Genomic DNA, 69,564 nt, shown 5'->3' on the forward strand with positions numbered 1-69,564 from the left:
TTTCCGTCATCTATACTCCTGCATATCTATTTCTGTGTCTTGTATGTATCTCTACCATTGCTACCACCCAGGTCTCTAGGCTCTCTGAAAGCAAGAACCACGTCTCACTCATGATTGTCTCCCCAGTGCCCAGTTCCTCATACACAGTATTTGTGCAGAAAATGTTTGAACAGAACTGAATCCAGAGTCTTCCTTTATTGTCTTTCTGATATGGGTGCATTTTGGCGTTTGGTCTAACTCAGTTTACTTCTTCAATATATACTGACTTACACAGGGTTTTCATTTAATCCTTGTAACCTTACAAGCCTTGGTAAGTTTCCCTGCAAGTTGTATTTTTCTCTGTTTCATGACCTTACCATAAAAACTCGAGTCCAAACAGGATAAACAGGAGTATTCCCAGTACTGAAATGTGACTAAACAAAGTTGTAACTTAAGAAAAAATCTAGAAAATGTGGGCCAAAGTATAAGAATACGTCAGTGTTCATTCAGTAGTGTCCCTGGGAGAGAGGTGTTATATCTGTTGACCCCAGAGGTCAGCTCTTCTGTGGAGGAGAGTGAATCATCTCCCTCAAGGCCACTTAACTTTCATTGTTCTAAATCCACAGATCAAGCCAGCACTTGTGACTACTTTAGTTTCCCAGATCTCTTGATAACAGGATGGTATTTCAGTCATTGGAAGTATGTGTTTCCCCACAAGCTAATGCATGGACTTTCTGGTTGACACACCTATCATCTCTTGTGTGTTTGGTTCCCATAAATCAGTACTCAGGAGCAGATTCAACTTTGGGTGCACTAACAAATCAATTTCCTGTCCCTGCAGAGCTGTCACTGAGCCACAGTGACCACATCAAGATACTTCCCCCCATGGAGGCCCTGAGCAGCCAGCTGCCTTTTACTTTTTTGTCACTCCCTTTTAATTCTTTCAGCTACTTCTTTATATAACACATTCACAATTCACAAATGTTTTCACATTATATTTCTTTTCCTCTTGATGTCTAGAAGCAAATATTCTCATCTCCATTTCCCCTCAAGACAACTTAGGCTCAGGATGGCCAAGTCACATCCAAAGATCCACACATCCTATAAGCTATAGATGCCTTTTCTTTACCTGCCCTTTAAATAGTACAGTTCCTTGTTCTTTCTACTCCACCATAGTGCTTTTCAAATTCTCACATCAGTCCGAATGGAAATGGACGTGGTGAAGGTGTTTCATCCAGCCAAACCCACTGCTGGACTCACTTTGACAGTGAGAGCAGGTGAATTTCCATGAGGAAGTGCCCCAAACCATCCCAAAATGGAACCAGGTGGGATTCCAAAAAAACAAAGCACTAAACGCCAGGGTGATCAGTGTGCAGTATTTAAAAGGGGGACCAAACGTTCAGAGTGAAGTGCAGCATTCTCACAGTGGACAGGGAGATGAGGGATGTTCTAGCTGGGTATGTCTGCAGTTAAGGAGTCAGGTTATGGAATTTCATAGAAGAGTTTAAGAAATTTGGCTCAGGGCGAAAGCTAGTTTCTATGTGTTCAACAAAAGGGCTCTTTCCCAGTGTTTCCTAGCAACAACTAAACAGCTTTGTCAGTGCCTGAGAATGTCCGAGACCCAGCTTTGCTTCAAGTGTGCAGAGGAAAGCATGCAGCTGGCCAAATGATGGAGTAGCCAAGGCACTCTGTGTTTCCCGGTCAGGACATAGAAAGACAGCAGGGGACACTGAGGTCCCTACAGAAGGGATAACTGAGAAGGAAGAATAGAGCTCACCTGAGTTGTGTTCACATAATACATGTGTAATCTATTCTCTCCTTATTCCGTTAGCCCTGTGGGACTCTGGAGCTAAGAAGGCTTTTCCTAATTGGAGGCTAAGGAAATTGATCTTCAGAGAAGTTGACTGCTTTTTTCATGTCATAGAATCATTACAAAATTGATGGTAACTTGTTTCTTTGAGCAAGCATCTACTGAGCTGTATGGAGTCCAACAAGCAATGTTACATCATCATCATCATCATCATCACTATTATCATTGAAACTGGCACTTATTGAGTGCTTACTATGTGCTCAGCTATGTGTATTCATCTTATTCAATCCTCACACTATTCCCACAAGGAAGGCATTATCATCCCCAATTTAGAGATACTAAAACTGAGGTGCGGAGATGTCTGTAACTTGCACTGTATTACAGAACTAGTAAATAGTGACGGTAAGATTCAAACCCAAGCATATCTGAGTTCAACTGTCCATGCTTCTGGCCACTATGCTATCCTCTTGTACTACTTTACAAGTATGAGATATGTGTCAACAAGGGAACTTCTTAGATTAGGCAGAGCTTTGGATGATGGCACAAAAAGAGAAGGGAAATGGAAAATCCAACGGTCTATTACCACTCGTAGTTCTTGAACTCCCCAAGCCAAAGTCTGTATTCTGGCTGCAGTAACTGCTGACCCTATATTACTCATGCCCCTCCTTACTGGCTGTTCCACTTGAAGAATTACTTTTTCGTGCCATACTCTCCCTTCTTCTCAATGCCACACCTCTCCCTCCCAACCTGCTTGCTCACTGCCCTTTTCAAGAAAGCCTTCTCAAATGAATAAAATCTGCCACCCAGTCTCTCCATTTCTCCATGACGTCCCCACCGTCTGGGAAAGTGCTTGCTCTCTCTCTGTGATTCCAATCTGGTGAAATGTTGCCTGGTTGACCTCTGCATTTTTCTCATATTTGTGTGCATGACTCTCCCATATGCCATGTGGCTCTAGTATCTTCTTTTACCTCACAAAACACCCATCCAGATTAGAGAGTGCCATAAACAAGGGAGATTGAGACACATGGAGAATTTCAAATGCGGTTTATTGCAGCAAAACAAGGAAATGGGGAGTTTAAGACCTCTCCACAAAAGAAAAACAACTTGCTAACACCTTATGTACAAAACCAAAACAGCACAGAGATAAGATGCTAAGGAGCTGTCCACACCCTGGATCTAACTGGTCCTACTCTGGCTGGCTTAAGAAGGTGCTTTGAAATGTCACGTGGGTGGTGGTCACTGCTGAACTGTTTCTCAGGGAAAGCACAAAGCAGGGTCATAGCCAGGGGACTGAGACTGCCACTGATCTGAAAACTTCATTGGGAGACAGCAGAAAAGAAAGAGCTGGGGGAATAGGATGAGCTAGTGTAACTAACCATAGCTCTTTTCTCCAGTAAGGCTGGGACAAATTGACCTTGGTCTTGCCAAGCATATTTGTTAGTGATGCTGGGGAGAACTAGAGCTAACGAAACAGAGGGTATCTCTTTATCTGGTTACTCCGGAGTAAGTGGTAGAAACAAACTTCACGCTGGAACTGCCACCAGAGGACTTGACACCCCCAGAGCTGGATCCCCGGCCGCCTATGGAGCCTCCGGAGCTCCCGCCGCCAGAGCCCCGGCCGCCCGAGCTGCCGCCGCCGCCTCCTCCAGAGCCGCCTCTGTAGCCCCCACTGCTGCTTCCGGAGCCATAGCTGCCATGGCCGCCGCCGCCGCCTCCGGAGCCGTAGCTGCCACCTCCGGAGCCATAGCTGCCACGGCCGCCGCCGCCGCCACCTCCAGAACCATAGCTGCCACCTCCAGAGCCGTAGCCCCCGCCGCCACCTCCTCGGCCGCCACCTCCACTGATGGTGGTGTGGCTTGTGCTCACAGCTGCAAGAGGAAGCTCAGTTATTTTCAACTTCAACTCCCTTTCCAACCCAACAAAGCTTGCACATGCCCCTAAGAAATCCGCTTGGACTTACACACGCTCACGTTCGGGGCACATTCTCCAGACATCCTGTAGGAGAAAAGAAGAAAATTCCTTAGGACACTCCAGCTTCACAAACCCCTTCCCCATTCCCCCCGCTCCGCCACCTTGAAGACTCTCGCCGTCTGGGGCTGCTCCAGTGCACCTGATCTGAAACTTAACCCAGTCCCCTCAGGCCTCCCAAACCTGTCATTTTTCTCAGCAAGAGCCAAACAGGGAGAAATTCTCATATAAATGAGACAAGAGCCTTGCAGCCAATGAAGGCCCCCTCTAAAGGTGCTGACTTTAGGCCAGCTGCCATCTGAGGCAGCCCAGATATAGAATAATTTGCTCCACCTCAAAGCTCTTTCTAGATATGTTACAGCCCTAGAAGAAAAAAATAAACAGCTTGGAACTCCAGCTCCCAAAGTAAAACTAGGTCTTTCCTCCTGCTCCGTGTACTTTTCATTTCCCCATACCCAGGACAAGCTGCAATCAGATGGTTGCGTTTTCAACAACAGTCAGCTTGCAAGGAAGGAAGACCATGAGAAGAGGTTCGACTCCCAGCGTCCCTTCCTCACCTGCTTTCCTCTCCCTCCAGGAGGGTCCTGTAGGTGGCAATCTCCAGATCCAGGGCCAGCTTGGTGTTCATCAGCTCCTGGTAGTCGCGCAGCAGGCGGGCCAGGTCTTCCTTGGCCTGCTGCAGGGCATCCTCCAGGTCGTTCAGCTTGTTCTTGGCATCCTTGAGGGCACTCTCGCCACGCTGCTCTGCATCACTGATGGACTGCTGCAAGTTGGCGATCTGAAAAAGAATGTGACATCCTCTCATAATATGCATTCCCCCCGTGGCCTCCTCATCCCAGGTCTCCCCACTCCAGTGAGGCCAATAATGAGTCCAACAGAACCACTTGGCCTTAAGTCATATCACATGGGATAACGCATCACCATGTTGACTTCCTTAAAAGACCTTAGGGGTAACTCAACAGCCTCTCTTGGCCCTGAAGAAGGCTCCTACAATCCTTACAGACTTGACATTCTTCTAAACACCTACTCTAAAACCTCCTGGCTGTACTTCCTCTCACTCCCCAACTCTTAAGTCCACTTTGGGTCATAGGCTAGATCACTCACATTGACCATCCCATCTTTCTCTATTAGGCCATTCTCACAGATTTCCTTTAAGAGAACCCAGCATGATGGCTGCATTCTGGAAACTAGTATAGTCACAAAAGGAACCAGGGATAATAACGTAGCCTCGGTATGAAGTGCAAGATTCAAAACTAGGAAAGCACTCACCGTTTACCTGAGGGTTACCCCCATTCCATGCAGCTGAGTGCTAGAAGGAGGAAGCACATACCTGCTTCTTGACATTGTCGATTTCAGATCTAAGTCTCTGGATCACACGATTCAGCTCGGAAATTTCTATCTTTGAATTTTTCACACTATCACCGTGTCTGCCAGCAGTGATCTGCAGCTCTTCATACTAAAGATGGTAGATAGCATTTGTTAAATGTGGGCAGAACTCAGCATGACGCAGACACACATACATGAGATAACACAGGATAGCAAGACAAGCCATTTCAGGGAAACTGGCTAGGCCTTCAGCCCACTCACCTTGCTCTGGTACAAGGACTCGGCTTCAGCTTTGCTCTTCTGGGCAATCTCCTCATACTGGGCCTTGACCTCAGCAATGATGCTGTCCAGGTCGAGACTGCGGTTGTTGTCCATAGAGAGGATGACATTAGTTTCACTGATTTGAGTCTGCATCTGAGACAACTCCTGCAAGACATAATAGGTTAGTGACTCTTACAACACTGAAACAAAAAACAACTTAGACAGAGAAAGCAGTCAGAAGATAAAAGATAAATATCTATTCTTCTGAATCGTGGTGGAGTCAGACTTAAAAACTCTCCATTTAGAAAAACTTGGTTGAAACTGGAAGACTTACTGCTTGGTAGAGTGCTGTAAGGAAATCAATTTCCTGCTGCAAGTTGTCAAGTTTGGCCTGAAGGTCCACCTTGGTCATATAAGCACTATCCACATCCTAGAGGAACAAAGGGCATCATGAAGGCACATTCTCTTCAGGGCAGCTCCCTCTCATTACCTGTAAGGGGATTCTCCAAGCAAAAAAGGAGCTTTGGGTCTACTCCACTCCTTTTTACCCCAGGTAGATCACAGTTCCCTGACTGCCCCACCCCCAGATAGCACCACCATCAAGGGAGTATGCCTGGCTTGCTGAGAACCTGCCTCTCTACCTACTATGTAAGGTGCTGAGAAATACGGAGAAGCCAAGTGTCTGGATCAGTCCAGGTCCATGATGATGTGAAAATACAGCCCCACTCCAGATACTCCTCAGGTCTACTCCCTGGCTTTCCTTATCATGGCTGCTTTCTGCTTAGTAATTGGAGACTCTCTTCCATTATTTATTTCAAATGTGAGTTCCATTTGAAATACAGAATTTGCTCACCTTCTTGATGGTCACAAATTCATTCTCTGCATTTGTCCGCTTGTTGATTTCATCCTCATACCTGCAGGAAAGCAGAAATAATTAGGAGATTCAGAGGGGGTAAGACCTGAAGTCCAGCATTCTAGACTAAAGGTGGCATTGCCTATCACTGCCTTTCTATTATGAACCTAGGACATATTGGCCACTCCTTTCTACTGAGCAATAAAACCACTAAACTATTTCCATCTCCTGAGAAAATGAAGATTTCTGAAAATGCCAAATTGATGTGCCTCTAACCTAAGAAAAGACATAGCTACATACTGCTTTATGATCTTAGCTTATCACTTTCTGGAACTCTTTTGGAGCAAGAATGAAGAACGGCCCAGACAGGGTCCCTTACTTGTTCCGGTAATCCTCCACCATGTCCTGCATGTTCTTCAGTTCTGAATCCAACCGAGATTGATCGCTCTTCAGTTGGTCCACTCTCCTTCTGAGATTGTTGATGAATGACTCAAAGTAGGGCTCTAAATTATGGGTTCTAGTGGAGGTATCTACCTGTTGCAGTAGCTCCCATTTTGTTTGCAGTACCTGGTTCTGCTGCTCCAGGAACCTCACCTAAAAACACAAGACCCCATTACTCCTGATACAGAAAAGGGGTCCCATAGCCATGGAGGCCTGTGCCTCATTTGGAAAAGAACTTCAGTTCCTATCTTCTGACCATGACAGATAAATAGGAAGAAGATGATCAAGTTAGCATTATCTGCATAACAAAACCCAACTCGTTAATTCAGAGAGGGCTTGGAAGGGAGTAACTAAACAAATACCAATAGCAAAGTACATACAGAATTATTGCAATTATGTTTCGAAATAGGTGCATGGTATTTAAGAGATTTGCCTTCCAAAATTTTATGAGGTATATTACCATAAAAATTGGTTTACATCCCCAGGACACACACACATTTCAAAAGCATATCAGGAAAATTCAAAATTGGATTTGAAATTTGTTGTGGATAAGCTTGGATTGGCACTATTAATGATTAAGCAAAAACTTAAAAAATGGTTTATCTGGGTTTTTTTAGAACTGATTTTTGGAGATATTAGTGTAAAAAAGCTCTAGCCTCATCCAGTACCAATGTAAAATTATTACAAGGCAGAGCTCCCCTCTGACAGCAAAAGATGTTTGGCACTGACTTACTACATATTTTCTGCTACAATAATACTCTATACTATGTTCACACTCAGCTCCCTTTCTATGGTTAGGAAGACCTTTCCAGGGTTCTCACTTGCACCCTGGAAAGTTCAGTTAGCCCCATTTCTATTATCTTCATTCAACAGATATGAGTCTCAATTCAGCTCAAGAGCTGAATAAAAAACACTTAAATGTTAATGTCACACTGATCCATCTTTAGGTAGACCACAGAACCCTTTGTCCAAGAGAGAGACATTAGCACCGTTCACAAGCATGCTTCTAACATATCTCCCAGGAGACCATTCCACAAAACATCCTTTTAACCATGTAAACATGGAAACTTGAGGTTCAAACCTACATGTATTTTGACTGCACCAGTCCCAAGTGGACCAACAGCAGCCCTACCAGTGCACTGAGCAGAGAAACTCACCTTGTCAATGAAGGAGGCAAATTGGTTGTTGAGTGACTTGATTTGCTCCCTTTCTCGAGACTTCACTTTTTGGATCTCAGGGTCAATCTCCACATTGAGGGGCTGAAGAAGGCTCTGGTTGATAGTGACTTCTTGTATGCCACCAGGGGGGCAGACAGGCCCATAACCACCCCCATATCCACCACCCCCAAAGCCACCTCCACCAAAACCACCACCACCACTGCCAAAACCACCAAAGCCACCACCCCCAATGCCACCACCACCAAAGCCACCACCACCAAAACCACCACCACCAAAGCCACCACCACCAAAGCCACCACCACCATAACCACCGCCAAAGCCACTACGTCCACCTCCTCTAGCCACACTTATGGAGATGCTTTTACTGCCACCAAGGTTAACAAGACTCCGACTTCCAAATCCACCACCAGCACCAAAGCTACCACCACCACCACCACCACAGCTTGAAAATCTCCCACCACCTCCTCCACTGCGGCGTGTGGAGCTGCTGGTGGTCCTGCGCTGGTAGTTGACTATCCCAGCAGAGCCGGAGCTGAAGCCCCCTCCACTTCGGTACCCAGACCTGGAACTAAACTGCCGACTCATGTTGACTTAGAGAAAAGTAGGAGCAAGGTAGAGTAAGGGAAGGAGCTAAACACTCCTCTACCCCAAGCATAGACACTTCCCCTTATATACAGGGAAGCAATTGGGCTTGGTCCTCCAGAGTCAGCGGAGATGAAGTGCCTCTCAAGGGTTTGGCTTGCCTGCAGCCATACAAGATTTTTACGAGCCTCAACAATACGATAAACACTACACACCTAGCTCCCAGGATGGGCTCTCAAAATTGCTGTGCATGCAAGATTGGTTCATGTGGTAATTATTTTATCACACAAGATCTTCCTTCAAGCATTTGTGGCTTTGGGAAAACAGGACCCCACATCTGATACCTGGTGTTTCTTGGTAGGATTTCATAACCCCCATCACAAAGGTATGAAAGTTTCCATTCTCACCTTGCCCTTGTGAGCTACCAAGCACACTGTCTTACCATGCACAGCAGGTGCAATTCCCTGTGCTTGGATCTCAGAAGGAGCTCTCTGGCCCACTTCTAAGATCTGCCTTCCAAACTCCAGAGCTCACTCAGTTACACCCTGACAAAGAGTAAGGGCTTTAATAACTAAAAAATTTAAAGATCTTTTATAAATATAAAGATCTTTATAAATATACCACGTTGATTAATTAAAGGAAGAGAAGCTGTCATTGAACAAGATGGATGAGTGGGTGGTCTGGAAGAACCAGAAGGGAGAGACAATTTTTTGTCTCTGTTTCTCAGTTGTTACTTTTCTTGTTCCTTTTCTTCAAAGATGGAGCAGGAGACAGACACCAGCAACAGAAAACAGGTGGAAACGGATAGCATGCAAACACCCATGAGTGAAAAAGCCCACAGAGCAGTGAGATGAGTAGACAGAAGCTCTAGGACATTTTGTAAAGCACAGGGGTAGAGGTGAGGCTTGACGGGTGATTTAAGCCTCACACTGGACTGTAAAGAGGGAGAAATAAATGCAGATTTGGAAAGGAGGACAATGAGAGGTATCTGGAGAGCCTGATCTGAGAAGTTTAAATTGTTTCTGGAGGTAATAATAATGATAATGATAACACCTAACAGTATCAAAAACTGACCATGTACCAGGCACTGTTCTACGTAGCACATATGTATTAACTTGCTTAATTTTCACAACTTTGAGATAGATGGTATTTTTCTCCCCATTTGTAGAATGAGAAAACTGAGACAAGGGGTTGAACAACCTGACCAAGTCTACACAGTTGGTAAGTGGGGTGGCTGGGATTTGAAGCAAGGATACCTAGCTATCGTGTGTAAGATCCTAAACAGCATGTTGTACGACAGCACAGCAGCCGAATTCAAGTCATTCTGCCTGCTGTGTGTAAAGCCAGACAGCACAGGAAGTACCCCACCACAGAGAGTTCTGAGGGCAGAAGGCCTGTTTTATCACTCTGAATCCTTGGCTTCTCGCACATTGGAAAATGTTTCTTCAAGTCATTCTGAGAAGGGGATTTTGGTGGTGCAGAGTTTAGTGAGGAGATTTTACTTCCACCCAAGTGCAAGAGCCCCCAGCATGCATTGCAATGGACCAGGAAACCTCAGGGGCCTTCCTGGGGAGCAGCACTTGATCAATGTCAGTGGATAATAGTGGCACTGAGATCTGGACAGACCAGAACCCCACGCAGACTTTCATTTGAAGACTTCTTAGAAGCCTGGCATGGTCTCCAGGCCTGCACATAAACACAGAATTGAAGACTCAAAGGGAAGAAACCAGCTCTAACTTCAGCTGGCTCCAAGCAATTCTGTAAGTGGCAAACCATAGATGTACATGGGAAGTCTCCACTACGGTGTGCAAGATCTATGGGAGAAAGAGAGTCTGTGAAGATCATCTGATCCCATTGCTCTGTGACTCTGAATCGGGCTGGCTGTGTTTGTCCTCTCCATTGCACTCTTCACATTGAGCCTTGTCCCTCTTCTCCTCCCACAGTTTTTGCCTTATACCCTCCTCCAGAAAGTGCCCCTCACCACTCCCCTGCTACCCTGCTCCCTCGCCATCTCCATGGCATTGCTATCTGGGACTCTGTCCTAGCACTAAAATCCTTCGGCTGCTAAACCAACCATCTCTTTAGGGAATGAGTAATTCAGGTCTTGTTAGGAACAATGGAGACTGGGACAGTCTTGACATGGTAATGACTGTTGCCTAATCATTTTCTGACAGGCAATCAAAATTATTTTAGTTCAGCATACTCCCTCATGAGACATATTGTTCTGCACCATCGATTCCTTCTAGCATTTTGGAGGGGTGTGAGTATGTGTGTGTACACATGTTTGTGTGCATGTGTGTGCCAGCCAAAAACAGATCCTGGCAGTGATCCACACTCCCATCTTTGAACTAAGAAACTGACACACAGAAAAATCAAAGGTTTGGATGGTCAGGGAATTGGTAGACAACTTAGTTGCAAAACGTACTCCAGGTGCTCCTGTGAGAAGGGAGAAATGCAGGACTAGAAGGAATAAGTGCCGTAAACCTCACCATAGCTTACATTTGCACAGCTCACCCCACCAAACACATACACAAAGAGCATCCCACAAGAGCCCTGAGAACTGGGCAGTCTAGCTGTTCTCAACCCATTTCATGAAACAGAAAACTGTTGCTCAGAGACTAAGTGGCTTCCTCTAGACACTCCAGCTAGGAAAAGACACATCTGGGACCAGAACCTGGGTTTTCTGATTTCAATTCAAGTGATATTCCTCCTAAACTGGGAAGAGGCTCAAAGACAGGCAAGTGGAACTGGGCCCTGTAAACGAGTACACAGAGAATTACAGAATGCTCCCATCCATGGAGCCGCAAAGGTCACACCATCTAACCTGCCTCACAGAGAAGTGAGAGCACAGGCCCAAAAAAGTAAAAAAAAAAAGTCTAAGTCATAAGTCAATTCCTGAGACTCTTCCCATCGCTGAATCAAACTCCTATTCTTTTTCCACTGCCCATTTTCAAGGCAGCCCAACAGAGCTGGAGCTGCAGTGCTGCCAGACCAGGCCCGTCACCTCCTGTGATGTCCCCAGGATCAGGGTGGGTGTGTGGGATATGAAAAACCACATGCAGGAAAGGTGTGAGCCACACACTCTCTCCTGGCTTACTTATGTACTGTGCATTTATGAAATAAAGATAAAATGAGAGAGAAAGAGACACTAACATCTACAGGCAGCAACTATGTTGTTAGGAACCACATTGCATTTAAATACCACACAAAGTCTGTGTGGTGGGAGCTCTTAGCCCCATTTTAAAGAAAAGGCATCTTAGGTTTACAGAGGTTGAAATATGTGCCCAAGGTCATCCAGCAGGTAACTGACAAGCCACACTTGCCTCACTCCAGAGTCCAAGCCCACTGCATCGCATGGGCTCCTTCTGTCATCGGCCTGCTCACACCACCCGCACCTCCTACATCTTGCCCTGCTCACCCACTCCCCCAGCCTCACGCCTTGACCACTTCACTCTCATGCTTTGCCCAGACTGTTCAATCCTCTTCTTCCCTTTCCATCCCTGTTCCTCTCTGTCTTCTAAGCCCAGTTCTACTCTTCTCTTCTCTGAAAGGTCTTCTGATTGCCTCGGCAACTTGCCACAAAACCCTACCCTTAGTCAAGCTCTGGGCCACCAAAGATCTCAATTCCTGAACATTTGGTCCTGAATCTGTTTTTGGTCCATCAGGCCTTGCAGGTAAATGCCATGTCCTACAGGAAGTTTTCCTCAATCCACATCAGGCAAGTGCTCTGTTGGTCTCTTTTTCCAAGCTCGGCTGCTGCCAGACTCAGTACATATTGATGCGTTGCTTGGCTCATTTTCATGCATGTGCTGTGTGTTTCCTGGCCCTTCAATCGCTCTGTAAGCCTTTTGAAAGCAAGACTGAGTCCCCTGTGTCTTTTGATGCCCTCCCAGCATCCCACATGTCCCCTTATACTTGAGAGTTACCCCAGCGGTGCTGGATTACAGAGCACCAAAACACCCCCACCCAAGGACTCACACACACAACCCAGAACTGATCATTGAGATGAGGCTGCCAGGGGCTCGCTGTGGGGCATAGGCAGGAGCAGGTGTGGTGATGTTTTGAGAGCTTTTTGTGGGATGGGACCAAGAAAAGAGTGAAGAGAGACATGCAATGACAAGCCACCCAGCCCTGAGGGACTCCACCAGGGACGTGGGACAGGGAAATCCCAGGGGAGTGGGGAAAGCTGAGGCCTGGGCGGAGTGCAGAGAAATCACAGACAATGGGGAGGTAGGGTGAGATGTTGAAAGCAGCCAGGCAGCAGAGGAGGGGCCAAGGCTTCTTATGTAGGAGGGAGAGGTGCAGACAGAGGGGCAGCCCTATTTAGGACAGACGGCAAAGAAGGAGGTCCCCAGGAGTCACTCACTAGCAAGGCTGGAGCAGAGCAGAAGCCAGGAAGGAGGAAAACAAAGATGAGTGTGGAGGAGAGAGGCGGTGGGGCCCATCTTACTCCGTGCCATGGAGGCCGCCAGGCCTGGGCTCTGCTCCGCTCCTGATTCTGCACTTCTCTAGGCAGGTCACTGACCATCTCTGAGCCTAAGTTTCCTTCCTCTGTAAAAAGGGGGCTCTTTGTACCTTCCAGGGAAACTGAAGCATAGTAGAGGATAGATAAAGAAAAAAGGAGCCGGGCGTGGTGGCTCACGCCTGTAATCCCAGCACTTTGGGAGGCTAAGATGGGCAGATCACAAGGCCAGGAGATCGAGACCATCCTGGCTAACGTGGTGAAACCCAGTCTCTACTAAAAATGCAAAAAAATTAGCCCAGTGTGGTGGCAGGCGCCTGTAGTCCCAGCTACTCTGGAGGCTGAGGCAGGAGAATGGCGTGAATCCAGGAGGCAGAGCTTGCAGTGAGCCAAGATCATGCCACTGCACTCCAGCCTGGGCAACAGAGAGAGACTCCATCTCAAAAAAGGAAAAAAGGAAAGATTTTTCCCTCACTCTTGCATTTGAGAGAACCCAGAAGCTGATATAATAATCAGACCAAAAAAAAAAAAAAAAACTTTAGAACAAGCCTGCTTTACTGGAAACAATGAAAAGGCTGGAACAGGACATTTAAGCTCTTGACATGGGCCCATTCCTCATCTTGTGAGAGAAAGCCTTAAGGAGTCCACGGACCTGCCCTAGGAAAGCTAGGGGCCATCACGTGGAAGAAGGGATGCTGGGCGTACCTGAGGCTGGAGGGAGCTGGGGCCAGATGTGAGGAGCCTTTGCCCTCGCTGCAGAGTGATTGCTCTGCAGGGGGGGCACAAACACTGAGGGCTGAGCATACAGGGGCAGGCGTGGAGGCCAGAATGCACACTTAGAGCCCCTTGGAAACCCTTCCAGGCTTGGGATTGGGCCACTCGGATCTGGTCCTCCACGCTAGAAAACCTCCCAGTACCCCAAATTCCTAGCCAGCCCTGCAACACAGCATTGATCAACCTGAAGACATCCATTTCCCAGACTGATCGGAAAGCTGATACAACCAGGGAAACCTTGAAGAGGGACCTTCAAGTTCAGGGTAATGCCCAGTAATTTGTTGGACTTGTTTCCCTGGGACCAATTAATGAGCAAATGGCTCATTAATTTGAAGATGCATCCTGGGCCAAAGGGCTGGGTAATTGAAAAGAGATGACATTCTCAAGAGACTCTTCCTTAGACCAGGAACTTTCCCAGCCCAGAAACGCACACCTTGTCCAAGGTCAGATGGAGTTAGAATTTTACTGAGTCAATGATTTCTCCTCCAGTTCACCACGTCCTCAGATCAAAATCTCTGTGGATGAGAAGCTGGTGGGATTAAGTTTATATTTCCAGAGTGCCCCACCCTGCCACCCTGCCTCTCAGAGCGAAGAGTAGCTGGCGGCCTTTCCCTGGGACTCTCACCAACCCAGGTGCTTGCTCCCTCCTGCCAGCCTCTTGGTTTGATTGATGAATGCACCTGCTTGGCTCTCCCTCTAAGTATCTGCCTTGTGGGAATAACATTGATCAGGGGCAGGGATGGAGAACTCTGTGGTCCCTGGAAGGACTTCAGACCCCCACACCTGGTCTCCCCACTCCCAGGTACGGTGGGACTCAGGTGAGATATTGCACGTGTGAGCATTTCCTACATGGTTTATAGAATTGCTTATTGTTTTCACTGGGGTGAGCTGAAAGTGAGAGACATTTTCTCCTGATGGGATTTCTTATTGTCTCTGATGGAAATATTATCTGTTTCAGGAAATCTCCTCAGTGTCTTAGTGCTAGCCTTCCTTGTTTAGGTCCCTAGAGTTACTCCCTCTTGGCCTGAACTTCAAATTAAGACTACTCATTTAGACATTGAGATAACTTCTTTGACCAACTCCTCTCCTCTCTGTCCTTTATTTCTCCTGCCCCTGCCTTGTGGAATCTCTATTCCAATATTCTTCAGATTCAGGCACATGATTCCCAGGCCTCCATGACTGGACAAAATCAAGAATTCTGAAGAGAAAAGTCAGGGCCACATTTTCTGGGACAATCCCAACTTGTTCTCAGGAGAGGATGAGAAAGGTGAGCTGTGGTTGGCTTTACCTTTGCGCTTTTTATCAGAGCCAACCTGGATCCCCTTAGAGTATCACACACGCATGACCCCAGGGATAATCAAACTCACACCCTGTAATAGACCCTGTGCTGCCAGAAAACTTAGCTTCATTTTACAATCCTGGCTAGGGCCCTTGGCCTCTCTGTGACTTTAGCTTTCGCTGGCACCTGACCTTATTCTTCCCATATAACATGGAGAGTAGAATTTTTTTTCTCAGGCTCCACCACGTGAACTCAGTACAGCAAAGATGTGAGACACCTTCATACACATATCCCCACCCATCTCCACTCCCGCCCTCAACCTCTTGCCAAACGGTTAGCCAATCTCTGTTTGAAATTTGATCACTCCCCAGGTAGTCTCTCCCATGTTAGGATCAATAGAAAGGTGCTTCTTACATTGAGCCAAATTTGTTGTAGCTTCCTAAAGCAATATTGATGGAATTTGGATATGGGATTCATTGGAATAAGACAGCAACCCATATGAATAAAACATCGTGTTCCCAGGCACGCCCCTCCAGAAGTCTTTGTGGGGGATGTGGCAGCTAACTGCAAACATCGTATCAACCCGTAGTGATAAGACACTCTGTTCCCAAGCACACCCCTGTATTCTCTCTGAGAAGTTTCTCCCCATTTCACCTATCCTGGCAGCAGTCCTGTCAGGGGACAGGCAGAAAAGGGAAAGGTGGGCAGACAGTCTGCCCACATGTGGAGGAGAAGCCCACCTTTCAGGGGACATGTGGCAACTAACTGCAAAGGCACTGCCTAATCTAGGTCATCGGCTAGAGTCAGCCACCCTTCCTGCGGTCCCACAGAAGCCTTTCAAATCTTTGCAGTTAGCTGCCACATCTCCCTCAGAGTCTGCTCTCCTGGGCCTTTCACCGGTACTCCTGTGACCAGGCTTTGGTTCCCCACCATCACTGTCCTGGTCACCCTCCTCTGAGTAGGCTGTTTATTACTGTCCTTGGAGCTCAGAGTCCCCAGAGTGATCTGCCTCCAGAAGAGCCTAAACAAGATCTAGACGTGACTCTCTTCCTGATTCCCAGGGCTGCCTCCAGCAGCTGCCACACCTTCTGACTCACGTCTCCTCACCTGCCAGCTGGACACTCGAAGTCATATTTATGCCCACTGCTCTCCATCCATGTCTTCCTAGTCCTTGTGATCTTGGCTGTTGGCTGCAAGTGTGGTACACTGCATCTGTCTGCTCCCTCTCTCCTTCCCTTCGGACAGCCTCTCTGCCCATCTCTGCCTTTCCTACCGATCCCCTGACAAGCCTGCTGCCAGGACAGGTGAGATGGGGAGAAACTTCTCAGAGAAAATGGAGGGGTGTGCCTGGGAACACAGTGTCTTATCAATATGGGTTCTAGTCATATTCGAATGAATCCCGTATCCAAATTTCATCAAAGTCCCTCCAGGGAATTAGAAAGTAGATCACATCTTTTTATGTGACTCTTTTACATGGACTCAGAACTACCACAAAGGATGAGGTGGTGGCTTAACTTGCTCCATTCTGGAATTTCTGCATCTCTGCTTCCCTCAAGTCATCGACTGAAGATGTCTCTGCCCATGACCCCACTCAGTTTATGGGCCTCAGCCCCTTCCCTCCCCAGCTCAGTTTCTCCCGTCCAGCTGCTCCCTCTCACCCCCACACTCACTCTTATTTTGAGTCTCTGAGCGGACTATTCCCCTGTTTGGAAGGCCCTTCCCTCACCTCCCCACCCACACCCCCCTTCCTCGGCCCTGTTCCATATCCCAGTCCTCCAGGAGTCTGTTGGAACCAAACATCCCTTCCCCAGCACGGGCACCTGTCGTAAGTCCCACTGTTCCTGTTTTGGGGGGTCTGCCTGTGTCCTCAGAATAGGCCTTGCTTCCACTCTCAGGCTAGGAGGTCCTTAAAAGCACATTCAGATTTCTCTTCTCTCTGTATTTTCCCTCCCCCATAATATGTCATTTAGTTGTGAGCAACTTAAGATTCAGAAACATGTTCATTCAACATTGCATTCCCAGTGCCTAAGCCACTGCCTGCCACACAGTAGGAGCTTAATAAGTGCTTATTGAACAAATGTATAATTGACTTTTGAATGATCAGCCACTTTAAGGATTAATAAGATTATGTCTGCAAGATTCTTCAAGGCTGTGTATTACTTATACAATAAAAAATAAGAAGAAGAAATTTTAACTTCCCAAATATGAATAATTTCAGGTCTGCAGACATTTTAAAAGAAATGGCCCAGGTACCGTGGCTCACACCTGTAATCCCAGCACTGTGGGAGGCCAAGGTGGGAGGATTGACTGAGCCCAGGAGTTCAAGACCAGCCTTGGCAACATAGTGAGACCCCATCTTTATTTAGGAGAAAGAAGAAAAAGAGGAGAAGATGAAGATGAATATGAAGAAGAAGAAGAAGGAGGAGGAGGAGGAGGAGGAGGAGGGGGAGGAGAGAGGAGAAGGAGGAGGAGGTGGAGGAGGGAGGAGAAGGAGGAGGAGGGAGGAGAAGAAGAAGAAGAAGAGGCAGAAGAAGAAGAAGAAGAAGAAGAAAGAGGAGGAGGAGGGGGAAGAGGGGGAAGAGGAGGAGGAGGGAGGAGGACGAGCAGGGAGGAGGAGGAGGGAGAAGAGGAGGAAGGTGAAGGATAAGAAGGGGAAGGAGAAGAAGAAGGGGAAGGAGAAGAAGAAATAATGCATCTCCTGACCAAACAGCAGTTTGAGATCACAGAAAAATTTATTATAGAAATACCAGAAATGCTGCCCCTTGACAGTACAATTTTGAACCAGGAAATGATGAAGTCACAAGCACTGCCTAAGAGACCCACACTGAGCCCATCCAATGCCCCAAGAGAATCATGGACTTGGAAGTTGTGTTAGGACTCAGCTAGCAAGTGAAGGTGACTCCAGATCTTAAAAGCAAAGCTACATTCTGTCTCTCAAGACCTGTTAGTTGGCTGATAACTTTCCTCTTCCTGCCCTCTCCAGCACATCTCAAGCCTCTTACATAAGATTCAAAATTAAGAGTCAAATTCTCACAAAGTGCTCACAGCGACAGAGAACAGAGGGCGGGAGGGACTAGAGAGGTCTGAGAAAGGGCATTAAACTGCCTTGCAACAACAACAACAAAAAAAAACGGGCAGCTTCCTGACTGACTTGGGGTTGGAATCCTTCCAAGGCCCAAGTCAGATCCTCAGACTCCTCAGGCCCAAGGCACCTGGATAGAACAGAGCTGGGCTTCGCGTGCCCACCCCATGGGACAATTCTCAGAGTGGTTATGAAGCAGAGCTTAGGAAGCGTCAGACTTTCAAGGAATGGAGCTGTCAGGAGGAAACAGGACAGAAGCAGAACTTGCTTGTCTGTTCATCAACTCCCGCATCCACTGCTAAAACAGGCTTCCCTCTGGGTGAGGATTCGTGACCCCATGCCCTCTGAAATACTCCCACCTTGAGTTGTTTACACAGGGGAGAATGCTTCCTGAGACGGAGGTTCAGAATCAGGACAGTGATGCCTTACAGATATCTGATGTGGGCAGCAAATCTATACTTTCCATCAACATGAGTGCATGAGGCTGTGGACCAAGAGGCAGGAATAGGCGGCTGGTGCAGAGGTTTTCCTTACCAAGCTAGCTTGTCCTGCAATCAGCAACTTCCCCCAGAGGGATCATCTTGTGGCCCCCAGAAGGGCAGGGGGTGTGGATTCTTGTTCACAGAGCAGCCCAGGTGCGGCAAAAGGAGCCTGGGGCTGAGATACCAACTCTCCATTATGTGCCTTGTCGATGCTTTACAGGCTATTTCTCTCCATTGCTAAACTAGATGCCTGGTGTCTTTTAGCGTTGTGGATCAATACTTAGCTGCAGTGGCTTGAGTTGGGGCATAAGGGCATTCTATTTGGAGGCAGAGGAATGATAGCCATGACTTCTCCCTAACCTGCCAACTCACACAGCCTCTGCCTCTAACTGGAATGTTTCTGCTCACCCTGGGCTACCGATCTTCCCAAAAAGGTGGGAGCAGGAACAGCAGCAGGGCCAGCTGAACGGAGTCTGAGTGAGAATGTGCTTAGCTGTTACTCTGACTGCAAGCCAGTGCCCTCCAAAGAGATCTGCTGTTTGGGCTTATCCACCCTGCTTCCCCCCATTAGACTCTAATTTATTGGCAAAATTGCTCAGACCCATCAAGAAAAGTGAACTACAGGGAGTCAGGAAGGGCGTGGAGGGGAGGAGTTTGAGGAGAGGGCGGCGCGGGTGCAGGCTTGAGGTATGGCAGAAGCGAGGCCTCTACTCCAGGATCCGCCTGTGGGAGGTGTTGGTGGAGGTCTGGATGATCTGCACGCGCGAGGATCCGCGGCTGCTTCTGCCGCTCCCTCCGTAGCTCCCGCCGCCGCTGCCATAACCGCCTCCACTGCCCCCTCGTGCGCCGCCTCCGCTGTAACTTCTTCCACCGCCATAGCCCCCACCGCTGCCGCCGCCGTAGCCTCCAGAGACGTAGCTGCCGCCACCTCCCGCGCCGCCGCTGATGCTCACCTGGCTGTTCTGCACCGCTGTGGGGAGGGGACAGTGCACAGGGGGTCAGAGGGACTGGGCAGGGCCCCCACCTGCACCCATCCCTGCACCTGCAGCCTCCTCCATCCTCGATCACCCGTGGCATCGACTTGCAAACCGATACGTTGAAAACTGAAAGTGTTCCCACTTGAAAATGATTATTCATACTACAAAGGAATGCCAGGGTTCCTCTCAGCAACACACTTTCATTGTTTATTGAACATATACCCTAAAGAGTTCTAGCCACTGCTGATTCCTAGGCATCATTTAAAAAAAATTTTTTTTTTAATTTTCAAAAAGGCATCCTAACAATTAAGATAAGTAGACCTGAAATCACAACCATTTATTTCAAATGAATTCTTCCAGACTTTGCCATTACACTTGCTTACTTTGATGTCTGTTGTACAAGACTGGAAGCTAAAATGCCAGACTTTCAGTTCTCTGCTGGCCACCTCCCGGCCCTCCCTCCACCCAGAACCACCAGCCTCTCTCTGTCCGTGGGCTCTGCTACTTACAGATGCTCACATGGCTCTGCAGCTCTCCTGACATCCTGAAAAACCAAAGCACAGGGTCAGCCAGACCCACAGGGCCTGAGGAGGGAGGGCGGTGGCCCACAGACATCCGGATCAGAGGTGTCCCCAAGCCTTAGGGAAATTTGTGTGCATGAGAGCAGGAAGCCAGTGGAGCTGAGAGAATTTTCAGCGTTTTCATGAAGACTTTTAGCATTGGGGGTGAATACCCAGCTGCAGTGACTTGGGTTGGGGTATAAGGACATTCTACTTGGAGGCAGAGGAATGATAACAATGACTTCTCCCTCCCAACTCACACAGCGTCTGCCTCCAACTGGAATGTTTCTGCTCACCCTGGGCTACCAATCTTCCCAAAAAGGTGGGGCTTATCTTTTCTCCAAATAGCCAGTCCCACAGTTTCATGGGTGCATATCGAGCCTTAGCCCCAGAAACACAGCTGCCGGACCCACCTGCTCTCCTCGCCCTCCAGCAGCTGGCGGTAGGTGGCGATCTCCACATCCAGGGACAGCTTGGCCCCTAGCATGGCCTGGTAGTCACGCAGCAGCCGGGCCAGCTCCTCCTTGGACTGCTGCAGGGCCTCCTCCAGGTCCTGCAGCTTCTGCCGCGCATCCTGGAGGGCCTGTTCGCCTCTCTCCTCGGCATCCGAAATGAGTGACTGCATCTGTTCAATCTGCTCCAGAGACAGTCAGAGACCATTTTAGGGTTAAGCTTCCAGACCTCGATCTGGCAGGGCATTGTGGGAGGTGCAGGGCTTAGTCAGCCCTCCCTGAGCACCCATCCCACCTGCTTCTTCACATTGCTGATCTCTGCCTGCAGCCTCTGGACAGTGCGGTTGAGCTCTGCAATCTCCATCTTGCTGTTCTTCAAGTCATCTCCATGTCTCCCTGCCGTGATCTGGAGCTCCTGATACTAGGGGCCAAAGGCAGCATCATGGTCAGCATGTGCTGCCCACCACAAGCCCCTCCAGGAGGGAGTAGGTCTGGGTTGCTCTCCCCTGGGAGATTCTCACCCATCTTGTGCTGTGGTCGCCCCTACATACACACTCACAGCTATACCAAACCTCCCTCACCCGGGCTGCAAACACATGTATACATGCACACGCTCACACCATACCAAGCCTCCTGCATTCCCACCTATCTCTGGGCAGACTCTCATCCCAGCCAGACAAACCTGCTTCGTGATGCCCTTTCTAACACTTTTTCACACATCTAAGCCTTCACGTTGGTCCTTACCCACACTGAGACCCCCTCACTCTTTCCACCCACCATATAGCTTCCCACCCTTTTCCAGGATGATCTCCCTAGCAATCAGGCAGGACCTTATGTCCCAGAGGCCCTCCACCTGCTCCACGTTCAGTCTCATTTCCCCTCCATCTCTGTTTCTGTCTCTGTATTGCCCCATCAGTCAGAACTCCACCCCCAGGACAGGGTTTTGAAGTGGGTGGGAGAAGCGTCAACTTGAGGGAATCTGCATTCTGCTGTTTTCACTGTTGGCCTTCTGCCTCCCAGTCTAAGGTCGAAATCCATTCCACCCCAGAACACTGTCTGCAGGACAGTGGGACAGAGGTCAGCCAGGATTGGAGTTGGCCACAGATCATCCTCAAAGCCAATCATCAATGCTAGTTGTTCAGAATTTAGTGACTGGACTGTCAGCCATGCCCTTTCAACCAGAGGATTCACCATCCAAAAAGATCCAGGTCAGTTTATGGTAAAGAAGTAACCAAAGATGTGCCCAACAACTTAGCCACAAAGAGGTTGATCTAATAAGGGAGGGTGTAGTCTTACAATATAATACCAGGCTGTTAAAAATGTGGCAAATTATTTAGTGTCACAGAAAGGTATCCATATGCAATAAGTAAAAGCGAAAGAAAGTACAGCCTGGCCAACACGGCAAAACCCTGTCACTACTAAAAATACAAAAATTAGCTTGGTGTGGTGGTGTGCACCTGTAATCCCAGCTACCGAGGAGGCTGAGGCAGGAGAATCGCTTGAACCCAGAAGGTGGAGTCTTTAGTGAACTGAGATCACGCCACTGCACTCCAGCCTGGGAGACAGAGCGAGTTTCCATCTCAAACAAAAAAAAAAAAAAAAGAAAGAAAGTAAAAAAAAGTACATTTTAATAGATACCATTATGAAAAAAAGAATAAAAATCATTCTAGTGGTGAGGGGAATGAGTTTGTAGACACAAACCCGAGTTTAATTAAGCTGTGGCTCTGCCATTTACTAGCTACAAGGCCTTAGAGAAATTAAGTAATCTCACGCACTATTATCTATTATAAAATTGTGATAATGAAATTGTTACCTCATTGGTTGTTGTAAGGATTGAATGAAATAATATATATATTATGTAAAGCACTTTGTGTAGTGCCTAACACATATGAGTTCTCAATAAACATTATTGGGTTGGTGCAAAAGTAATTGTGGTTCTTATCATTACTTTTAATGGCAAGAACCACAGTTACTTTTGCACTAGCTTAATAGCTACAAAGAACTGGCAGAAGAGATATTAACATATTAATAGAGGTAGTGAGAGATTGGTAATCTTTACATGTAATTTCTAGAATTTGTATAACAAACACATTTTACTTCAGAAATAAGAAAGACAATGCAATAAGAGAAAGACAATTCTGGGAAGAATCTGTTTTTCTGGGCACCAGATCTGGGGGCTGTACCCACCTTGGTCTGGTACAGGGCTTCGGCCTCGTCCTTGCTCCTCTGTGCAATCAGCTCGTACTGGGTTCGCACTGCATCAATGATGCTGTCCAGGTCCAGGGAGCGATTATTGTCCATGGACAGGATGACGTTGGTGTCACTGATGTGAGTCTGCATCTGAGACAGCTCCTGCGAGGCATGGCGCACAGGCTGACTCCTTCCATTCTCCTCTGGGGGCCTCAGTTTTCCTCTGCTGCTCCCTCAAGGCTCTCGGGGGAAGCCAGAAGCCTGGGCCAGGTAGTCTTGGGGAAAAACTCTTGGAATTGTTGTGTGCAATGAGAGATAATAGGGAGAGTCTTAACTGCCTCCAGGGAGAAGGAAGGAGCCTAAACCTGGAGCCCTTCAGATACCATCTCCCCATCACACCTCTTCTGCAACTGCCATTCTGCCTTGCTCTGACTTGGCCACCATAGTTAGCTGGGCTCCTTGGCAGGCATGCCTGTTCCTTGAAATCACATGAGCTCTCTGAGGCAGTAGAATGGACTCCAGTTGAGGAGTCACTTGGACTCACTTTTGAGTCTTGGCTCTACCATTGACTAACAAGGTAACCAAGCAAGTAATTTAACCCTTCAGTGCCTCAGTTTTCCCATGTGTAGAATGGAGATGCCCATAACATAAATTTCTAACACAGCATCTGGCCCAGAGCAAGTACCCCCAAATTAGACACAGGCAAAAGAGGGCTGGGTGACAGAGTGTTTGATCCCCCACCACTAAGGTCACTCCCTTTGAGACTCACACTGTCACCTCCCACAGAGTTTCCTAACAGCTCCATCAACTCCCCAGAATTAATGAAGATTTCTGGTTGGTTTTGCCCCTTATATGTCTGGGTGATTTCCCAGACAGATTGGAAGCCATGAACCAGGGACACGTTCGCCTCCACCTAACTCAGGATTCTCCCAGCCTTCCATCTCCATTACCCCAACCTGGGGATTCTGAGGATTGGGGTGGAGAGGATGGCTGACTCCAGGCCCACAGAGTTGGGGTACCTGGGGAGATGAGTCCCTAGTGGGTAGTGTTGGGTTTCAGACCTCGCCTCTTATAGCCCATACTCCTTGTGAGATGTGAGAAAAGAAAGGGCGTTCTTATAAACGCTTAACTCACCGTCAAAAATAAATACTTCAAGAAATTGACCTCCCCAGTCAGAGTGTCCACCCTGGACTCCAGGTCCACTTTGCTCGCATAAGCAGCGTCCACATCCTGAATAGCAGGCAGAAACAGTTTGACTTTATTGCCCAGGCATTGCCTGCCACCAGCTCACTGGGTGGCTCAGGCAAGTGGCAGAGCCACTCTGGGTTTATTTCCTTACTTCAAAAATTCATCACCTCACTCCAATAAGGGATCTACATGTCCTGGCTTTCCTGGCCAGAAGGAGATGTGACACCAACCTCCACATCTCAGTCAGTCACACCCAACACCCAGGTCCTTCCCCGGGTCCCAAGGCTACACACAACTGACATTCAAAAGCTGTCATTTCACTTCATTTCACTTTCAGGACCCCAGAGAGATACAAACTGGAGGCTTCCTAAAGAGTCATTATCAGTGTCAGTTCTAGTGTAAGGGCCCCACATTTAGGCATCACACACAGCAAGCCGGCCACAGAGGCCACCCTGCCATTGCCACAGAGGTCACCCTGCCATTGCCACAGAGCATCCCATAGGGATTCCTTACTCCCCGAAGCCTCCTTGGTCCACAGCCACCCTTGGGACTCCCCTTTCCCTCACCTTCTTCAGGACGACAAAGTCATTCTCGCTGCCAGTCCTCTTGTTGATTTCGTCCTCATACCTGTCAGGCGAGACAAGGAGCACAGAAAGGCTACAGGCTGACCTTGGCTCTCTGAGGTTCCTCCTCACAGCAGAAAGCTTGGAATTCTCCAAACATTTGCTGTCCTGAGCTCAGAGAACCCTGCTCAAGGTGCTGGCTGTCCATTCCAGGAGGCTGGCGCTCTCATGGATGAGGGCAGTGCCAACTCCTGGGTCTGTGGGCCAACAGAGGGGAGCCCAGGCCAACATGGAAAACCCAGAGCCACAGAGAAGGTCCCTGGAATGTCTGTTTTTATTTTGATGTTTTACCTTTGTAAATGTGTCAAATTCATTCATTCCTTAAAATTGAGAACATGAAATACCAACCACTTTTACTAAATATTTTTGAAGAGAAAAAATTTAACCTACAATTCTGTGCCCCACCCCAACCTGCACCTCCAGTGTGGATTTCATTTTTCCCTCGTTGACTCACACACACTTGGATCTCTACTGGCACGGCACAGTAAACATGCCAAGGTGATGGGAGAGAAGCACCCTGAACCCCACATGGGGAAGAAGAGGAAGGGAGAGGCTCGGCTGCCTGCACAGCTCAGGAACAGCTGATCTGGAATTCGACAACTCCTGTCACCCCTACTGTTTGTGGTCATAATAGCTAGGGTTTACTGACTGTAGGGGTGTGCAGGCACAGTACTAAGAACTTATTAAGCATCATTTCATTCAAAACCGGCAGTTCTCAAAGTGTGGTCCCCAATCCACGAGCATCAGCATCACTTGGAAACATGTTAGAAGTACAAACACTCTCCCATATCTGCTGAATCAAAAACTTGGGGGGCAGAGCCCAGCAATCTGATTCCAGCAAACTGATGCATGCTCAAGTCTGAGAACCACAGATCTACCCACAACAATCCAACAAGGGAGGTTCTTGCTCTTCCCACATTATTAACATGAACACCAGAGGCTTAAAAAGATGAATTTGTAGGCAGCTAGTAAGTGGAAGAGCCCACACTGGAAATCAGGCTTACTTGGCTTCAACATCCATGAAGCTATCCTGCCCCTCCCCACCCAATGCGATTGACAGCTGGCTGCCAATATCATCTACCTGGGTTGCCACATACAAAACAGCGCCTCCTGCAGTTGTGCAGTGCAGAGCCTGCATGTCCCGCTCCCCTACCCTTACACATAAACACTAAAGCAGAATGTCTTGCCCCTGTGACGAGTTTCCGGCCATGCTTCTCCCCTGTTTTGCCCTGCCTGGAGTCTCACTTGCTCTTGTAGTCCTCCACGACATCCTGCATGCTCCTGACCTCTGTGTTCTGGCGCATCTGCTCCGCATTGAGCAAATCCACCTGCTTCCGCAGGTCACCGATATAGTTCTCCAAGAGGGGCTCCAGGTTGTTGGTTCCAGTTGAGGTGTTCACCTGCTGCAGTAACTCCCATTTTGTTTGTAGCACCTGGTTCTGCTGCTCCAGGAATCGCACCTAAGAGCAAGAGACCCCAGCGCACCCCAGGCCATGGATCAGAGCAGCTCCCCCATGAGTAGCCCCTCAACACATCCAGACCTCAGAGAATCAGGATGGTTCCTCCAAGGGTCAGAGAGCCTTTTCTCTGGGATTGAGACACACAGAGGGCAATGTGGTTTCTGACGGCCAATGGTTGTACGGTCAACTTGTCTAAAATTGACACTAAGCTCACGCTGGTTTTGAAGGTAAAACACCTCCTTCATTTACATCATAGAGCACTCGCCCTCCAAACTCAATTTATCCATGCCAACGTAAGGAAATGGTGTTTCGGAGCATCTGAGACACTGATGACCCCAAGGCTCCTTTCTCTTTGTGGTCAAAATGCATTATGTGATAGAGGAGAGGAAGAAAGAAAAAGCGAGAAGGATCAATTTGGCTTAGAACATTAAACTAATTCCTGAGCACACTTGCTCGGGTGCCCCTGCCTTGCAGTCGCCACCACCTCTGCTGTCTGCCAGGATGTTTGTCAGGAAAGTAACTCATTTAAATGCTTTTATAATGCAGACAGAATTTTTAAGGCAAAAGTTCTCATTCTTTTAAAAGTCTAATGCAGTCAAGTGCCCCAAAGTGAGGACTTGGGTTGTCAGGTGTTTGAGAACTACCCACTTGCTATTTCCTGGGAAATGGAGAGTGGACATCACCTAATATTTTCACCACCTCTTCTCCCAGAACTGTGGATATGAAGGTAAGATAAGGGGCCCAGTAAGGCAGCTGGCTGTGCAAAGTGTGTGGCTTGTCCTTGGCATGGTAATGACCAGCCTCCACCTTTCCTCAGCCAGCTGCACACTGTGGAGCCTCCACTCCAGTGCCCTGATAGAAGCAGTGGTGCTGCCTCCAGAGTTTGCTCGGCCGCATGCGGGTGCGCACGCGCAAAAACACACATCCTCCGGAATCCAGCTTCCTCCTCCGGGCACTGTGTAAAGGGGCAAACCCACTGCTTTGTGTGGTGGGAACGGAACTCTGAAGACACTCCCTTACCACGTGACACTAGTGAGGGTCCCCCAAATCCCCTGGCCCTTGAGAATCTGCCCGTCTGAGGGGCCAACCCTGGTTAGCTCCCTTTGGATTCTGACTCTAGGCTGGAAAATGTTTGCAGACAACACCACCTCCCATGGCTCATTTTTGCTGGCCTTATCAAAGCAAGAGATTAGGCAAGCAGCTCTCCCAGGCTTGTCAGCACAGCTCACAACACCGTGAGAAATTCCTGCCACTCTCTATTTTTACTCTGTGGTGGCACTCCCAGGGAGTGAAGAAATCAATTCAGCACTCATTCACTGCGCTCAGTGGCAGTGGCATTGTGGGACCAAAAGAAAGAATCCTGTGGTCCCATGGAGAGTCTCCACATAAAACAACGAGGGAGCAGTGACACAACTCTGGGTGTTCTGGCTTTAGCCCAGGTACCCACCCGCAATATCCCAGGAGCTCACAGAAGACACTGTGGTTCTCATCAGGCCACCCAAACTGCAAAGGCAGAGTCTGGCTGCAGGGAGTGCCTTAACCACTAGAACAATCGGTGAAAGCCACTGTGTTTTTCCCCAGGTTCCCCAAAACACTCCTGGTCTGTGTCCTACCAGCAAAACTCAAAGGCAACTCAGCTAGCACAGATGGAATGAGGCATGCTGCTGAGCAACCTTTTCGCCCACCCTCTGCTTCAGTGCCCCTCCCCTGCACAGGGACCTCCCAGTGCCCTCAGCACTCCAGGTCTCCTCAACTCTTTGCCCAGTAAACTCCTACTCACCCTTTAGACCTCACCTGAGGTGGCATCCCACCAGTGTGTCCCCTTTGCAGCCCCTTGTTCCTTGCCTTTCTAAATCTGTTGAGACTTGCAGTCATGCAGCAGTGTGTGAGCATCTCTCTCCTGGGCTGCACTGGACCCCCTGAGGGCAGGCCTATATCTACTTTGTTCTCCAGGGGCCACAGTGGACCCATGGACACACAACGCCCAACACAGAGAAGACAAAAAGTGTCATGCACTCATGAAGTGCAAAAGGTTTTAAAATTGCCTGCTGGTGTGGGCTATCCAGACCACTCACCACCCCTGGCATAGAGGTCTAAGGATCAGCTGAACAAGGCCAGCCCAGTGTCCCGGGGGAAGAGCTGGACCCCTCCTTTCCTTCCTGAGGCCCTATCCCCTTGTCATTGGTTCTCTGAGCATCCAGCACTGACCCGAGGGGCTGACCCAATTTGTCATCCAGCTTCTATTTACTGAGCAATTCTCATGTGTCAGGAACTATTCTGGGTGCTAGGGATTTGGTAATAAGCAAAACAGGCAAAATCCCTGCTTTCTAGGAATTTGCATTCTATTTAGAGAGATAACTATAAAGAAACAATCATGTAAAAAATACAGTGCCTCAGACAGCTGCAGGGACTATGGAGTCACACAGGGCCGGGGCATAGGAACGCTGAAGTGGTGGTCAGGGAAGTCCCCACTGAAACTGTGGCATCTGAGCAAAGACCCACAGAAGGTAAGGGAGGAAGGTGGGCCTCTCTTTGGGGGGAAGAGTTCCAAGCAGAGGGAATGGCAGGTGCAAAGACCTTGAGGCAGAACTGAGCCTTGGATGCTGGTGAGCAAGAGGAGAGCAGCTGAGGAGGAAGAGGGGCACAGGACACTGCAGACAACAATGAGTTGGAAGCCTGGAGGCTATTTTCCAGGCCTCATTCTGCTCACTAGCGGTTGTATCCTGAAAGCTGTCCCACCCAGGGAGGGCAATGTGGCCTGATTCCACAAATGTAAGTGTGGGCTTAGCAGCAGCCGCAGGGTAAAGGGCAGATAATATAGGGCCTTATAGGACTTGGGCTTTTCCTTCAGTTGAGACAAGAAGCCACTGGAGGATTCAAATGGAAGAGTGGTGTGACATGCTTTTAAAGGATGGCTCTGCTGTGGTGTCAAGCATAGGCTATACAAGGGTCAAGGGTGAAAGCAGGAAGACAAGTTTGGAAAGCAGAGTCAGAAGTCACCTGTCATAGAAGCTTTCTACCTTCCAGTCAGGCCACAACCCACCTGGCTGAGGAGCCTCTCCTCATAGTCATCACAGGCCATGCCCTTCAAAGGACAGGAGACCCAGGTCTCTTGCACCTTAGCCTCTGCCCACTGCCCCATGCCATGCAACTGGACAGACACCCTGTTCATGGCAGAGGCCACAATTGGATGAGCCTCAAGAGGTCAGTTGCCAGCGGCCTGTGGTTATTTCCCAGCCCTCTCTCCTCCCTGCTCCTCTCTTGGCCCAGTCGTGAGCTCCCAGTAGCGACTCCTTGCTCCAGTGAAACCCTCTAACCCCCACCTGTGCTTGAAGCATGGTGGTACTCAGCCACATTTCCCACGCAGCGTGATCAGAAGCCACAGGAGCACTCTGCTGTGTTGCGCTCCTCTTCGGCAGCCTCTGAGCCTCAGCACCCTCACTCTCCTCCACCTGCTCACACACTGTCCCATCCCCAGCATCTGCCCAGATATCAGAGGCCTGCCCTGCCACCCAGCATGGCCTCTGGCCACAGCTACCCTACAGTCAGGCCACAGGTCAAGCTCTGGCCTCAGCACTGAACGCCTGTGGTGACTGAGGGAAAGTCACTAACTGTGCAAGTGGCCTTGGTGCTCTGTGGGGCTTCCCACTGCATCCCTGAAGGCAAAATTCCTCCTGGGGAGGTGCTAGTGGCCGCTGTACCTCGACCTCCAGACACAAAAGGAGATGCTGGAAGGAGGTCTTCACCATGGTGAGTTCACCAGCCTCTGTTGCTGCTTTGGACCTAATCTGAAGTTTCAACAGGGAACTAGGAACAGGGGCTTCTGTGTCTCCATCTAGCCCATCCTCAGCCCTTGATGAGCCAAAAGGGGGAACTCAGACAGAACCCTACATTGCATGCTGTTGACTTTAGCCCCAAGAGATACCCACCACCAGGGCATTCACCATGCCCTGCCTGCTTCTCCTGCCCTGGCTCTGTGGCTTCATCTCTGCTTCTCTCATCCACCCCCTGGTATCCCATTTTCTCCAGGAATTGTAACCGTTTGAAATTCCCTAAAGGTGTCACACTTTCATGCCTCCTGGTCCTTCTGCCTGAAAACCCCCTCTGCCCTTAGAACCCATTTAACTTGTGCTCACTTCGGCAACACATACACTAAAATTAGAATCCATTTAACTTTTCATCCATCTTCCAGACTCAGCAGGCAGAGCTCATGACACCCTCCTTTGAGCTACCATGTCCCAGAGAGTACTTCCCCTATTGACACACTTCACAGGCACTGTCGTAATTCTCTTCCCTTTAGACGTCAGGCCCTGTGTCCTAGTCACCTGTAGCACCTGGCACAGTGTCTGCCCTATCATAGATGCTTAGAAAATATTTGTGGGCTGAATGGGTGGATGGATGCATGGGTAGATAGTTGAGTGGCTTCATGGATGAGTGAATGAACGGATGAACATGTGTGTGTGTATATATAAATGGATTGTGTGGATGAGGATGGATCCATTGGATGGATGGATGGATGGATGGGTGCATGGGTGGATGGGTGGATGGGTGGATGGAAAGTGAATAATTGTGAAAGATAATGAGGATACTACACCATGTATCTGTTGAGTATTTTCACACTGCTTATCTCCTTTCCTGCCAAAAGGAAAAGATAGAATTAAATCCCCACAAGAAGACAAATTGAAGCGCAAATGGGGTAAATGATTTCCTAAGGTCCCAGGTATCACCACCAAGCTGAAACTGCACGATATGCTGAGAGGTGGCAGGGTGTAATCTCTCTCAGTCATTTGGTCAGTGACCAATGACCCTGCCTGCCCCTGAGGTGCTCACCTTGTCAATGAAGGAAGCAAACTTGTTGTTGAGAACCATAATCTGCTCCCGCTCCTGGGTCTTGATCCTCTGAATTTCAGGGTCCACCTCCAGGTGAAGTGGCTCTAGGAGGCTCTGGTTAATGGTCACCTCTTGGATACCCCCAGGAGGACAAGAAGGACCAAAACCCCCAAGCCCAAAATTGCTAGCCCCAAATCCAACACCCCCAAAACCACCTCCTCCAAAGCTACCACCTCCAAAGCCACCAGCACCAATGCTGCCAACCCCAAAGCTCCTGACCCCTCCAAATCCCCCTACTCCCCCACCCTGACAGAAACCACTGGCACTCCTCCCCACTAGACTAATGGAGATGCTTCTACTGCCACCCAGATTATACAGGCTCCTAGAGCCACGGATCCCATATCCACCACCACCACACCTCCCTCGAGTATAACACACAGAACCCACAGCCCGACTCCCACCACCAGAGCCTGCGGAAAAGCTGGTGCGATAAACCTGCCTGCTCCTTGAGCTAAACGCGGACTGAGAACTATATTGGCGGCTCATGGTTGCTGGAGCATCCAGATAAGCAGGCAAGAGAAACAGCCTGGCAGGAAGGAGGCAGAGACCAGAGAGGAAAGGAGCTCTGACTCCTTTGGAAGGGATCTGGCTCCGTCTCTATATATAGACACACACACATTGCTGGGCTGGGCATCTTTACAATCCTGAAAGGGGAGTATTAATGTTTAGTTTGCCTGCCAGCAACATCTGTTTAAAACCTCATACCTATGAGTTGCAGAAATCAGACTGCAGACAAACTTCCCCAACTCGATCATTTATCATTCATCTCTTGCCATTTAGAGATCAGAGTGCAACAATCTCTCAGGACCTCATTGCTGGAAACTCCTATACAGATTCCCCCCAAATCGTCAGTTCATCTCTTCCTAAGAAACTCCACCACTGAGCTGTTTGTTTCTGGGGTGTACCTGGGAGATCTGGGGTAAAGTTAGATAGTGTCTGGAGACCTCAGGACAACAGCTGGGACAGAGGTGGAAATACTTTCTGTCATAGCATTGTCCTGGTGGGGCAAAAGTTTTGTTCCCATCTCCCCACGCACTGCTTCTGCTCCCTGAAGTTATCACCATGAGCACCCAAAATTTTATCACATGGAAGTGCAATATTGCGGTCACTGAGTACAAGTGTAGGCCCACAGATTCTGCCCAAGGTCATTCACGTTGTGTGTTGCTTGATAAGCCTCAGACTCCTCAAACACAAAACCACACAAGGTACTTCAGCACCAAAAATCAGTGGTTCAAGATTTGTTGAGCATCTACCAGTACCTAATATTGTCTTCTAGACCAGAAGACAAACCATCCCTATTTCTCTTTCTGTTTTATCATTTCTGGTTCTTTATAGACAATACTTTTGTAAAATAGAATTAAATGAATTACCTCTTAAAGATAATTTTTAAGAGATATACGAAATGCAAGCCCCAATTTTTTTGATTTTTAGATTCAGCAAGCAAATCATTGTTTAACTGCTAAAAATAGCAACAATAACAATAATTTTCTAAAAGGCTACTCTCAAATTCTGTGCTTACCACAAGGCAATAACAAAGTGCTGTAGACCAGCACTGATCTGTGCTCACACTCTGAGAAGCACGTCCCAGACAGCATCCTGGGGAGAAGCTCATTCAGTGATCATCAGTGTACGCTAACAAAAAAATGTGTGTTTTCCCTCTGGACTCAAATAGCTGTGGCTTTCATCCAAAATGTAATGATAATTTTTTAACTTGGGGAAAAAATCTCCAGCCTTAGAAAAATGGCTGTGATGGCTTGCCCAGTTGGATACAATTATTTTAAATCATCTTGTTGGAGACGCTGCAGCAGAACCAGAAATGACTTGTACCATATTAAAGGGAAAAGGCAAACTACATGATGGAGTCTGTGCTGTGAACTCATAAGAATTAAGAATGCAGAAGGCCAGGTGTGATAGCTCACTCCTGTAATCCCAGCACTGTGGGAGGTCAAGGCGAGCAGATCACTTGAGCCCAGATGTTCAAGACCAGCCTGCCCAATATGGCGAAACCCCGTCTCTACTAAAAATACACAAAATTAACCAGGCGTTAATTTTTTGCTACAAGCACACGCCTGTAGTCCCAGCTCCCAGGGGTCAGGGGGGCTGAGGTAGGAGGATTAATTGAGCCTGGGAGGTCAAGGCTGCAGTGAACCCTGATCGTGCCACTGCACTCCAGCCTGCACTCTCACAAAAAAAAAAAAAAAAAAAAAAAAAAAATGCAGAGGTCAGGAGATCGAGACCATTCTGGCTAACACAGTGAAATCCTGTCTCTACTAAAAATACAAAAAATTAGCTAGGTGTGGTGGCACATGCCTGTAATCCCAGCTACTCGGGAGGCTGAGGCAGGAGAATCACTTGAACCCAGGAGGTGGAGGTTGCGGTAAGCTGAGATCGCGCCATTGCACTCTAGCCTGGGCAACAAGAGTGAAACTCTACCTCAAGAAAAAAAAAAAAAAGAAAGAAAGAAAGAAAAGAAAAGAAAGTTGTGGCAGAAATCCCAATAGACGTGGGGAAGAACAGGTGGTAGAAACAAGAGCAGTGTGGGGGAGCCAGAGTGAGAAGCCATCCTGGGGCAGGGAAAGGCTCCAAGGACAATTCCAAGCTTCCACGCCCTCTTCTCATGAACCTCTGCATTCCGTGCATGTTATCTGTTCAGTGGGTCATCCAGGAGACACTGTGGGATAGAGGAGGCAGTGAGCCTGAAATGTATAGGCAGAAGCCCTGCTGCTGGCTGGCTGTGTCATCTTAGGCAAGCTGCCTACTCTAGAGCCTCAGACACTTAAGGAACCAAAGTGTCTACTTCTCAGAATTCAAAGCTGTAAGTCATGTGGGGAGAAAAAAGCACAGAGCACTGGAATCACTAAACAGGCAGAAATAGCTGCTCACAGATCCTGGTGGGATGACAGCTGTCCTACTTTGCCTGAGATTTTCAGTACTTAAACCAAGATATACCCAGGCAAATCAGAACTGTTGCTCACCATAGTCCTAGGCACCTATGGTCCACACAGCCATACTCCTAACTCTAAGGCAGAAGAGGGAAGTGAGGGCCTAGCCTCCAGCACAGAGTGACAAGGAGAGAACCAGTAGAAGCAGAGGAAGGAAAGGGAGGTGAAGCTAGGGAATGGGGTGGGTTCGTGTGAGAAAGCTACCTAAAGACCAGGATTCTGAGTCAGGTATCAGAGAAGAGGCAGAGAGAACAGAGTAGGGCGAAGAAGCAGGGGTCTGGCCGAGAAAATGGGGGCGGTTATGGAGAAGGGATAGTAGGTCCCAGACAGGAAACAGCAGGGGTATGGCGAACAGATCCTTGAATTGGGCATCTTGAAACCCAGCTCTGACTCCTAGCTCCTCCCCGTCCTAGCCCCATGGCTAGGACACTTGACTCCTTGAACCTCAGTTTCCTAACCTCTAAAATAAAGAAAATAGTAGCCAGCCGGGCGCAGTGGCTCACAACTATAATCCCAGCACTTTTGGAGGCAGAGGTGGGTGGCTCACCTGAGGTCAGGAGTTTTGAGACCAGCCTGGCCAACATAGTGAAACCCTGTCTCTACTAAAAATACAAAAATATATAATCCCAGCTACTTGGGAGGCTGAGGCAGGAGAATCACTTGAACCTGGGAGGTGGAGGTTGCAGTGAGCCAAGATGGCGCCACTGCACTCCAGCCTGGGCAAAAGAGGGAGAGACTCTGTCTGTCTGTCTGTCTGTCTGTCTGTCTGTCTCTCTCTCTCTCTCTATATATATATATATATACACACACACACACATACAGCTTTGCAGAGTGATTGTAATGAATAGCTAAGAACAAATGTGGAAGAACACTTTGTAAGCCCCAAGGAGTCACACAAGTGGGGTTCCTTCCCCCAACCCCTCCTTGTGAACCCTCCTCTCTGTCTCCGGCTGCACCACTCACTTTCAACCCCACCTCCCCCTCATGAAGAATGCACATAATTAACCCCTTCACATCTGTCTCTACTGCCACCTAAACAGATAGGAAGCTCCTTGCTTTTGGAAAAAAACTTCATAGACCAGGAGCAGCTTTCCTCTCGCAACTGCTGGGCAGAGTGGGCCAATAACAAAGGCCTACCTGACTGAGTTAAAGTGAAGACACGTGGACAGCTTGGATAACCAAGAGCTTGGGCCCCACAATTAAGTGCCCCTGAAGTTAAAGCCCAGCTCCCCCATGTACCAGTTTTATGATTGAACTAATCACTGAGTTCCCTGAGCCCTGTTCATCTGACCCTTAAGTAGAGCACTTGAAGACAACAAATATTTTGAAAGGCTTGCTCTTACGAGTGGTGTTATTGTGTGGCTATGGCTACAGCATTGAGACCTATGAGTGCGATGAGAGTTTTTAGAAAGAGAAGCAGCTGGAGAAGGCTTCACAGAAGCAAAGGTAAGCTCAAGCTAACCTTGAAGGATGTACTGTAGGCCAGTAGGGAGGGTGCTCTACAGTAGGGACTGGGACTGGAAAGGACCAGAGAAACTGCTTGTGCCAAGGCCTAGAGGAAGGAATGGGCATGTGAAGGGGTGGGATGGGGGAGCCAGGAAGAGGCCCCCTTGCCTCGAGGGAGCAACTGGGAAACCGTGAGGCCTGAGTTTGGCTTGGGTCACAGAGGGTTCCAGCAATGTTTCTGAGTGGAATTTGTTCAGCACTCACCTGGTTTCTATATACTCTCATGCTGAATGTGAAAGTATTCCATTGTGATAAAATAAAAAAGGAAGTCCCAGACAGCAGTTTAGGAAGCTTCTTTGATCTCTGTCTATGATCAGCTTTCAGCATCCAATGCCAACATCCTCGTCTACCTCCCATCAGCATCAGCTGATGGCCCCTGCTGGGCTACTGTCATCCGTTGAAGGGCTTGGGAGGGGAGAGGGGATACACTCACTAACCAAGCTTTTGGTGGAGGGTGATAGCTATTCTCTACTTCCTCAGAAGAAAAAAAAAAAACGACTTAAAGTGAAGCATGAGAGATTTTGCTTGTCTCAAAGGACGTGTTTCAACTCAAATCAATATTAGTGGGTAAATAATGTTCCTAGGACGAATCACTACCCCTAAAAGAAACTCCTCAGCTGGTTAGACTGCAGACAGCAACGGTTTCCAAACTGGCTCACATTGGAATCAGCTAGAAAGCTTCAAAATCACTGGTGCCTGGGCCCACACCTAAGGAGTGGAGTTTAATTGGTCTGGGGCTATAGTCTGAACTTTAGAATTTTTAAAAGGTGGTTTTAATGTGCAGCAAGTTTGGGGACCACTGGCTTGGAGGAAACAGAAGGACAAATGAAATGGCCTCTTGAGATTCCATTCAGTCTAAGGACACAGATAGGAGCAATGATCATTATCATAATAGTGAACTTCACCAGGTGCTTTCCATGGACCATGCACTGTGCTGAGTCTATAACGTGGAAGGTCTCATGAAATCTAAATACCAACATCATAAGGAAGATATTCTTACTATGTTCATTTTTCAAATGGACAAAGCGAGACTTGGAACAAGAATCTTGTCCAAGAATACACTAATGAAAATAGTGGAATGGAGATTTGAACCCAGGCATTCCCACTTTGGAACTTACATGTATTGCAGAAGAGATGGAGTCCTTGGAGAAAGATGTGCCCGCTTCCTCCTCTCCCCACCTGCCACCTTAAAAGAAAATGGGGAATTAGTTGAAGGCTCCAGCTCTCCCAGCCCAGTAAATCTCCCAGTTACTGAAACCCAGGGCTGCCAAGAGGATGAGGCCCAGAGCAAACTATCAGTCACCCGGATCACAGTTCCAGACAGCAGCTGGAAGCAGGGTTCAGAAGAGCTGCTGGTGTGACCAGCAGGAGCAGCTACCAAAGTTCTATCCCCCACCTCACCCTACATTTCCCAGAGTCTGGAAGTGGATATCACAGAGGTGTGTCAGGGGTGTGGGGCTGGAAAAAGGAAGGGAGGGAGACTCTCACTCACCAGTCCCCACCAAGCAGAGAGTGGAGAGCTGCAACCCTGGTCTAGGAATGGTGGCCTTTAATCTCCTTGAAATGAGAGCATTTTGACCTGTCGTCAACACAGTGGAGGCAGTGATGTGACACATATCAGGGAGAGAAACCTCTTGTGACTGAATAGAATCTCCTAGCCTTGGCTTGCCCACCCTTGGCCCACTCTTCTTCCTGCATAAGAGCATCACAGCCAAACATATGATGGACAGTATCAGCCCAGTCCTTCATTTTACAAGGAAGAAATGGGTACAAAGACAAGGACATGGCCAAAGTTACCCAAAAAAGTTGGTGGTGCAGATAGAGCTAGAGCTTGGCTACCTTCCCCTCCCTCTGAATTCAGAAAGAATAAGGAGTCCTGTGGGAAATTCCCAGGTGCCTCTGTTCTCCTGCAGCCTGGGAGAGATGGATGTATGGGGTGTTCCACCTTCAATCTCTAACAAGCCTGAATGCAGGGGTGGGAATGTGGTTCCAGGCACACAGGAACATCTCTGGTGAATCCTCTGATTTCTGGGTTAGGGTGTGTGTTTGGGGCAACAACTAGGGCCTTAAGCTCCTCCTGAGGCCCAAAACTAGCCTGGATGCCACGTTGACATCCGTTTAACTAGAATCTCAGAGTCTGCCTAGAACATAAGAATCGGGCAGTCTCCTTCCTTCTCGGTAAACCCAGTAGGTGCTCTTGGGCCTGGATATTGTCTAGAGGCCTCACTAAGGGCAGCTTGCAAATTCCCATGGCAAAGATCCAGAAACAATATTGTGCCAAGCATGCCAAAGCTCTTCCATCCAACATGCTGGAAGTCATGACTATTTATACAAGCATTTATTTATTTATTTATACAACCATTTATTTGTTTATAATTCACCCAGGCTGAAATGCTCACTGCAACCTCCACCTCCCAGGTTCAAGTGATTTTTGTGCCTCAGCCTGGCAACTCTCTTGTCTCTGAAGCAAAGGGAGCAGCTAGGCAGGTGTGGCCCCAAAGGAAAATAAGGCTACAAGTTAGACTTGGATTGAATTCCAAAAGAAACAGTGAGGTCCCAGCAGAGGAATGGCGCTGTCTGGGCAAAGAATGCTTCTATATGTTGGATCAAAGAGGATGGGCCAGTCTCAAGGTTACAGGGCTAGTTAGTGGTGGGGTGGGACAAGCATCCCAAGTCCCTGAGGGTAATATGAGACCTGCCATCAATTCCAGGTTCATGTCTCACTTGACCATGGTGGGAGAGATTACAGTGCTTTATAACCGTAAGGAATTTGCAGTGTGTTATTCTCTTCATTTAAAGAATAGACAGGTTCCCGAAATGTTGGCCATAATCAGTAATGACCCTTTATTGAGCTCTTACAATGTGCCAAGAATTAAACAGATGACATGATTCCATCCACACAACTGCATTTTACTGATGACTTTTGTGTGAAGGGTCAGGAGGGTGGCCAAGCAGTCTGTTCAAGGTCACACACTCCTGGTAAGGGGTGGGCCCAGATTACACCTGGCAGCTGGGTTCCAAAGCCTGAGAGTTTCTTGCTGTACTATCTTATCTTCTGCTTTATGGGGCAATTTAGGAGGGCTTTCAGGTTAGGCCTGCTGGGGTTTGAATCCTGGTGCCATCCCTTCTGGTTATGTGGCCCTGGATGAGTTCATCCATCTCTCTGTGCTTTCATTTCCTCTTTTGTGAAGCAGAGGCCATAACACTGCCTACCTCACAGGGCTGTGAAGATTAGATGGGTTAATTCAGATAAAGCTCAGCACATGTCAGGCAAATAACAAGAGATCATCAATTTTAGCGATTATTATATTATGACAAAAGCAAATTTCTATTAACCAAACTGCATTTTCCATCCAGCTTCCCTTAAATTAGAATGTTGCCATAAGCAGGAAACTGTGACCCCGTAATATATTGTAAATCATATAAAAGATGCAGACAAGCTTTTCTTTAATCATCTATTTAAAGGAGCATGGCAATTTATTGATGAGTTTGAAACAAGCCAAAAGTATCTCCTCTGTCATTAAGCTAAAGGACAATCTCTCCAAGCTGCATTCACTGCTTAAGAGGCACATGTGGGCTCACTTTTTCTTGTTCATTTAGAGAACTTGTTCACCATAGAGAAAATTTCATCATAACTGAAATTTCATACCCTTTAACCAACATCTTCCCATTTCTCCCACCCCTACTTCCAACCCCTGGCAATCACCCTTCACTCCATTTCTATGAGTTTGACTGTCTTAGATTCCACATATAATGAGATTCTAAGGTTTTGGTTTTCTGTTTTGTTTTGTTTTGTTTTGAGACTGCTCTGTCACCCAGGCTGAAATATTCACTGCAACCTCCACCTCCCAGGTTCAAGTGATTCTCATGCCTCAGCCTCCCAAGTAGGTGGGATCACAGGCATGTGCCACCATGCCCCGGTAAAATATTTGTCTTTCAAAGTCTGGCTTATTTCACTTAGCATCATGTCCTCCGTTTGTCTATGTTGTTGCAAATGACAAGATTTCTTCCTTTGTATGGCTAACTAATATCTCATTGTGTATATATTCTACATTTTCTTTGTGCATTTATCCATCAATGGACACTTGGGTTGATTTCATATCTTGGCTATTGTGGATAAAGCTGCAATGAACATGGAGGTGCAGATGTCTCTTCAAGATAGTGATTTAATTTCTCTTGAATATATACTGAGATGTGGCATTGCTAGGTCATATGGTAGTTCCATTTTTAATGTTTTGAGGAACCTCTATACTGTTTTCCATCATGGCCGTACTATACCAATTTACCTTCCCACCCACAGTGTACAAGTGTTCAACATCACTAACCATCAGAGAAATGCAAATCAAAACCACAATGAGACATTACTTGGCACCTGTTAGGATGGCTATATCAAAAAGATAAAGGATAAGAATGAGGGCATGGAGAAAAGAGAATCCTTGGACAGTTGCTTGTTTTTGAGAGGTGAAGACATAGCCCCTCCCAGTGCAAGCTGCAGTGGACAGTTCCCCGGCTTCCTCCTCTCTGATTTAGACTATCCCAGATAAATGTTTCACCTTAGAACTGGAACATTCTCTGTTGAAGCTGTAGTTGTGTGCTGTTGTTCTAGTGTGGTGAGCCTTTGGCTATCTCTCTCAGCTTTTTGTGTACTTAGCTAAGAGTTTCTGTGATCTGTTATCAAGGAATACTATCTCTTTCTCACTGTCTCTGACAACCTTCCTCAGTCCCCTACACTGGTTAGTATTTTACAAGGAAGGCTGTCATGCATGTATGCCTTTGCATGTTTCTCACCTTTTACTTCTCCCACTCGCATGCCCCATACCCAGCACCAAACCTCTGTTCTATCCAAGTATTCCCGGATCTGCCTGGATTCTGTGCTCTCATCTGCGGTAGGGATAGGGATGAGGGTGGGGGTGACCTGTTACCAGACCATTTGAAGTTCTTTGTTCTCATAACTCTCAATATTTGAAGGCTCCACCCCACATCATATCAAACATGTTAACATACATCCTCGGCATATATAACTTTTGCCATAAAACATTTGAATTTTTATAATTGCTTTTGAAAATGTTTGACTACCAGCAACTCCTTTGATTATCATTAGCTGTGATTCCTGGAGAATTTCAGACGTATTTCGAATTACTAGAAAAACAAGGAAATCTAACCTACAACTTTTTTCAAATATAATGAAATGTTTGTGAATTCAAATCTGAACAATTAGGACGGTGGATGTATGTCATCCATAGTATCTCCTGAGTGAAAAGGCCCTGCCCCTCCAGCCTGGGAACTCTCAGTACTTCCTCCCCAGGGTCCCCCTCCCAGCTCAGACCAGAGCTGTGTGTGTGAAACGGACTGTGAATGACCCACTGGCCACAAAGAAAGTCTTAATGACTTGGAATCCAGAATGAAAATTCTACCATGATGTCTGAAACACAACGCACTTTATTGAAGATTGTACAGAACAGAGAATTCCTTTCTTGAAACCAAGATGGGACAAGTGCCAGTCTTGGGAAATCAAAGCACCAGCAGGAAGTGGGGACCAGGGAGGCCCTGCCTACAGGGAGAGGAATGGGCCGGTTGGAACTGTCCCATGAGGCAGTGGGACATTGGCTGGGGTGGGGGCACTTTCAGGGCACAAGCGGTGACATGGCCCAGAACCTGGGCACTGCCTTGTGTGGGTGGATGTTTTTTCAGATTCTGTTTGTTTGTTTAAAGACAGGGTCTCGCTCAGTTGCCCAGGTTGCAGTGCAGTGGTGTCATGCTAGCTCAATGCAGCCTCAAACTCCTGGGCTCAAGTGATCCTCCGGCCTCGGCCTGCCAAAGTGCTGGGATTACAGGCAGAGTCCGGCAGAGGAGGGTTTATTGCCTACTCATCCATCCCAGCAACTTTCGGGCTGCTGCGATGCCAGCCGCCTGGGAATGCGGGGCTCAGGGGCACAGGTCAGAAGCAGCGGAGGGAAGGGGCCCCGCAGGGGTGCGGGGGAGCTCAGAGCGGGGCCTGCCGAGGGCGAAGGAGGCTGGTCCGAGGACGCCTCTGGCGCCGGGTTCAGAATTTGTGGCGGGACCGCCGGCTCTGGGAGGAGTTTTGTGAGATGCTGGCCGCACTGCTGCTGCCGCCGCCGCCACCCCGACTGGCGGTGCAGAAGTCCCGGAACCAGAGAAGCCCCCGCGCCCCGCGGAGCTCCCGCCCAAGTCCCAGCCGCTGCGGCCCCCGCTACCTCCGCAGGCCCCAGCTCCGGCTCCTCCTCCCAGGGTGCAGCCGCCACCGCTGCTGCTGTGGACCATCTCTGCAAAGAGAGTCGGGGTCAGGGAGCCTGGCAGTGTCTGCTCCGCACGCCAGCCCCCCGCCCCCCCCCCCCCGCCCCCACAGTCCCGGGCCGCAGGTCTTCCCCAGGGTGACGCCCCGCGGAGATCCGGCAAGGCGTGGGGAGGACAGGCTTCAGGGAGGGGAGGGGAGGTTGGCTTCTCCAAAACCGCCACCAACAGCTCTTACAGCCTGCAGGCTGGATGGCCCCGCACCAGCGCTGGCACATGGCTTGAGAAACTGCATTCCGAGGCCTCCAGCCCCTTCCCAGAGAAATAACCCAATACTCACCGAGGCTCACGGAACTCTGGTACCTCCCAGACACCCTGTGGGGAAGATCAAACAGTTCGCTCAGTTCCTCCCTCTCCCTAAATGGCCTTCCTTAGGTCAACAGCAAGGACAGCCTTGGTCACCCCACTCCCATTCCCTCCTGATTGATGCAGAGAGTGAGAAATAAGCTGGAGGGGTGCTCAGAAAATCATAAAACACATTGTCCTTTCTCTTGGGTAAGGTTACAGTGTTACTTTTTCCACTGACATCTCCCAAGGAGATACAGACCAGAGGACACAGAACATTTCTGGACCCACCCATCCTCTCCACCTCCTCAGGATACTCTTCATTTAGCAAAGGCCATTTGAACCCACATGGGACAGAGCCCTATACCCATGTGCCAGTGTACGGGAACCGACTCTTCAAAAACTTACAATTAAGGCAGTAATAAAGAAATGGCCTAGAAATAACATTTATGTCTATGACCCTTCATCTTTGCAGACATACACTGTGTAGCTAAAACATAGGACACTACCCCAAGTAAGGCGCTAATGTGTTCATATGGCATACGAAGCACAGCTTTCTTGGTGTGACAGCATCTCCCAGCCCTGAACAAGAGGCTGTGCCTGCCAATGGCCACTGCCACCTCTGACAGCACGCACAGCTCCCACACCTGGCAGCATGCTCAAGCAGGAAAGCCCCAGGCTTCGGGCCTCCTGGGAACCAGAAGGACTCTCACCTGCACTCCTCGCCCTCCAGGAGGGTCCAGTAGGTGGTGATCTCCACGTCCAGGGCCAGCTTGACATTCATCAGCACCTGGTACGTGCAAAGCAGCAAGGCCAGGTCCTCTTTGGCCTGCTGCAGTCCATACTTGATATTCTGAAGCCTGGCATTAGTGTCCTTGAGGGCCACCTCCCAGCACTGCTCTGCATCAGTGATGGTCGTCTGCAGCTTGGCGTTCTTAGTGTGGGGAGCCAGGAGTCCAGTTTAGATTCGAGTGTCATTCACTGACGGCCCATCCTGTGTGCTTGGTGCTTGTCCTGTGTTACCTGATGTTGGATAAGTGAGGAAACCCCAGGCACTGGGGTTAAAGGCTAGACAGCTGGTCAGCAGAGAAGCCTGGGCTTGGATCTAGGTCCTAGCTTACCAGGGAATGGGATTAGAAACACCTGGCTTCAAGGGGCTGTACCAACTCAGGAGGAGCCAGACCCTTCCTGTGCCTCTCTCCTTTTTTATGGGAAATAACTGAGCATCTTCTGAAAATTTCCCTCCTCCAGGAAGTCTTCATGAATTATCAGAGAAACCTTCCCTCTGCCTTAGCCCATCTAGATGTGGGCTTCCTTGGCTACTTCCCCAATTCAGTCTTCAACAGTCAACTTCTTTCTCCAACCACCTAATGATGTCTGTATTCAGTTTCTGTCCCATATCAACTTTCAAGCCCCAAGGAAGCAGAAACTAAATCCACATAACAATCTTAGTTCAGCGCTAGCCCAGCATATCACCCAGGAAATCTTAGTGTACGTGAGTGTGGGGCATGATTTCACTTTGCGTAGGTGCTAGGCCTGAGTGTCATGATGGAAGCATAAGCCCACAGCCCTGGTCATGTTCTTGTCCTCCTCATCCCCATCTGCTTCTCGATGCTCTCGATCTCCACCCACAGCCTCTGGATCATCCTGTTGAGCTCCATGATCTCACTCTTGGTGTTCCTCAGGTCATCCCCATGCCTGCTGGCCATGGTCTGCAGCTCCCCCAGCTGTGTCCAGAAAAGTCACATTTTCAGAAAAGGGGTCTTATAGATCACCTGCTTCAACACCTTCATACCACAAATGGAAAAATCAGAGCACAGGCGTATGCAGACCCAGTGTTCTCTCCCTGCGTCAGAAGTCCTGTCTTCCAGAACAGTAGCTACTGTTTGTTGAGCAGTCACTGTGCACCAGACCCTCTGTTTTATCTCATTCGTCCTCACAACAACTTAATGAGAAAGGCATTATTATCCCCATCTTATACAAAAGGAAAGCTTAGACTCAGATTGCCTGAGTTCCATGACCAAAGTCATCCAGCTATGGAGTGACAGTGTGGGCACTTGAATGCAAACATCCCAGATGATGGAGCCAGCTTCTTTCTTAACCAGCAGAAAATCCAGGGGAAGAGTCAGATGTATATGGACCACCTCTGTCTCATTCAGATTTGGGGAATGGGAGGGAATGTACAGAATTCCCTGGGCCTGTGGAGTTAGACTTTGTCCATCCCCCTCCCTTGGCTGTTCCAGATACTGGCTTCAACACCTCAGTGTGATCAAACCAGAAGCGCACGTAGATGCAGAGCCTTTGTGGAGGAGAAATGGAAGAATTTCTAACACGAAATAACAATAAAGGGGATGCAGCACAAGAAAGATTTAGGTTAAGAATTTGTCAGCCTTGGTGCTATTGACATTTTTGGCACAATAGTTCTTTTTGCAGAGGCTGGCATCCTGTGCATTATAAGATGTTTACAGCATCCCTGGCCTCTACCCACTAGATGCCAGTTAGTACCCCCTCCCCACTTTTAGGTATGACAGTCAAAAATGCCTGCAGATATTTCCAAATGTCCCATGGGGGAAAATCGTACCTTCCCCACCCTCTGTTGAGAAGCACTGGGTTAGAGAAAAGTCAGAGCTTTCTGACTGGGAAGAAAGCTCTCTGTTAGTAAGACCAGACCAGTGGGAAGATGAGGTAACTGCCATATGGAGATGTGGGAAGAATGGCTTGGAGGCAGGGTCTGCTCAACAGGATGATCCAGAGGTTGTGGGTAGAGATCAAGAACATCAAGAAGCAGATGTGGATGAGGAGGACAAGAACATGACCAGGGCTGTGGGCTTATGCTTCCATCATGACACTCAGGCCTAGCACCTACGCAAAGTGAAATCATGCTCCACACTCACGTACACTAAGATTTCCTGGGTGCTATGTTGGACTATCTAGGTAGATTGATGGGGGAGCAAGATTCTCCAAAGCTACATGATGCTGTCACCCGTCTTGGTCTAGCACAATGCCTCGGCCTCAGCCTTGCTCCTCTGGGCAATCTCATCGTACTGGGCACGGACCTTGGCAATGATGTTGCCCAGGTCCAGGCAATGGTGGTTGTCCATGGAAAGAACCACAGACATGTTGCTGGTGTCTGACTGAATCTGGGACAGCTCCCACAGGGCCAAGCAAACGTGCCATCTCCTGAGCAGACCCACACCGGGCTGCCCAGCAGAGCACGGGAAGCCACCAGCTCAGGAGAGGGATGCTCAGGACTGAGGGACCACCACTAGAGGCTTTTCTGGAAGGCAATGGCCACTTCTACAACAGAGGAAAGAAGGTGAGGAGGCAGAGGTTTGAATGCTCCAGGCAGAGAGCAGAACTACCCACAAGGGTGGGCCGGTGTCTCTCTGGTCAGGACAGACAGACCCACAGTCCTGCTGGACTTCTAAATGCCCTCCTCTAGGAGGCAGGGCAGGTGAGTCCCGAGGAATGGCAATGAGGGAGACTTCCATCATTGTAGAGGGCCTTCAGGAAGTTGATCTCACCTGTCATCCTCTCCACCGTGGCCTCCAGCTCCACTTTGGTCATGTGGGCAGCATCAACGTCCTGGGAGATAATTCAGTCACTGTCAAGACTAGACAACCTGTGGCTCTGTCTAGTCCTGCATACTATGGAAAGGGGCAGGAAGAAGGGGCCACGGGGCCCTGCCCCTGGGAGCTCCCACTCAGAGGAAAGGAGACCCCATCCAGGCACAGGCAGCTGCACCCCTAACATTGCTAAACCAAGTACTCTGCAGGCTGGGCTGGTGAACGCACACCAGGGAAGGGCACAAAGAGACTATAACGCGAGAGGAAGAATGAAGTCTGGGGCTGGGATCCTTACCCTGAGACAAGGGGAGAAGAATATGTGAGGAAGGGGATCTGAGGGACAATTTAAATTTGCCACACTCAATGTCTCTTTCTTTAAGTAACTCCTGGGAATGCACTCCTAATAGAAAAAAGAAAGAAATTATTTCTTCCCTTGGTCCATTTTGTAATCACAACTCCAGGCCTAATCAGATCCATAACCCTACATACCCATCAGGAAAGGACTTGGCAAAAGTCTGCTGGGACCTTCACACCCTTCAGCAGGGGTGGGCAGAGAGCCACTGGGGCCTGAACCCTGTCTGGCCTCCTCCCTCTTTCTGGCCCTCACTTGCAGGGCCTACAAGAAGTCCTCAGATCAACAGCACTAAGCTTCTGCCTCCCCTCCACCCTCAAACCACTCAGGTTAGCAGGGCTTTGGGGTTGGAAGCTGGGAAGGGGCCCCTCACCTTCTTCAGGACCACAAAGTCATTCTCTGCAGCTGTGTACTTGTTAATCTCATCTTCATACCTGTGAGAAAAATGTCTCCTGTGGTCTGCCTTCTCTCAGTCATCCCCATGGCCCCAGAGCACATCCCATGAATCACATGGACTCAGGGCTTCTTGTCCTACCAGTTTAGCCCAAGGCCTGCATCTTTCCAATGCATTGCCTTCTGGGTTCAGGTAAGACCCAGTTCATTCTACAGACATTTACTAGCACTTTGTATGTGCCAGGCACCACTTAATAATGATGATGATGATTGGACAGTGAAGTAGATATCCCTTCCTTGTGGGATTCTATTGTGATTGATCCTAGAAGGCTTTCTGGAGAAATTTTTATTTTTTTCAACTATTTATGGTACCGGAGGGAGATGGCTGAGCTGCCAAGAGCTTTCAGGGGAATTTTCTGGTGCCAACTCTGTGTACAGCAAGTACAGTAGCACCATGGGCTCTCCATAGGTACTTAGTGAGCATTCTACAGCAGATGCAGTCTCCAGGAAGATGTTTACAACCCTGGGTACACTGCACTCAGGTGGGAATTAGAGAAAACCACAGAGAAATGTCTCAAGCAGACCTTTGCCCAAGAAAGATCCTAGATGCACCTGAGTCCTGCATTTAAACTTAACCACTAGCTAAAGATGTCTCAAACTTTTATCTGCTAAGAGACATTTCTGCACAAAAGTTCAAGGCTAACCATATAAGCAGGGGAGTAAATATCAATCAACTGGTCATTCAACAAACATTTGCAGAGCACCAAGCACATGTCAGGCCTTATGCTAGACACTCGGGATTCCAAAATCTCAGAAGCCCCCTTTAAGGATAAGGGTTACTACTGAGACCTTGGGCAGCCAAACCCACTTGCTGCGGAGGAGCTGCATTTTCAGCATCACTTTCTGTTTTTCTGCAAACAATTTTTTTTGAGACAGGGTCGAGTGCAGTGGCACGATCTTGGCTCACTGCAACCTCTGCCTCTTGGGCTCAGGTGTTTCTCCCTCCTCAGCCCCCCAAGTAGCTAAGACTATAGGTGTGCACCACCATGCCTGGCTAATTTTTGTAGTTTTTGTAGAGACAGGATCTCACTATGTTGCCCAGGCTGGTCTCAAACTCCTGGACTCAAGCAGTCCACCTGCCTCAGACTCCCGAAGTGCTAGGATTACGGGCATGAACCACCGCACCCAGCCTCTGTAAATAAATTTATCCAGACACTGAGATGTCTGCTGGGAACCAGCTAGGTACCTCTAGAAGGTCACTTAATTTTCAAGAGCTTCACCTCTAAAAAGGTGTGATGTTCCAATGGTAAGACCAACTTCTTCAGCTTCCCCCAGGACACATAGGGAAATGGGACCCTGCAAAGAATCACTACAAGCCCTTTCTGTGAGGCCTCCTATTACCCCAGGGTCACAAAGAGATCTCCACACATCGTACCCCAAGAGTACTGATGACACTCTCAGCAGCTAACCAAGCCCAGACACCACACAGTCACCACTGTCATTGCCATGTTTTCCCTTGCATGGAATATCCAGAACGCAGACACATAGACCATTCATTCAGCCAGGCCCTTGTATGTATACATGCAAACAAGCCTCACATGCCTTCAACATTTGCAGCTCCTCACACTAAAATCTTCCTATGAGAAGCACCTAGGAGGAGGTGCCCCTTCACCCTCATCTCACATCGCAAAGCTGATGGCAGGTCAACTCATCCCTCAAATACAAATTCAGCTTCGGCAGATTAGGCCTCTCTTTCAAAGACGAGCAGCTTGCAAGTCTTCCGAGATGGAGGGGGAGTTCTGTGTTTGAGTTTCAGAAGGCGATGGTTAGGAGACATCAATGATGGCAGCCAGCAGTCTCTGGAGCAGCAGCCTCAGCAGACCCTCTGAGGAGCCGCGGAACGGGGCACACAGAGGGACGGCGCCTCCATCCAGGGAGGGCTGCGGTGTTTTCCTCACCTGCTGCTGTAGTAAGCAGGCCCACCACTGCTGAGATACCACAGAGGGCTTGACATATTGGGTGAACCCACAACTTCCTCAGACTCATAAGGAGAAGAGGGAAGAAAAAGACCAACACAGTTGAGCCAGATTTCCTCACTGTCTAGCTGGCTTGAGATGGGCTCACCTGTAGACGAAGAAGGCAAACGTGGTTGAGAGTCTTGATCTGCTCCCACATCTGGGCCTTTACTTGCCCAAACTTAAGTAAGACTCCACGTGGAGGGGCTGCAGAAGGCTCTGGTTGACAGTCACTTCCTGGATTCCACCCAGAAAGCCACCTAGATCATTGAGGTCACTGAGGTCACCAAAGCTGCCAGGATCACCAAAGCTTCCAGAGCCACCAAAGCCACTAGGGCCACCAAAGCCACCCGCTTCTCTGCAGAAACCCCTGGCTGCTCCTCTGAAGCCTCCAGTTCCTCCACCAAAGCCCCCAGCTCTTCCACCAAAGCTTCCACCCATCCCTCTTCCACCACCTCCAAAACCACTGCTTCCAAATCATCCCCCACCAGACCCCCCAAACCCACCAGCTCCCCTGAACCCACCAGCCCAGGTGCCACCTCCAGCCTCACTGATAGGGATCATCTTCTTCCCCCCAAGGCCATCATGGCACAGGCAGCAGACCCACCTACCACCAGCCCTTCCTGAGCTGGAGGCAAAGGAGGACATGATGGAGCTGATCCAGCTGTGACCCGACACCACGGCTGCACGGCCGCTGAAGGTCTGGCAGTAGGCCCCACCAGAAGACATGCAGGGCTGCTGGCTGTAGCCTATCTGGCGACTCATGGCAGACAGCAAGGTCTTCCAAAGGAAGGGTGGGCTCCAAAGGCTGGAGGAAACTCAGAAGCCTTTTGAAGTTCTGGATGGGGATGGCCCTTATGTACAGCCTGGGAGCTTGGCAGGCTGATGTTGCCAGCCACCTAACTGAAGTATTAGCAGCTTTGGTTTGCCTGGCAGCAAGATGTCGAGTTCAAAACACACAATACACCTTGATAATCCCTCCAAATTTCCAAATGGCTTTGTTTTCCCAGGTTACTCACCCGAAATAACCTTAAATTGGGAGAGGGACCATCCTGCAGGGCTGGACACAACCCCTAATCCCCAAGAGACCTGTGACCCCATGCTGAGAGTGACAGGTCAGCACTTCCCTGCCTCTCGGCCACTCAGCCAGACCAGCCAGCCTCAGGAGGTTCCCAGGGTGGGTGCAGAGCCCCAGTGGGGTCAGGGACCCAGGCAAGGACTCCAAGGAAGAAGGGAGAGGAAGGGAGAGGGCTATGAAGGTGGTGTCATGGTTGACAAGGAGGAAGGTGCAACAGAAGTTCGAGAATGCACAGCAGCTGCCTCTGGGACCTCACCCTTCAGGGAGGAGGTGCACATACGAATGCAAAAAGAGCAAGTTCTCAGCCACAGGGGCACCCAGAACTGGGGTCTAAGGGGCCTTGGAGGGAGAGCTGCAAGGTAGGAGAGAGGAGTCAGTCTGACAAGGACAGGAATGAGCATGGCTGGAGAAGTCAAGGTCACCACCAAGTGTCCTAGGAGAGGGTGAGCAGAGAGAGAGAGGGGCTGAGGCCAGCCTGGGCAGGGTGGAGGGGATGGACCACTTGGTCCAGGCCAGAAAGACCATCAGTTTTTCCTCTTCCAAGCTTGTACAACAAAATGAATCCAGGATTCCCAAGGCCCCCTTCCCTCAGCTCACGTGAGGCACCAACCCCACCACCTAGGAAGCTCAGATCTTCACCAGTAAAATTTAAGAACAACAAGGGCTTCTTCTTAAGGCTGTTAGGGGCATAATATTTGGAAGAAGTTCTGTGTGACATGAAATGTTACTCACTTTTGTAACATTTACCTCTACTTATCTTCGGCAGCAAAGACTACCTTTGATGACACCAATCCTGACAGCACAAACCAAGGCTGGAAAATGAGCCTCTGCAGAGGCCAGCCCCTTTTAAAACGACCCTTGCCTTTTCCTTTTCTAATCTGGCCTCCAATTCCCTCTGATCCATTCTCATAGAAGAACCCTTCCCTCATTGATCTCACCTTCTCCCCTTTGTTCAGGTCTGACTTCCTAACTGCTCAGCACCTCCTTCTTCCCTTGCCAGCTCACTGGAGGGAGGGCAAGTTCAAACCAGTGACCTGCCAAACCTCAGGGCAGCTCCTGTTCCTCTCCACCAAGTCACAAGAGACCCTCAAGTAAAATGGAAGAGAATGAACTGAGTGGAGAAAGAGAGAAGCAAAACACACCATAAATTCACACCAACACACACACACACAAAACAGACTTATCACAGAACCACAGGCACACCCGCAAGGATGCACATGCTCATCACAATTCCCTGCCCAGGGCACTCTCCCCCTTCCAGCCTGTTGTGCCACAGGTAGGCATCATCCTCCTCACCACCTTCAAAACGTTGGTGCCTACTCCATCCCCCAGGGCCCTGATTCTTGCCCAAAGCTCCTTGCTGACCTAAGAAACCAAGATACGGCAGCTGGATCCAAATAGGAGCACAGACTGAGAGAAGACTCAGGTCCCAACTCAACTCAGCCACTAATTCTTCCCTTTGCCAGGCCTCAGTTTCCTCCTCTGCACAATGAGGGCTTCAGACTTGAGTGGAGGATTCACATTGGACCTAGTGAAGCCCCAGGGTTCAAGGGAGGTATGAGTGGGAGAAAGGGGTGCAGTGGGCAGTGTTCTGGTCTCATCACCACTGCCATCCTGACACCTCCACACTGATCTCTTAAACAAAAGACTCTACTGTTTAAAAACAGTTTGGAAACTCCTGGGCCCATTGCCATCTGGGTCACTGCCTGTGCTGATGGTGGGGGTCAGCAACATAACATAAAACCGCTGTCTGCTCACCTGTGGGGCTGATCTTGACTCCAAAATCCAAGTCGTGTTTTGGTTTCCAAGTGTGGTCTATGCTTTTGTCAAGAGAGGCCCCAGGAGCAAATGAGGAAAGGTCTCCCACCATCCTTCTGTCCCCTACTTGCCATTTTTAAATCCTTGCTATTGAAGGGGAACTCTGCAGAACAGTTCACTGGTTTCCATCCCTTGAACGCTGCCAATGACCTGGCCCAGTCTGAATACACAAAGAAGTCGGTTTGCATTTTAACATCAAGAACAAATCCCAAAGAGATTAGGGTGGAAGTTGGGGCTCTAATGAGGACCCATCCCAAATCTCTTTATTAGCAGTGGTAAATCCCACCAATTCCCCACACCTGCAAACTAGAAAAGTCCAGCTATTGTCTTCTGTTGCCTCTTCAAAAAAAATTAGAGTGCACTGCTAGCCAGGGAGCCACCAACCCTAGAATCAGCCCAGATGGGCCTTTCCTGGGGATGAGGACATAGAGGCCCCAGGAGAGACACTGAGCCCTACACTCTCTCCTCTCCATGGCCATGGCTGTGCCTCCCAGGCTGGCACCCGACCGAGGCCCGTCTGCTCTGGGGCAGTGGTGCCCTCACTGGTGGAGTCCAAGGGCAGAGGAACAATCGCACCTGCCTGAGGCAGCCCCAGCTTCTCAGGGAAATGGGGGCCTCAAATGCAGCACCCAGGGCTGAGGCCAGAGCTTAACAGTACATGGCATGGCAGCTGGCAGATGATGCTGGGCTGGGAAGGGAAGGTGGGGAGAGAAGAGTTGGGGCAGAACTGTGTGTACGGGAGGCTTCAAGGGGAGCACATGGATGGGGCCCTGGGGCAGGTTGGGCATGAGCTAGGAGGAGCTCAGCTCTGGTTCCCTGGGCAGACTGTCCCGCTCTGTGCCCTGCAGTCAAAGGGGAATCTGTTCCATAAGAAATTGTTTTTGTTTTGTTTTGTTTAAATGGAGTCTCGCTCTATCATCCAGGCTAGAGGGCAGTGGTGTGATCTCCACTCACTACAACCTCCACCTCCTGGGTTCAAGTGATTCTCTTGCCTCAGCCTCCCGAGTAACTGGGACTACAGGCAGCCGCCACCGTGCCTGACTAATTTTTGTAATTTTGTAGAGACGGGATTTTGCCATGTTGGCCAGGCTAGTCTCAAACTCCTGACCTCAGGTGATCCACCTGCCTTGGCCTCCCAAAGTGCTGGGATTAGAGGTGTGAGCCACTGGGCCTGCCCAGAAACTGTTCTTCAATACCAGGTGAGCTCTGAGCTGAGTCTCACGGAAGAGGGCCAGCCTCATGGCATCTGAAACTTAGGAAAGAAGGTGTTGGGCCAGGCAGCTGCAGCTCGAAACTTGGCCCAGCCCAGAAGGAGAGGGCCGAGGGAGTGAGGCAGCCTCTTCAACATGCCCAGACCTACCCACCCCAGGAGGCCAGCAGAGCAGTGCCAAGGAAAGCACCCTGGACAGAGGCAAGAGCCCCAAGTTCCAGTCTCCAGGCTCCTCTGGGCCTCCTTTTAGCCCATTGTAAAGTAAAGCTGATAAACCTCTGCTCTGCCTGTTGAGCCTCTACTCCTGAGCCCATCGAGGGCCAGAGGAGTGAAGTACAACAAGGGCCTTATGAACTAGAAAGCTGGAGCGCCGTGGGAACTGAGGGATCACAGCGGCAGCAGGGAGTCAGGCCACAGAATGCTGGCCAGGTAGCAGGCTCTAAATGGACACTTACAGACTTTTTCAACCTTCATGGCAACCCTCTACCTCTTTTTTTTACTGATGAGGGAAACTGAGGCTCAGGAGTTAAATAACTTTTCCAGGGGCCTATAGCCAATAAGTGGCAGAGCCAGGCCTGCAGTTCAGTTTCTGTCCCAGCCTGGAGCACATGCTATGGACTGAGACATATACCACTCAGAGCTCTGGAAAGGCTCCTTGTGCAGGCACTGGCAGGATGTTCTGTGTCTATCCCTTCCTTCTGTGTCTGTAAGTTCTCAGGTTACAGAACAAGCCCTGACTCTGAGCAAATGACTTGTATTTGATCATGTTTGCAAAGTGGTGTGGAATTGATAGAAAAGGCACAAACAGGACTCCATGCTTCTCTAAGCATAGTCCTTAGAAGGGCACTTTGCATGGTTTTCCCAGCAAAGGGGATGCTGCCCCAGCTTGCTCCTTCCTCAGCAGGATCAAGGGCGTGATTTTGCAAGCTGACAGGCCAGGAAAGGACCACAGTCTATACCTAAAACCCTTTCCCTTCCACCCTAAACCAACTCATTTACGAACCAACCAAAGTCCCAGCCCCACCATGATGCCTTATATGACCAACCTGGCCCCTGAGCTCTCCTGGCCTCAAGCTCCTGGGACGCTCATTGTCCCTATGGTGTCTATAAGTCAAACAAAAATATCTTACTTCTCCTTAACCAATGTAGAAGCCCTGGAGGGGCAGGCCCCATACCCAGGGCATACACCCACCCAGCTCCCAGTCGGCCTTAAACAATTCAGAAAGCTCTTGGCTCCTAAAAAAGCCAAGCCTTGGACTCATAAGCGTACATGACACTTAATTGCCTCTGGCATTTGTGGAGTGTCTTGAACTTGTTAAAGTCCTTTCATTTATCTGCCCTGACAGACCAATGGGCAAACATGCCACACACAGACACACACCCGCTGTGACTCACAGACAAAATACTTTCATACAATGTGTAGCCCCAAATGAAAATGACAAAAGCATTAAGCATGAAATCAGTTTAAAACTGATGCAGTCAGAAAGTAGAAGCCATCTCAACCTAATCACTGGCTCTGGTTTCTGCCAAGAAGCATGAAAATTGGAGCAGGGATCTAGAGTCAGGCACAATGGGTGCTCCTGCCCTCTGTTCAGAGAATCCAGCAAGGAGTGTCCAGAAGGGTTTCCCCTTGAACTTCATTCTCTCCAAGAGATGCAACATTGACCAGTATCCATTTAGTCATCTCTCCAAACATTTATGCAATCACTCAGCAATGATTCGTGGAGCACTTGCTTGTGTCAGGCAGCAGGTTTTCCAATAGAAGACAACGACACACAAAATACAGTTAATGGTCTGGAGGAGCCTACAGTTTTCTTGAGGAAGTACCAGGCATGTAAGTAACACCTTAGAGCACATTGGAGTCAGCGTTATTGACAGTAGATCAAAGTACTAAGATGTGAGAGGAAGAAAGGCTATTGAAGGCATCACAGAGGAGGTAGTTTTGAGTGCAGTACTGAGGGATGACTAAAGTGGGCCCAGTGGGTGGACAATTCAAAAAGGACACCACTGGTAGAGAGGGGAATCCAATGTGATGTGGTGGGGGAAGTGTTGGTAAGGGATCCCACATGTTCAGGATAGGCGTCATAACGGAGGCGGAGAGATGATGGGGAAGGAGCTGAAGGTGTAGGTTGAAACTGATTGCAAAGGTCTCTCTGCGCTATGCTGCAGATTTGGGACTTTGCTCTGCGGGCAGCTACACATCAGGACCACTGGGCAGCTTTTAAAAATCCAGATCCTCAAGCCCTACTTCTGGTCTCCTAAATCAGAATCAGGGAGCATGGCCTGGGCACCTGGATGTTTTTAAAGCTCCAGTTTGCTTTAATTCTGATGGACTGATTCCCAGAATGTAAGCAACTTTGCTAAAGGAGAAAATGTCCCCATTTTTATAAAAGGCTAGGGGAAGGGTAAGAGAAAGTCACTTGTCTTCACATGAGACATAGAGTTGGATATAATCCAAGGGCTGAACCAAGCACTCAGCTCTAGATATGGGTACAAATGCTGCTGATTGGGAAGCACCACTTGCCGATCAGCAGGGACTCCAAGGGGCAGGGAGCTTTGGAGCACATCATTAAGAACATGAAAAGGCAAACTGCAGACTGGGACAACATTTATATTTGCAACACATATGCCTGAAGGGTCTCAGAAAGATTACGATGAGCCAGGGAAGCCAGACACAAAGGAATACATTCTACATGATTGCATTTCTATGAAGCCCTAAACACAGCAAAACTAACTTATAGTGACATAAAGCAAGCCTCAGCCTGGTGCTGGGGATTGGCAGGGGATTGACTGCAAAGGGGCATGAAGAGTGTTTTGGAAGATATTCTGTATTTTGGTTGTGGCTGGGTCACACAGAGATTTACATTTGTCAAAACTCATGGAACTGTACTCTGAAAATGGGTGCATTGCTACTGTATACAAATTGTGCCTCAATGAAGTTTTTTAAAAGGGGACAGGAAGAGGAGACAGGAAGGACAAGATACTCATGTTCAAGACAGCATGAGCTCTGAGCTGTTCTTGGGAACAGCTGTTCCTGGGAATAGGATTTATATATCCTGCATTTGTGTGTCCCAATATACACTAGACTGTAAGTCCCTTAAGGGGGCATCCATGTTATAGTCATTTCTGTGGCCACCGCCCCCATGGTACATGGACCAGATTGGTGCTAGATGAAATTTGAATAAATGTTTCTCCACATCCTCTCCAGCACCTGTTGTTCCCTGACTTTTTAATGATCGCCATTCTAACTGGTATGAGATGGCATCTCATTGTGGTTTTGATTTGCATGTGCAGCCATAAAAAAGGATGAGTTCATGTCCTTTGTAGGGACACAGATGCAGCTGGAAACCATCATTCTCAGCAAACTATCACAAGAACAGAAAGCCAAACACCGCATGTTCTCACTCATAGGTGGGAATTGAACAATGAGAACACTTGGACACAGGATGGGGAACATCACACACCAGTGCCTGTCTGGGGTGGAGGGAGGGGGGAGGGATAGCGTTAGGAGATATACGTAATGTAAATGATGAGTTAATGGGTGCAGCACACCAACATGGCACATGTATACATATGTAACAAACCTGCACATTGTGCACATGTACCCTAGAACTTAAAGTATAATAAAAAATCAAAAGAAAAAAAAGAAATTTGAATAAATGTATGAGTGAAACTAGAGTGTGCAGACTCACCCGGGAACAATATGCAACATGAAAAGAACAGAACAAGAAAGAAAGAACCGAGGGAAACATATATTTTTTAATATTTTTCATTTTATTTTTAACTATAGAATAATTCCATCATACTGAAAACAATAGAGCAAACACCTGTATGTTCACCAACAAGATTAAGTAGATTGATATGTCTTTTCCTATCTTAAATGAAATGTTATGAAACCCCCAGCGTGAAAGGCCAAACAGTAGAGCATTTAGAAGAAATCAGAGAATATCTCCATGAACTTGAGAGTATAGAGCAGGGTTCTTAAACAGGACACAAAAACACCACACAAAAGAAAAATATGATGAATTAGAAGAAGTAAATTTTGAATAAGTCATTCTGCTTGTCAAGTAGCTTAATTAAGAGAGTGCAAAAACCACCCCCAGTGTGGGAGAAGATATTCATAATTTACATATCTGACAAACGACTCATATCCAGAACATATAAAGAACCGCTATAAATTAATAAGAAAAAGACACGCAACCCCACCAATAGAAAAATGTTCAAAAGACGGGACCAAAGAGGAATCCAAATGGCCAATACACATGTGAAAATGAGCTCTACGTCATTAGCCACTATGGGACATGCAGATTAAAAACAACAAAGATACATAACAGTCCCCACGCAGAAAAGTTAAAATACAAAAGAAAGAAAATAGCTAGTGTTAGTAAGAACTTTCCTGCCTTCCTGGAGCTACTTTGGGAACTGTCTGGAGTATTACTAAAGCTGACCATATGCATACCCTATGAACGGCAACGCCACTGCTAGGTACACACAAAGACACAGAGTGCATACATGATTCCCCAAGGGCCATGTACGAGAATGCTCAGAGCAGCTTTGTTCCTAATAGCCTAAAGCTGGAATTTAGATTCCAACGTCCATCAGTAGTAGAGCAGATAAATAAATAAATCAGGGTTTAGTCACGCAGTGAAATACTAATAAGAATGAATGACCTACAACTTCTTGCAACAATATGGATAAATCTCACTAACTTTATGTTGAGCAAAGAAGCCAGCCACAAGCTGTATGATTCCATCTATATGAAGTACAAGAACATACAAAACTCACTTAAGCTGTTAGAAGTCAGAATAAGGGTTTCCAGGGAATGTGTCGGGGGAGGGACTGGAAGGGAACTCAGGGCAGGGGCTTCTGGGGTGACGGGAATGCCTGATCCTTGATCTGGGTGTTGGTTATGTGGGTGGGTTCAGTTTGAGAAAATTCATCAAGCTGAACACGTGAGCTCTGTGCTCTTTGGGTCTATATATTGTAGTTCAATAAAAGATTTTTAAAACGTTGCAGAACTCCATCATTCAATTTGTGGACAGAAGAAGGGAGGCAACAGAAAGACCTGGGAAGACAGGGCAAGAGAGGAGAGAGAAAACAGGAGAAAGGGGGTGGGTGACAGCATCAGAGGCCTCAAAGAACTAAGAAAATGACCAAAACCAGGCCACCACATGGACACCGAGGAAGCCCCTGGAGACTTTAGTTGGGCCTTCAGTGGAGGGGGTGAGCAGGATCCCAGTGGCAGAGGGCAGGGTGAGTGGGGCATGCTGGTCCAACTTGAGCCTTCTGGCTCCTCCCTAGGAGAAGTGAGAAGAATCACAGAAGCATCGGGAGCCCTGGTGTCCCCTGCCCTGAGTCAAACAGACCAACAACTCCTAGAGATGTCTGCTGCCCTCAGGGGCCGGCAGACACAGACCCTGGAGGCTGCAGAGTGTCCAGGAGAGAGGGCCAGGCCACAGCCCATGTCCCTTCTCTGCACATCTGAGCCAGACTTGAGAAGCAAAGTGACTGGGGGTAGGGGGACATGGGAGCATGCTATGGGCCAAGAGGGTGTGGAAACCCAGAGGCCCTGGACCCCCTATTCCGATGGGGGTGCAAGGACTGGCTCAGCTGGAGGGATTATGGGTTTGAGGGTCTGGCAGTGAGTTAGAAGAGACTGAAGGCCAGGACACCACTGGGCCAGTGCAGGTTTGTGGCACAAAGCCTGCAGTAGCAAAGCGATGCTCAGGTGGCTGTAGGGTGTGCAGGAATGAGACAGGCCGCAGAGCGGGGAGCCGAAGGGGCCTGGGAATGCTCAGCTCATTAGCCAGGGGAGGAATGTCGGAGCAGATCACCAAAATGAAGAGGCCAGATGAGATATCAGAAACCAGGGCAGAGAGCAGGGCTCCAGGAGTGGTAGGTGAGCTGGCTCCTCCTCCACCCTGACAGGTGCCACAGGCTCCTCCTCCCTCACCCCTCTTTGTCTGTGCCTTATGATGCCCTCTGCTCCCAACAGGTTGCTCTCTGAGGACACAGTTTCTTTCTCTTCCCCACTCTTTTCCTTCCCCTGCCTCTCTACCCTACCAACCCTGCAAAGTGACAATCAATAAAACCCACTGACTGTCAAAGAAAATGCAGAGAAACACATAGCAATTTATTAGAGAGGAATGAATGGAGACCTTGCAGAGGGAGAAAGTGAGGGCAAATTGCAAAGCAAGCTGAGGGCAGAAGTGGGAGCAGAGAGGCTGTAACCAGTGAGGTACCTTCTGATAGAGGCTCCGCACACACAGGAGGGGAAAGAAGATCTGTCCTGAGCCTGAGGTGTCTGGGGCCTAGGAACTGAGGAACCCAATGATGCAGACAGAGTACTAAGCAGGTGGGAGCTGGGATGGCTGGGGCATCTGCTGAAGTGGGGAGGCACCAGCTCAGAATTTGGTGTAGGCATGCTGGCTGCTACTGGTGGTGTTCTGGATGATCCTGGCTGAGGAAAAGGAGGCACCGCTGGCTCCCCAGTGCTGGCCCCAGGGACTTATCTGCTGGTAGACTGGATGCTCAGGCCCCCACCTACACTCTGACCCTGGCCACACTCTGGCTTCCACGGCTGGAGATGCTGGAGCCACTGCCTCTGCCTTTGCGGCTGGCCACCCGCGAACCAGTGGTGCTGGTGTTGTGAACCACAGCTGCAAGGAGATGGCCAGTCACCCCTCTGCCCCATGAGGTGCTGGAAGGTGGTAAGGAATTAGACAAGGATGGAGAGAAGGTGGAGGTGCCCAGGGCTAAGGGACAGGGAGTGAGAGGCACAGGAATATTAGGAGGCAAAGTGGCCACAGTACGTGGTAAGCAGGTGAGCTCAGCTGTGGCAATCAGACGTAAGGAACAACAGTGAATGCACTTTTCTTTTCCCAGCTCCAAGGGGTGGGAATGTGGAAAACTCAGAAATCCCTTTGTTTATAAAGACCCATTTTCCGTGTCTATTTTCCTGCCACTCCATCCTGAGGAGAGTGGTTATGTATCCCACTAGCAATGGTATGACCCAACCTCAAGGGAAATAGTATGCACACTTACAAATGCACACCGAGCTTTGACACTCCCCAGCCATCCTGTTGTAGAAAGAAAAAGAAAAAAATAAATTTTAGAAACATAGAGCCACCTGCCACTCTAAATGTGAGTGTTAGGAAACACTTCAAAGATTAGTCCAATGCTCTCTTTTTAAGGATGAGGAACATGAGGCTCAAAGTGGGGATGGAATCTGTCTGAGGTCGCACAGTGAATACAGGTAAACCCCAAATGATCACCCAGTAGTGGGAAGGTCTCCCAAGCCAGTGCTGTTTCCCTGGCTCCATCAGAGACTATCCAGAAAACACAAATGTGAATTGCAGCAGCTGAGCTGAAGTCAGATCTCAGGAGGAACTTCCTAAGCAATAATGAAAAACTAAGATAGGGAATCAGAGGAGAGTGGTAAGACAGGGTGGGGTGGATTTCATGATATCTCGATGGGAGGTGACAGGGAATCAGTGAGATGCCCCCCGTGATCCCATGACCTCAGCGACTCTGAACATGCAAACTTGATTGGCATTTACCCCTGGGATCCACTGCATGCCCATTTCAAGTAAAACATTTATCTACTGCTGGAAATTTAAAACAAGTTTGCAACCCCGAGCCTTAAAGGAGCTAGGAGAAGGGGAGCGTGCTGAGCAGTGACAGCAGTTTAACAAACATTTGTTAAGGCCCTCCTTTGTCCCCTCCTATGCTGTGGGGGCCACTGGGAATATGAGAGGGAAGACATGGGCCAGTGCAGTTAGGCTCAAAATCACTATGGATCTAACCAGGGACATAAAGTTCTGATGAGCCTGCTTCTCAAGGCAGGTTCTCTGCCACAGCCATGGTCCCCTACCCACCTGCACTCCTCGCCCAGCAGCTTATGGGAGGCAGCAATCTCCATGTCCAGGGCCAGCTTCAGGCTCATGAGTTGCTGGTACTCACAGAGCACCGGGCCAGGTTGTCCTTGGTCTGCTGCGAGACCTCCCTGAGCTCTGCCAGCTTTGCCTGGGCATCCCTGAGAACCAACTCACCCCTCTGCTCAGCATCGGTGATGGCCATCTGCAGGTTATTTATTGCTCTGGGGCAGGAGGAGGGAAGGGAAGTGTGCTGGACCTCTGGACTCACCTGGCCATATGCTGGGTGAGCACAGGTCCCCATCTGTCTGTCCCTCCCCAGGACTCCCCAACCCCACTGAGGCTGGAGAGGAGCATCCCTTTGGAAAGTAACTTTGAGGGAGGTTTCAAGTAGTCTCAGTTTGGGGGAAAAGAACTCAGAGTCTCTGTCTGAGGCAAGCAGCAATGAGTGGTGAGATCAGAGGAGTCACCCTCAGTGTCTGAACCACTCACTCACTTTCTCCCTAATCCCTGCCCTCTGTCCTTCACAGCTGGGTGCCAGGAGACAGCAATGAACAAGACACAGCCCCTGCACCCAATGCTCTCACCGTTAAGGAGGAAAAACAGAAGAGTAGGCATTTAAGGTAGCAGGAGGCCGGGCTATGATGTGGAAAAGCACAGGGCACCATGGAACTCAGAGGAGAGATGCTGAGGAGGGAAGGATGATGGCTTCACAGTAGGAGGGGGTTCAAAGAGGAAAAGATGTTTGGCCCATTCTCGAAGAAAAAGGAAGTTTGGGAGACTGCTAAAGAGGATGAGAAAGGACATCCCAGTTGCATTGGGAGTATTGAAATGGGGGTTAAAAGCTAGTGGGCAGTGCAGTGCAACCGAGCCTAAGAATGACAGGCTCACCTAGGCCTTCCAGGTTGTCACCCAGAGACCTGGGGCCCGTCTGAGTTGGAGGAAGGGTGTGATGTAAGGCCCTCGTGCACCTGTGTGGGTGGAGGGTCAGGAAATGATAGGGTTCTGGCCTGACCTCCTGACGGCCCCTCGTGCATTCCCACCAGAATCTCAGGTAGCAAGCCTGAGTTGAAGGGAGCATTCTTCAGAGTATGGCCCGTCCCGGGGACTCCTGGGCTGCCCTGTTCCTTTGTTACAGGGTTCCTGCTTCTTGGCGCTCTCTATCCCTGCCCGCAGCCTCTGGATCATCCTGACAAGCTCAGCAATCTCACTCTTAGTGTTCCTCAAGTCATTGCTGTGCCTGCTGGCCATGGTCTCCAGCTCCCCAAGCTGAGAGGAGGGAGGAAGAGGAAATTGTCAACCATGAAGAGGGGGAAATATGAGGTCTGACCCCAGGGGACAAGCTTTGGTGTATGTTCAAAGGCTGGAGCACCTCCAGAACATACCATGGAAGGGGGACACCTGGGCTCAGTTTGAGAAGTTTCTCCTAACCAAAGGGGTGGGAAAGACTGCTGCCTGTCCTGCAGGGTTTGCTTCGTTGATCAACTTGTTCAGCTGATGATGATGATGAAGATGAGGAAGGCAGTGGTGGTGGTGCTGATGATGGTAGTACCATCATCAGATGGTAATGGTGGCGGTGAGCAGGGCTTCCACTTTTGACCAAGGAAGCAGGTGGCAGCTAAAGCCCAATCCACACTGTGCTTGCCACACTGTGGCCCACATTGCTGCATCTGCCCAGAGTGGCACTTTTTCTAACTCGCACAAAGACATTCTATGGGCTCGCTCTGGCCCCATGGTATTGACCATGATGACGGTAACAACAGCTATGATTTGTCAAACCCTTTGTTTAGCTCTTTTTTAATTGACACATATAGTAATACATGTTTATGAGGTACAGTGTGATGTTTTAATACATGTATAGATCATGCAATGATCAAATCAGGGTAATTAGCTTATCCAACACCCCAATGTCAGGCTCTTACTGATCACCCAAATGCTTAATCACATTATCTGGCACATCAACCCTCCCAGGGTCCTGGAGGCTATGGGAAGCCTGTGTCTCTGTGAGCCAGTTTTCAGAGGGTCGCAGCTCTGCTGGAGGACAATATAGGGGTTTCGTGCCTGGGTGACAAAGTTGGGCAGGAATGAAGGGCCCAAGAGGAAACTGATTCCTCCAAGTTCCTGACTCACCCACCTTGGTCTGGTACAGGGCCTCAGCCTCAGCCTTACTCTCCCAGGCGATCTACTGGTACTGGGCGTGGACCTCAGCGATGATGCTCTCCAGGTCCAGGTGCCGGTTGTTGTTGAGGGAGAGGATGATGGACATGTCATTTGATTGCAACAGTAGCTGGCTATACTCCTGCAGACACAAAGCCAATTCTGCTCACGTCTAATGGACAGGCCCCTACCACAAACCCCTAAAGTTAGCTTTATAGTGATGCCACTAAAAAACACAAAGACCAAGATGCAGGCCTAAATCTCAGCCAGCAGGCTAAAGAATGAAAAGGTGTCTGTCCTCCAATCCTACTGCAGAGGTGCATGGGTCTATTTGTTCAGGTACCTTGGATGGGGGAGGAGACTCTAAGAATGTTATCCATAGGCACTGGCAATCATAGATGTGGGGGACACAGAAAAGGAGAAAGAAAAAAGAAAGGAAGTTAAAATATTTGATAGATAAATAGTTTCAAAGGTCTCAGAATCTGAGTAGATGGTGTGGTAATAGATGTGAAGGTAAAAAGCACTGAATGAAAAAATTAAGGCTTAAGAGAATCAATCATGTCTTAAACATATATTGGGAAGGAAGGGGGCCTTATAGCCTCAGAGAGGGGCTGCAGGAAGTTGATCTCATCCATCAGGCTCTCCACTTTCACCTCCAGGTCCACTTTGGCCACGTGGGGAAGGAGACCACCAGACCAGCGACTGGCATATTTTCATTTGCTTAAAGCCTGTACTTGTCCATAATTGTTATGAAGTGAAATGGAAACCACTTTTACCCTGGTCATTAAACTTAGGTTAAGAGTGACTTGAAGATGGTGACAGCTCCGCGACGTTGAGGCCACGTTGGGCAGTTCAGACTCAGGGTGATGGCAGGAGAGCTGGCTGACAAAAAGGACCATGATGCATCACCTTCCAAAGAGGAAAGGAAGCGATCACGGACTCCTGACGGAGAGTGGGATAGAGACAGGGACCGCAAGTCTTCCCCATCTAAAGATAGGAAACAGCATCGTTCAAGGGATAGACATCAAGGAGGCAGCCATTCTCACTCTCATTCCCGTTCCAAATCTGCAGAAAGAGAACAATGGCACAAAGAATGAGAACGAGATAAGGAGCGAGATTATAATAAGAAGGACCAAGATTGAGACAAGGACGGGCACAGATGGGACAAGGACCAGAAATGATTCAGTTTATCTCCTGGCCAAGGAAAAGACTTTAAATTTCGGAAGGACAGAGACTCTAAGAAGGATGAAGAGGATGAACATGGTGATAAGAAGCCTAAGGCCCAGCCATTATCCCTGGAGGAACTTCTGGCCAAGAAAAAGGCTGAAAAAGAAGCTGAGGCTAAACCCAAGTTCCTCTCCAAAGAAGAACGAGAGGCTGAAGCTCTAAAGCAATGGCAGCAGGCGGTAGAAGAGCAGCAGAGGATGTTTGAAGAAGAGAGAAAGAAAAGAAAACAATTCCAAGACTTGGGCAGGAAGATGTTGGAAGATCCTCAGGAATGGGAGTGTCAGGAATGCAGGGGGAAGATGGAGTGAGAGACCAGTGGAAATGAGGGTGAGCAAGGGCGGCAGAAGATCTGGGAAGAGAAGGATAAGGGCAAGGAACCGCATGCCATTAAGGAGCATTACTTGGGGTGGCATCAAAAAGCGGCACCCAACGAGACATTTCAATGACTTTGTTTTTGAGTGGGATGCATCTGAGGACATTTCCATTGACTACAACCTCCTGTACAAAGAACGGCACCGGGTGCAGTTGTTAGGGCGAGGCTTCATTGCAGACACTGACCTCAAGCAGCAGAAATGAGAGCAGTCACATTTCTATGGAGACCTAATGAAGAAGAGGCGAACCCTGGAAGAAAAGGAGCAGGAGGAGGCAAGACTCTGCAAACTTCGTAAGAAGGAAGCCAAGCAGCGCTGGGATGATCGTCATTGGTCTCAGAAAAAGTTAGATGAGATGACAGACAGGGACTGGCGGATCTTCTGTGAGGACTACAGCATAACCACCAAAGGTGGCAAGATCCCCAATCCCATCCCATCCTGGAAAGACTCTTCTCTGCCCCCACACATCTTGGAGGTCTTTGATAAGCGTGGCTACAAGGAACCAACACCTATCCAGCGTCAGGCAATTCCCACTGGGCTACAGAATCGTGACATCATTGGTGCGGCTGAGACTGGCAGTGGCAAACAGCAGCCTTCCTCATCCCACTGCTGGTCTGGATCACCACACTTCTCAAAAATGACAGGATCGAAGAGTCAGACCAAGGCCCTTATGCCATCATCCTGCCTCCCACCCGTGAGTTGGCTCAACAGATTGAGGAAGAGACTGTCAAGTTTGGAAAGCCCCTAGATATCCGCACTGTGGCTGTCACTGGTGGCATCTTCAGAGAAGACCAGGGCTTCAGGCTGCACATGGGTTGTGAGATTGTGATCGCTACCCCTGGGCGTTTGATTGATGTTCTGGAGAACTGCTCCCTGGTGCTGAGCCGCTGTACCTATGTGATTCTGGATGAGGCAGATAGGATGATTGACATGGGCTTTGAGCCAGATGTCCAGAAGATCCTGGAGCACATGCCTGTCAGCAACCAGAAGCCAGACACGGATGAGGCTGACGACCCTGAGAAGATGCTGGCCAACTTTGAGTCGGGAAAACATAAGTACCACCAAACAGTCGTATTCACGGACACCGTGCCCCCAGCGGTGGAGCGTCTGGACAGGAGCTATCTTCGGCGACCTGCTGTGGTGTACATTGGCTCCTCAGGCAAGCCCCATGAGTGTGTGGAACAGAAGGTCTTCCTCATGTCAGAGTCAGAAAAGAAGAAAAAGCTGCTGGCAATCTTGGAGCAAGGCTTTGATCCACCCATCATTATTTTCGTCAGCCAGAAGGACTGCGACGCGTTGGCCAAAACCCTGGAGAAGATGGGGTACAATGCTTGCACACTGCACAGTGGAAAAAGACAGGAGCAGCTAGAGTTTGCATTGTCCAACCTCAAGGCTGGGTCCAAGGATATTTTGGTGGCTACAGATGTGGCTGGTCATGGTATTGACATCCAAGATGTGTCTATAATTGTCAACTATGATATGGCCAAAAATATCGAAGATTACATCCACCTCATTGGCTGCACGGGACGAGCAGGCAAGAGTGGGGTGGCCATCACCTTCCTCACAAAAGAGGACTCTGCTGTGTTCTACGAGCTGAAGCAAGCCATCCTGGAAAGCCCAGTGTCTTCCTGTCTCCCAAAGCTAGCCAATCACCCAGATGCCCAGCATAAGCCAGGCACCATCCTCACCAAGAAGCACCAGGAAGAGATCATCTTTGCCTGACACCACTCTTCCTGTGGGCTGAGGGCATCTCCGAAGCTGCCTGATGCCTGTTCTTCAGAACCTTCACATCCCTCTTTCCAGGTCCTCACTCCTGGGTTACGGGGGCTTAGGAAAACAACCAGACTCCCTAGTCCAGACCCTCAGGTCAGGAGGCCTGCCTGTGGGGCTGCAAAAGGAGAGGACGATGCTGTTGGAGGCAGGGAGAGCAAATTACCACAGCTTTTTGGTCCAGCTCCGCCCTTCTTTGCTTTGGGATTGCAGTGGGCCATCAGCTCATGCCAGGCTATGGGGGCAGCCAGTTGGCATTGCTCCCCAGACTGAACAGAAACCTGGCTGCCTGATGGGACCTCCTTTGGCTCAGACTTGACTGTGTAACTGTATAAACTGCAGCAGCATTTTTGCCCTAGATGCCCCAGGAGACCTGGCACCATGAGGATTACAGACAGTGGAATCTTACTGTCATCTGGACAGTTGTTTTCCTGCTTAAATGGTAAAGAAAGTCGCAAGCCTTTAGACCTGTGCACAGCCCCGCACCAAGGGGTGCTGTGTACTCTAGGCATCCCTCCCCCAGGGGATTTTCTAAGTAGATGGGGGGATAGGGTGAACTGACTGTGTCCATCTTTGTCACTGAGTGAAATCTCTGTTTTCTATTCTCTGAGAAGATAAGTTTGTTTGTTCCGAGAATAAATACGTGAATATCAAAAAAAAAGGGACTTGAAAATGAGACTCAGGAATTAAAGAGAATTCTTATGTATGACACTAATGCCTCATCACAGCAGGAAAGTGGCATTATATTCCAAAGAGCTCAAAGCAGTTTGGCAACTGGCTTACTTATAGGCTCTGGAAGCCGCTCAGACACAGGAACCAATAAAAAAGACAGCAGAATTTCTGCCTTTGAAAAAAGATACATAAGACACCAGTGATGGGGGACCTGTAAGTGTTCATGTGACCCTGAGGCATGTTCTCCCGGGAAGTCTCTCAGGTTCAGGGAGACTCTCCATATATCTCTCTCTCTCCTCATCACTTTTTGCCCCCATCACCCAGGCCCCTCTGGCACTGATCTAGTGATGAGGGAAGCAGAGTGTGACATTTGAGAAGTGACCAGGCTGGCAGCACTGAGAAAGTCCTGGGATGCTGGGAAGTCTCACGGGCACAGTGGGAATTCGGCCTGACCCCTGAGGAGCACTGTTCAACCTGCTTTGGCAGCTGTAGCCCCAGTCCCAATCCCCATCCAGCCCCCATCCTTGCTTACCTACTTGAGAAACACCAAGTCCTTCTCAGCTGCTGCACGCTTGCTCCGCTCTTCACGGTTCCTCCAGGAGGAGCAGCAAGGGTCAGCTGCAGCTGTACCACAGGGGCCCTGGCCCCTGTGCTAGGAAGGGGCCCTGGCCAGTCCAGCTCAGGGGTGAGCCAAGCAGAAATTTCTCTGAGTCATAGGGATCCATGAAGCCCTGAGTTCTCCCAGCCCTTCTCGCACTGGCATAAATGTTGAGGATGGTGGTGATGGAGGTAACGGCATGAGACCTTGTCCTCCTCCAAGCCCAGCTACCCTGCATGGAATGCCATCTCCATTCTCCCACCTGTTCTTCATGCTCGGTCCTCTGATGTGCTCCCATATGGCTTCCCATCTCCCACACTGAGGCCTGAGCCCCTCCCACAGTCCTGGGGTCTCTCAGTGTTCTTCAGTCAGCACTGAAGTTAATGTCCCTTCCAGTCCCACAGGGTGGGAGCTCCCAGAGAGCACCCCCAAGCTTCTCTTTCCCAGGCCCCTCACTCAGTCCAGGCCCTACACCACAGCCACGATGACCAAGGGCCCCACTCTTCTGCCTCTGCCATGCTAATGCAGCCAGCTACCCCAGCCACAGGGACCTATGGGAACAACTGGCCCCCTGAGCTCCACATGCACAGCTGTAGCCCCAGCACCAAGCACAGGGCCAGCACAGAGGAGACATTTAATGCCTTTCATTATTATGACCTTCGAGTTCATGTCATTCAGTAATAATAAAACCAGCATTATTAACATCTATTTGGTTGATGGGCCTTTCATTAGTATTAACTAATTAATTAATAATGTGTCACTATTTGCCGGGCACTGTTTGAACAGCATATATTAAAATATTTAGCTCTCAAACGAATTTTTAAGGTAGGTACAGTTATCACCTCCATGTTATAAATGAGGAAACTGAGGCACAGATTGGTTAAATAAATTACCTATGATTGTGCAGTTAGAAAGAAACATAGTCAAGCTTAAACCCAGGCAGTCTGGCTGCAGAGCTTTTGTTCATTTACACGGTGCTGCACGGCAGGTCCACCAATAAGCCCTGTCAAGCACCTTCCTTATCCATATTGCCCCAGTTCCTTGCCGATGCCCGCAGAGGCCAGATGACTTTCACGCTCTGGACACCTGAGCCTCACCACCGGGAGCACTGCCTCTCACCTCCTCTTATATGCCTCTGCGAGTGCCTGCATGGTGCCCAGCTCCCCCTCCAGTCAACCCTGCTCCATCAACAGCTTGTCCAGGTGAGCCTGGAGGCAGCCAATTAGGATTCAAAGAAGGGCTGCAGGTCATTGGCACTGGCCTTGGAGGTGGCTGTTTGCTCCTGCAGGAAGCATCACTTGGTCTCCAGCACCTTGTTCTGCTGCTCCAGGAACCGCACCTGTGATCAACCATGAAGGAGAGGGTCATGCTCTTTCCAGTCCCCAGCTCAGGAGCAGACCTGCTTTCCAAACCCAGGCCTCCCATGCCTGGGATTCCAGGGGCTCTCAGGGCCTCTGCCCCTCCCCAACCACAGACACTCACCTTGTCAATGAAAGAGGAAAATTTGTCGTTGAGGGTCTTGATCTGCTCCCTCTCCTGGGTCTTCACCTCAATCTAGGCATCGATCCACATGTTCAGGGGCTACCGGAGGCTCTGGTTGATGGTCACCTCCTGGATGCCAAACGGAAAGGCCCCCAAACCTCCAAAGCCCCCGGCTCCACCAGGTGCTCCTCCAAAGCCACTAGGTCTCCCTCCAATGCTGAAGGAGCTTCCTCCAAAGACACTTTTCATATCCCTTCCTTCAGCCCCGCACAGACTGCTTCCAAAGGCGCCCCAGCACCCCTGGCCCTGCCCCTAGCCTGGGTAGCACCTCCAGCCACCCTCAGTGAGATCTTCTTTCTCCCCAAAAAGCTGTACAGACTCCTGCTGCCAAAGGTGCCCCCTGTCATGGCACAGGTCGCAGCAGCACTGCCTCCCCCAGAGCATGAGGCCGATGGATCTGATGGCACCACCATGGCTCTGGTCAGACACAGGATGGCAGAGTGGCCACTGGAGCCCTGGGCGACGTGGGAGGTCCTGCTGGACTGCTGGCTCATCATTTTCTCTGGATGCAGGAAGACGTCCTGGTTTAGAAAGCCTGAGGAAAGGGCACCTTCTGATACAAGGAGAGAGGTGGTCCTTTTTATAAGTCCCGGTGGATTGGCTCACTAATTTGACAATTTCCTGAGCTTGATTTTCTAGCCAAAACAGGTCAACGCCTCAAATCCCAAACACACCTTAGTCCTAACCCTGGAGCCACTAGTTGCTTTGATTTTTCTCTGACACTGGCCTCATTTTTCCTTCACCAGATCCAAGGCAGCAAAACACTTAGGCTCCCTACAATGGACGGGCTGCTTCCTAACAGAACCTAGTCCCAAACTTCGGCATTTGCTATAATTAGGTGATTTTCCATGCTCCTCCCATCTCCGGTGACCTGGGTCATTGACTTCTGCCAGTCAGATCCCAGTCCTTAAAACATAAAATGTTTGCAGGAGACCTTGTCTCAGTTAATGGTGCAGTGTGGTCCTGAGAGAAAGCCCTTCAGCTCTCCTGGGAACCACATCCACTGCGGTGGGGTCCTCGGGATGCGGGGGCCATCAAGAGTCTCTAAGGTAACATTTT

The 69,564-nt window shown here is 49.0% G+C and overlaps 3 protein-coding genes and 1 pseudogene across 7 annotated transcripts; 1 reads left to right on the plus strand and 3 right to left on the minus strand.

Annotated features, from left to right (window-relative positions):
- Window positions 1–2,818: 2,818 nt before the first annotated feature.
- On the minus strand, window positions 2,819–8,457 carry KRT1 (keratin 1). 3 transcript variants are annotated; one of them, XM_025403060.1, is made up of 10 exons: window positions 8,038–8,456; window positions 7,796–7,992; window positions 6,577–6,791; window positions 6,198–6,258; window positions 5,679–5,774; window positions 5,345–5,509; window positions 5,088–5,213; window positions 4,315–4,535; window positions 3,750–3,784; window positions 2,819–3,657 (listed from the first exon to the last, which is right to left on the minus strand). In XM_025403060.1, exons 1-10 carry the CDS (start codon window positions 8,399–8,401, stop codon window positions 3,275–3,277), a joined length of 1,863 nt encoding a protein of 620 aa, XP_025258845.1. In that variant the 5' UTR covers window positions 8,402–8,456; the 3' UTR covers window positions 2,819–3,274. The 3 variants fall into 3 exon arrangements, with proteins under 3 accessions (XP_025258845.1, XP_025258843.1, XP_025258844.1); XM_025403058.1 differs by having other exon boundaries at window positions 2,819–3,685; window positions 3,754–3,784; window positions 7,796–8,457; XM_025403059.1 differs by having other exon boundaries at window positions 7,796–8,457.
- Window positions 8,458–17,612: 9,155 nt separating this feature from the next.
- Window positions 17,613–31,332, minus strand: LOC112635137 (keratin, type II cytoskeletal 1b). Of its 2 annotated transcripts, XM_025403077.1 has the most exons (10): window positions 30,758–31,332; window positions 26,193–26,277; window positions 25,713–25,927; window positions 24,411–24,471; window positions 23,791–23,886; window positions 22,654–22,818; window positions 20,762–20,887; window positions 20,428–20,648; window positions 19,964–19,998; window positions 17,613–19,447 (listed from the first exon to the last, which is right to left on the minus strand). In XM_025403077.1, exons 3-10 carry the CDS (start codon window positions 25,769–25,771, stop codon window positions 19,185–19,187), a joined length of 1,026 nt encoding a protein of 341 aa, XP_025258862.1. In that variant the 5' UTR covers window positions 25,772–25,927; window positions 26,193–26,277; window positions 30,758–31,332; the 3' UTR covers window positions 17,613–19,184. The 2 variants fall into 2 exon arrangements, with proteins under 2 accessions (XP_025258862.1, XP_025258861.1); XM_025403076.1 differs by lacking the exon at window positions 26,193–26,277 and having other exon boundaries at window positions 30,758–31,326.
- A 9,858-nt stretch (window positions 31,333–41,190) lies between these two features.
- LOC112634218 (keratin, type II cytoskeletal 2 oral-like) lies at window positions 41,191–47,603 on the minus strand. Its single transcript, XM_025401407.1, has 8 exons — window positions 47,575–47,603; window positions 46,154–46,214; window positions 45,356–45,447; window positions 44,866–45,018; window positions 43,466–43,605; window positions 42,576–42,798; window positions 41,858–41,892; window positions 41,191–41,699 (listed from the first exon to the last, which is right to left on the minus strand). The coding sequence occupies exons 1-8, from the start codon at window positions 47,601–47,603 to the stop codon at window positions 41,191–41,193; spliced, it is 1,242 nt and encodes a 413-aa protein (XP_025257192.1).
- A 15,585-nt stretch (window positions 47,604–63,188) lies between these two features.
- Window positions 63,189–65,724, plus strand: LOC112635126 (annotated as a pseudogene). Its single transcript, XR_003121863.1, has one exon. The product of XR_003121863.1 is annotated as a probable ATP-dependent RNA helicase DDX23 pseudogene (transcript).
- The last annotated feature ends 3,840 nt before the right edge of the window (window positions 65,725–69,564 follow it).

This window comes from Theropithecus gelada, chromosome 11 (genome assembly GCF_003255815.1).
Source record: "Theropithecus gelada isolate Dixy chromosome 11, Tgel_1.0, whole genome shotgun sequence".
Classification (NCBI taxonomy): domain Eukaryota; kingdom Metazoa; phylum Chordata; class Mammalia; order Primates; family Cercopithecidae; genus Theropithecus; species Theropithecus gelada.

What these genes read in the sequence shown, in the direction of transcription:
- KRT1 (XM_025403058.1), bottom strand. Translation starts at nt 8,401, where the DNA reads ATGAGTCGGCAGTTTAGTTCCAGGTCTGGGTACCGAAGTGGAGGGGGC. An exon ending in TTGCCTCCTTCATTGACAAG is followed by an intron (nt 6,792 to 7,795) that starts GTGAGTTTCTCT and finishes TTGTGTTTTTAG; the next exon opens with GTGAGGTTCCTGGAGCAGCA. An exon ending in AATGTGCCCCGAACGTGAGC is followed by an intron (nt 3,686 to 3,753) that starts GTGTGTAAGTCC and finishes AGGGAGTTGAAG; the next exon opens with TTGAAAATAACTGAGCTTCC.
- LOC112635137 (XM_025403076.1), bottom strand. Translation starts at nt 31,303, where the DNA reads ATGAGCCGCCAATATAGTTCTCAGTCCGCGTTTAGCTCAAGGAGCAGG. An exon ending in TTGCTTCCTTCATTGACAAG is followed by an intron (nt 25,928 to 30,757) that starts GTGAGCACCTCA and finishes TCTTGCTCTTAG; the next exon opens with GTGCGATTCCTGGAGCAGCA. An exon ending in TCAGCAATGTGAAGAAGCAG is followed by an intron (nt 20,649 to 20,761) that starts GTGGGATGGGTG and finishes TCTCTGGAGCAG; the next exon opens with ATTGAACAGATGCAGTCACT.
- LOC112634218 (XM_025401407.1), bottom strand. Translation starts at nt 47,603, where the DNA reads ATGTGTGGAGATCTCTTTGTGACCCTGGG. An exon ending in GATCTCTTTGTGACCCTGGG is followed by an intron (nt 46,215 to 47,574) that starts GTAATAGGAGGC and finishes TTTTTCTCACAG; the next exon opens with GTATGAAGATGAGATTAACA. An exon ending in CCAGAGTTCCGTGAGCCTCG is followed by an intron (nt 41,700 to 41,857) that starts GTGAGTATTGGG and finishes CCCTCCCTGAAG; the next exon opens with CCTGTCCTCCCCACGCCTTG.